This window comes from Rhineura floridana, chromosome 13 (assembly GCF_030035675.1).
Source record: "Rhineura floridana isolate rRhiFlo1 chromosome 13, rRhiFlo1.hap2, whole genome shotgun sequence".
In the NCBI taxonomy this organism is placed as follows: Eukaryota; Metazoa; Chordata; class Lepidosauria; order Squamata; family Rhineuridae; genus Rhineura; species Rhineura floridana.
The window spans coordinates 7,359,650-7,411,853 of NC_084492.1; the positions used below are offsets into that span (position 1 = coordinate 7,359,650).

A 52,204-nucleotide genomic window follows, 5' to 3' on the forward strand; every position below is an offset into this window, starting at 1 on the left:
TTAAGTAGAGACCTTATCCCAGTCTGCATCTGTATTAGAATTGCATTGTAAGATGTTTTTAACGCTTAAAAAAAATTTTTTTTTAAAGATGTTTCATTTTAATATGTTTGTAAAGATGTTTTGTTTTAATATATTTTAAAGTCTTTTGTTTTTAACATATTTCAGAATACTTTTAGTATTTTTGTTTGCTGTCATGGGCTCCTTCTGGGAGGAAAGGCAGGATATGAATTTAATAAATAAACAAATAAATAAATAATAAACAGTGAATATGGACATGGCAAGTGGGAGAAGAGTCAGCATGAATAGAACACGCAGATCATACCTTCTCTGGGCCTAACCCGACTCTACTCTTTCATGATCTCTCAGGGGACACAAGAACAGTACCGTAGTGGCAAATTCAGATGTTCAGGGGCCCTTCATGTCACAGCACAATCCACTCACAGCCACGCCCCATTCTAAGTTTATACAACCTTCTAAGATTATACAATAAAATGAACATTCAGCTTCTTACTGTGTTTAGAGTTCTGTTGAGCGATGAAAGCAGGATGAGGGTATGTGCTTCTGAGAAGAAGAAGAAGACAATGATAGCTTCCCGAATGCTCTTCTCAGTGACTAACACACTCCCCTTTCATGGTGAATGGCTTGTAGGGCACTGGAGACATAGGGACCCTACTTCTAAAAAAGGAAGGGGTCTACACCCCCTCCCATGACCCCGGATGACTACATCCCTGCATAAGAACATAAGAAAATCTCTGCTGGATCAGGCCAAACAGGGCCCATCCTGTTCTCACAGTGGCTACTCCAGATGCCCCAGTGGGAAGCCCCAAAGCAGGACCTGAGGGCAACAGCCCTCTTCTCTCTTGGGATCCCCATCACCTGGTATTCAGAGATATACTGCCTCCATCAGCGGAGGGAGAACCTAACCATCATGGCTAGTGGCCATTGATAGCCTTATGCTCCATAGCAGAGATCAGCTGAGGATTCTCTGCCATCCTCAAAGCTCTTATCAGGGGAAAGCTTCCCTTCTCTTTCCTTTCCCAGCCCTGCAGTCCTTTTTCCCTGCAAATAACTGGGAACAGCATTGTAAGAAGGGCACATCTGTTATGGGTGAAATACCTACCGTTCCAGATGCTGTGCCGGAAATATTCTTGCTTTGGATGAATGTTCTTTTGTACATACAGATTGTGAAATATTATTTAGTGTGTGTGTGTTTTTGTAAGCATGACATACTTTGGTGTGGTTTGTTGGTGAAGAGAGTTCTGAACAAAACTGGATGAAAGATAGGAAGTAAAGAAGGATGGAAAAGGAACTGAGAGTACAGAGAAAATTATGCAGTTCAAGGGAAGAGGTGAGGAACAGAGAGCTGACCGGAATGGAACAGTTTGTGGTGCTGCAGCAAGGGTGGGGAAACTTTTGCAGACCGAGGGCCACTTCCCATTGCAGGCAATCTTCTAGGGACCAGATACAAGAGTGGGCTGTGACTGTTTCCTTTGTACATGAGGGTACATTCCAGTCACACAGAAGTCAGAGGATTCTACTCCCCCACTAGGGATGGAAAGATCAGACAATTTCGGGTCTCCCAGTTTCTCATTTTTCCAATCTTAAATTCAGTTTGCCCCATTTCTGCAGCAATTTGTGATTTTTTAAAAAATCCTCATGAAAATCTCCAGCATTTTAGTGCAAAATTCTCCTAATAAACACATTTTTGCAGGCAGTAGGTACACATTATTTTGCAAGCCATTTCTCATCATATAATGCATTTTTGCATGTTTTCACTCATTTTATGCATACTTTCCCCTAATATATGCATTTTTGTAAATATTGTTGGCAAGCTGCATCACAAAATTCTAATAAATGAATTTCTAAGGATGGCTGTGTTTCAGTTCTCATATTGATTGGTAAAGTGCAAATTTGGGAAATTCTACTTGAAATGTGAACTGAATTGAAAATTTCACCCATCCCTGCCCCCCACCCATGGACCATGTTGTCATCCATCTAGGCAAATAAGGCTGCATTCACACCATACCTTTATTCCACTATTACTCTATTATCAGATTTGGAAGGGGCCTATATAAGGCCCTCAAGTCCAAATTCCTGCTCCATGCATACCTGACAGATGGCCAGCCAACTGCCTCTTGGATGCCTTCATTGTTGGAGGACCCGCCACCTCCCTAGGTAATTGATTCCATTGTCATACTAACAGTTAGGTAGTAGTTTGTAGTTTGTTCAGGGTGCTAAGACAGCCCTCTTCCCATCAGAGAGTTACAATTCTCAGAGTGGTTTAACAGTCAATCCCTCTTCCCAGGAAACTCTGGGAATTGCAATGCCGTGAGGGAAACAGGGGTCTCCTAACAACTCTCAGTCCCCTTTACAAACTACAATTCCCAGGATTCTTTGGCGGAACCCATGACTGTTTAAAGTGGAATATATGGATTGGATGAATGTAGCCTAAGAGGCAGTGTCACAGTCCAAGGGCACCATCCACCCAGGCAAAAACACTCGAGACTGCAGAGCAGGGCTGGTGAGGAGTGTGGTCATTGGAGAGTCTCGAAGGCCACATCCCCCCGTCCGGCTCGAGGTTCTAAAGCCCTGCCCCACAGGATGTCCCCAACCTTAAAGTCAGACTATGGCAGCCTTGCATGATCCAGGAGCAGATTATTTTGTAACATTGCAAAAGTTTCTGGATCATTTGAACATATGAAGCTGCCTTTTATAAAATAGCCAGACCCTTGGTCCATCCAACCCTGCAGTGTCTCTCCTAGGACTGGAAGAGGTTCTCCACAATTTGAGGCAAAAGCCTTTCCAGAGAGAGGCTAGGTTGCAGTATTTTGTGGGCCCTCAGGCACCCAGTACTCAAAATACCAGAACTTCACTGTTCACTGGGTAGGTGTGAAATGAAGGTCTCTGAAAAATAATGACAGGAGAAAAAAATTCACTAAATATTTTCAGGAGGGGGTTGCTGCTTTCCTTACTTAGCTTTTTGAGGTAGCCCAGGAATTTCCCTCCCCCCCTTTATTTTTTCAACTATTATGAAGGGACCCTGCACTTCTGCATATGCCACTACCCTACTGGCTGCTTCCACTGAGGAACAGGCAAAGCAAGCACTTCGGTCTCATCTCTTTCCTATGATTCCGCCCCAACTGTAAAATCTTTGTATCTGTTTGAAGAATATTTGAAATATTTGAGGGGGGGGGATTATCTCTTTTGTACTTTTTTTTTGTACTTATTCAAAAATCTTATACTTATCAGCCACTTCCTATTTTGCAACATATACACTAAAATCCAAAACTGTAGCCCATTGTCTGTTCCTGATTTCCTCCTGGTGTAAGTGTGTAAGGTAGAGGTCTACAGTCTTGTTGGGCCTGGGGGCACCTTCAGACATCTAAGAAAATATACATAATACACATTTCACAGTCATGTCTTCTCTGGTGTATTGATGTCTCTCAAAAGTATTTTTTCTGATGATAGCACTAAAACGAGAAATTGAGGGGATATAAGTCTCCTGCATTTAGATACAGCCTGTTTTAAGAATGGAGTTCCTTTATATCAAAGCCTAAGGAAATATCAGGCCATTGAAGAAGTCTCAGCTGAAACGCGCTTGGCCAAATGGTTACTAAGGAGCACTCATTTTATCAGATTTAATGGGCATTTGGCCTTCATAAAAGTTATATGAGTGCCGTCTTGATGTTTTACATTTTATGAGTGGAATAAAAGTACTGTTTTGTCATATATGTGTAATATAGTTCTTCACCTTAACGCTTGTTCTTGATAAACTGAGCACTGCTAAGAATAACTTTTAAGTTTTTGTGAAAATCTGGAGAGCCGGCATAGGCACTGCAATGCTGAGCTGGCCAGCCCAATAGTATAAGAACGATTCCAGTGTTGTATGTTCATTTTGGTTAAAGGTAAGTAGCTCTGTGCCTGGGGTGGGTGGGAGACTAACTAGGATACCCCCAGAAGCTGTTCTGTCCTCACCTTAAAAGGAGTAGTTAGAAGTGGAATGAATAAACAACCTAAGGAGAAGGGTTTTCCCCATGCACCACCCCAGCATAGATCATGTTTGTTTTTGATACAGAAGCAGAGAAAGTGACACATTTAACCGAAGCATGTACATGTTTTTTGGGTTTTGTTGATAACAATCACTGTTATAAAGGAAGTGGATTATCAGTTGATTCTGAAGCGGAAGAACTCCAGGAATTATGGGAAAAGGGCACATACTCTTTGACCATTTGCTAAGGCCAAGGACTCAATAAAGGAAGAGAAACACAAAACAAATGATGTTTATGAAACATTGTGAAGTTTCCTTTACAATCCCTGGGGAGCTCCCCCCACTACATGCTCCTTCCTGCTGCTCATGGCTCCACTCTGATCTACTCTGCAGCTGGCGTGAAGGAAAACCCCTCCTTTCCGAATCTTACCTCCAGGCTTTCTTCTCACCTGCTCCTTAGTCCGGGGTGGGGTGCCTTTTTCAGCCTAAGGGGCTACATTTCTTCCTGGACAACCTTCTAGAGGCGACATGCCAGTGCTGGGCAGGGCCAGAGGCAGGTGGAGCAAGGTAACGTTGACCTTTAGTTTCTAGCTACGCTCACATCTGTCTTCCATCCAGACAAGCAAGGGGCATTATCAGAGTTCAAGGACACATTCCACCCTGGCAAAAACACACAAGAAGGGTGTAATTCAAGGCTGCTGAGGTCTGCAGCCTGCGCAAGGCTGCATTTGACCCCTAGGCCTGAAGCTCCCATCCCTACCCAGCCTTAAATCATTTGCTGACCTTGGAGCTGTCCTAACTGCTTGGGACTCGAGGCTGGTAGCTTGGAGTGCAGTTTTTAAAAAAATTATTATCATGGTAACCATCTCCTTTTCGCTACACGTCACAGTTGGTCATACGTCTTGTTCAATAGTGTATTCCATGATTGTCCACCAGGTGGTGATAAAGGACTGCAAATTAGTTATTCCATTTGGGAGATGTGAATTATATGTGCTTTTATTTCTAAGACTGCCATATTCCAAATATTTTTAAACCAGGCCAAGGTATGCAGCCCATCCAAGTTCTTCCACCTCTGTGTTATTATTTATCTTGCCACCATTAATAACACTGAGACAAATTCTTTAAATCTTAAACCCAATTTAGGCCCCTTGTATAATGACAAGAAAAATGAAACTCAGTATTAATTCCACATTCTCTGTACTCAGGGTACCTGGGGATGAGGGCTTCCCATCATTGCTCACCCCACTGCACTTCCTCTTTATTGCTGCCAGCCTGCTCTGAAGGAGAGGAGGGGGCCAGCTGTAAACCATCTCACTTGATGAGAAGACTCTGTCCCCTCTAAATTATATTTAAGCCAGGCTGCTGTGATTCCTCTTGGAGTATAGCAAATCTTCTTAACTAAGATTACCTTTCTATTTTATTTTAATTTTTGACCCATGAATTTTGACACTGTGATCAGCTCCAGCCCTAGGTGGTGGCTGGAGCTGGTCACAGTTCACAACCCAAAACATCTGGAGGGCACAAGGCTGGCAAAGGCTTCCTTGGATGTTGTGAGTGGGCTGAGGAATCAAAAGCCTGTGTTGAGAACAACACAGTGGTTGAGTAACAACCTGTTTTTAACTTTGCCTTGCCAAGAAGTCACTCTGCAAATTCAGGAGAGGCATGGCTAGTTCTTGCACCTTACTGGATCCTGCTTAGAAGGTGCTCCGCTTGGATTGAGCATTCATTGGTGCTGCAGCATCTAAAAGGCACTACAACCACTGCACATCAAACCGTCCGATTCTGCTGTGAGCAGCTCTAAAGACTGTAGTGTGGTGGCCTAAATTCTCAACTTTTCACAATAACCACACACTTTTTCATAACAGCACCACATTTACACAGCCAATCAAAATACTGCTTCGATTTCAGTGTGGTATAACACACAGTGGCCTGAAGCCAACCACAAACTGAATACAGGGCGTCTGTCCAAAATCTGTTTGCTTTCAGACATGACCACAAATTATGGCTTGTTTCTCCAAAGTTTGGTTTGTTTTCCAGCCGCTCTTGCTTCATGCCTTTTTGTCGCATGGCGAGTGTCTGGGGATTGGTGGCCAAGCAAACTATAGTTAAGGAAGGGTGCTTGATTCACACATAATGCCAAGCTTGAAGTTCAAACCAAGGTTTGTGAGCCAACAAAAACCAGACTTCACAGTGGTTTGTTGGCAGTAAACAAACTACAGTTAAGCCATGGGGCAGGGTTTGGACAATCAAACCACAATTTATTAAATGAGTTGCTGGCCTTGTTTGATTAAATCATGGTTTAGTGTTACGTGCACACCAGGCTAGTAGCTCATTCAACAATCATGCACTTTTTCATTCAAGCCTTTTTAATTTACCCAGACTTTCTCACTTTTTAACTGCTTACCTCTGGTGCTGTAGCTACTGGCTGATTTTCATGCTTCTGACTTTTCTGCTACTTAAATTGTGTTTGTTTCAACACTGTTCTTGCTAAATTGTAAACTACCTAAGATGTTTTTAAAATTGAAAGTCAGTGCATACTGTAAATAAAGTAATGATACTTGATCTGCAGTTGTGTTGTACTGAATCTTCTGATGGCTCCATAATGTGGTACTTTGCTTCACTCGACCAATCTTTTTTTAATTCTGGCTTGCACTAGTGAAGGACACCATGCTGCTTGCATTAGAGTTTTATTTTTTTTAAGAAAATATAAAACACCACAGAGCAAACTCAGAAAATACCCATACTATAGATTAGAATACAATACTACATCTTGAGCTTAGCTAAATCGCATCGCTTTTGGTCTTCAGCTTTCAGGGCAAATTTAATCACAATCCTGTACACCTTTCTTTTCCATCCCTGACATGATTATTTCTGTGTGCTAAGCACTCAGCCACAAACATCTGCAGGTGCAGATTCTGCATCTACAGCAGAGGTGGACAATCTGCAGCCAGCTAGTTGCATGCGGCCCCTGGGGGTGGGTGGGGAGCCTGGAAGGAGAGACAGAGAAGGGGAGGAAGGCAATATGGATGGAGCAATGGAAGGAGGAGGGGAGAAATGTCGTCTGCACAGTTTTTTTGTAACCCACTTAGAGGATTGTTACAATCAAGTAACATACAGATTTTGTAAAAAAATAAAAATACAAAGCAAGCAGGTCAGACCTCTAACAAGAGTGATCTGTCCCTCCACCTGCATAGGGAGAGTGAGACAGAAAAAGGGAAAGAAAGAGTAAGGAGACAAAGAAATAAAAAGGGGTTGCAGAGGCAGAGAGAGAGAGAGAAGAGGGTGGCTCCGTCCACCGCTGGTATGTGGCCCCCGACACATTACCCCAAGAAAATGTGGCCCTTGGCAGAAAAAAAGGCCTCCACCCCTGATCTACAGGGTCTAAGTGACCTCATGTGATACAAATTGTGTTGGACTACTGAGACACCAACAGATTCAACATCAGGCTAGAATTTATTTGTTTGTTTGCTCGTTTATTGCATTTGTATACTGCCCCATAGCCAAAGCTCTCTGGGCGGTTTACAACAATTAAAAACATTAAAAAGAAATATCCAAATTTAAAAACACATTTTTAAAAAGCAATTTAAAAACAATGACAAATGGAATGACAAATAAAGGAGGCTCAGCCAAACATCTTTAGGAGTCCTGTCCAAGGATGCTGAAATTCAGTAATCCTTTCACTGTCAATCTACAATGGCATTTGCACTGTTCCAACCTTGTCCCCAACCAAGAAGCACAAACTTGGCTTGAAGGGCTCAGGAAAGATCTCTCTATTCCTCCAGCAACAGCGCATGGTTTGGTAAGGAGGCCCACCTCCCACTTTGAAGACTGTGGCCGTAGTTCATAACCCTGCAGGGTAAGGCATCTCACTACACTGTAATTATCTACCCTTGGAGCAATGTGCTTTGTTGCATCCTGTTGCCCAACAGCAGCAAATATCACAGGTCCCACTCTTGTGGGGGAAGCACACACCACCAGCCATGATTTAGACAAAGCCTGGTCAACCCTGGCAGTGGAAGAAGCATTCTTAGACAAAGTCATGAGCAAGTTAAAGAATATCCATGGTATATGCATCAGCTCGGGAGTTAGAGGGAGTGAACAGCAAGCCTTGGACCATTTCCTTAGGTGATGATGTTCTGGCACAAAGGCTGGACTTGGCACATGCCATGGCACTGACAGCAATACCGATACAGAAAGCAACACCCAGGAAAGCCATGGAGATAATATGAGTTCGGTATTTAGCCAAGGCACTGGGAAAGAAAGTCAAAGTAACCTCTGGAGTGTTTGTCGTTGCCTGAGCTCTGCTCATCTCAATTGCATTTCTGTGGGGAAAGTCGGAAGTTGGCAAAGTACTTGTAGATTTGGAAAAAGTACCTCTGTTTGCTTCAGCAGATGGAAGAGTTCCTGAAGCTTCCCCAAACAAAACAGCTGAATCGTTGACTGCAAAGTTCCTGTCTTTCATCTTGCTTCCAACAGTACTGACGGGTGTGTGGGATTGACCAGGAAAGCCCCTTCTTTGGGACACAGTTGTGAGACCCAGAGTTGATTGGGGTCTAATACCTGATCTAGAGCTGCTCAGAATTGAATTTGGTCGACTCGAGGACCCTGGCAGTTTGGTAGATGTTGTGGTAGACTTCATACCTTTCCTCATAGAACCTGTAATAAATCTGCTTAAGGAAGAGCTAGTTGGATGGAGTGTGGGTTGTTCAGGAGACCCCACAGGATTCTCAGAATCAAATCTACCATAAATGGTACTTGTTGCATGAGTTCCTAGAGTTGTAGGAGATGCTACCAAATTACGAGTTGATCCAGGGAAGTCCTCCAGGCCTTTCCCAACAGGTGTGAGACCTTCCCCATATCTCTTTGGTTCATCAGTGGTGTTAGAAACCACAGTCCCAGTTGCAAGGTTTTCATGTTGAGGGGTAGCTCCAGGCATAGCCACTGCTGGTTGGGGAGTGGGCTTTGTAGGAGACTTTGCAGGTGACATGGAACTCACTCCAGGCAAGTTGGGATCTCCTTGTCTCGTAACAGGAAATGTTAGCATTCTAAGGGTTGCTGTACTAAATGGTACAGTGGGGTGTGCTGATGTAGGGACAGGAGCTCCCAAGAGTTTGTCAAGCACAGCTGGCTTTTCTGGAGGAGTGTTCATTGCATCCAGTTGCTTCATAGTCTCCTGCACCCAACTGTCCTCTGGTTTGGCGCAGAAGCTCCGATTCTCCTTAGTGATCAATCTGGAAAGAGAAATGAAGGAACTGCAATTAGGAGGGACCCAAGTTACGGCACTTCTAAAACTCACTGATGATCAATGGGACAGATTTCAGTACATCCTTTAGTGCTGCTTGAAGCACATTTTTAGCATTACTGCAATGCACTCTATGCGGGGCTGCCCTTCGGTCTGGTCCAGAAGCTCCAGGCTAGACTGTTAATGGGGGCAGACGGCCAACAGCATGTGACACCTCTGCTAAAACATGTGCCCTGGTTGTCCATATCGTTCCAGGTCAGGTTCAAGGCTCTTGTGTTGATAGACAAAGCCCTGAACAATGTGGGTCCAGGATACCCTGATTCCACTGACCCACTGACATGAAGCCACCAGCTCACTGTGGTTTACTAGGATTGAACGGCATGCTCCTGCTCCCCCCACTCTGTATGAGTGGAAGAAGCAAACCAGGAAGCTGCAATTAAGACTGGCACTCTGAATCCTGATTTGTTTCTTCCTAACAAGCCACATTCCTCCCTGGCTTGCTGTCTCTTCCATCTTCCTCTCTTGCCTTCTGTAGTCTCAGCTTGTGTCAAGTTTTACATTGCAAGCTGTTTGGGGTGGAGGCCTGTCTTCTTGCTGTTATTCTCTGGAGTGCCACACAATTTGATAGCGCTAAATAATGCTAATGATGCTGATGGTGATGATGATTATAATAATGACAATGAATTTATGCTATGAGCAGTCAGGGAGTCAAACAAAAGTCCTCATCGCTACAACTGTTGCCTTCTGCCTCCACACCAGATCAGATCCTTTTGATTTACTTGTATTTACTGTTGGGTGTTTTGTGTTTTTTAAAGTATTTTAACCTTCTTTCAGCCACTTCTTTTGTTCCCTGAATCGATTTAGTAATTTATAAGTTCTTTAAAGCAGTGATTCCCAACCTGGGGGCCGTGAGATATATATATATATCGACAGTACCACCACTACTTAACTTCTGCAAAGGAAGCCCCTCTGAGGATTCCATCCTCAAAGCTCTATAACTGCCACCTTGGTAACAGCGTTTGTATGTTAGCAGCTGATGAAGGCGGAAGCTGAAACGTTTTGTTAATACAATATAAACCTCTCTTTTGTTAATCACAATTACATGCATATATTTTTAGGTGATTAACGGAATCTTTATAGGGATCCAGAGCAAGCTTGAGTGAAGTTCTGTTTGTTGCTTTCAAAACGATATACATATATAAAACATGTGGCAGACGCCAAGGGAGGCTGAGAGTGGAGCCAGCCTGCCTTTCGTGGTTCCTGCATCGCTACCACCTCCTTTTAAAAAATATTCTTTTTTGTGAGGCTGCCTAGATCTCACCTTTGGCCCGGAAGGAGCCAAGGAGCAATGAGGACACTCAGGACCTGCTCACCTCCATCTCTGAAGCTAAATGTGTGTGCCAGCATCCTCCCTTTCTTCCACCTACACTCCACCCCCCATCTCTCTCTCCAAGACGCCACAGCAGTTGAGGGCTTGCCCCCTCCCATGTGCCTGAATACATGGCACGCTTGCCGATGCTTGCAGGAGAGGCAGGTGTGTGTGTGTGCGCGCTGATCTGGCTTCTGCTCTCATTCCCTAAGTGCAGGCTAACCAAGTAATCAGTTCTGATGATCATCCCAAGGCCTATAAGCACCAATCCCCCTCCTCAATCTATCCACCCTTTTGTCTTCACAATGTAGCATCCCCACCATGACCACATTGCTGCTTCTTTATTATTAGTAGTAGTAGTAGCAGTAGCTCAGCAGGTTGTCTGAGGCTGGGGTCCACATACTGCAGCTGAAATTTATTTATTTATTATTGGATTTATATCCCACCTTTCGTCCAAGTTGCTCAAGTTGCATACAGTTCTCCCCCTTTCCATTTTATCCTTACACAGACCCTGTGAGATAGGTCAGGCTGAAGGACTATGTCTGGTCCAAAGTCATCCAGTGGGCTTCACGGCTGGGTGAGGATTTGAACCCGGATCTTAGTCCATCACTGTAATCCACTAGTGTTGGGAGACAGGACTGTACATCTGCAGACTGTGGGTGCAGGGGGGGTATACCAATTTGATTGGACCTTTGCATTAAGAGAAAAAAGCAACACCTCCTGTCTCGAAAGGGTATTTGGAAATGTGATTTTGCCATGCACCATTTTTTTCAATTAACAGAGACTAAAATTACAATTAGCGGGGGGGGGTCCACGAAATTTTTTGAGCTTACAAAGGGGGTCCTGTACTCATAAGGGTTGGGAAGCACTGCTTTAAAGGACATGGATCCACCTCTTTGATTGAATATTGACCGTCTCTTCCCGGAGCCCTTTGGATAGGCAGAACGCAAATGGAATGAAACTGAATGAAATGTGCATCCTGTCTCAGCTGCATATACTTTCATTTCTTCTGACTAGAAGTGTCTTGTATCATAACTGGCATCACATGAATGACAGAAGATACTTACATCACTGAAGTCTTCCTCTTACACGTGATTTCCTCATATCTTTGCAGTTTACTCAGGGTAATCGCTTTGGATAAATATATACGGCATATCTTTGGACAACTTTTTGTTACTTCAGGTTCTCCTAAGGCAAGAAAACAGTCAAACGTCAATCATCATCACATCATCTGTTTATTTGTACGCCACTTTTCATAGGGCTGTAGCTTAGTGGCATCTGCTTTGCATGCAGAAGGTCCCAGGTTTAATCCCTGGCATCTCCAGGTACAGCTGGGAGAGGCTCCTGCCCGAAATCCTGGAGAGCCACTGCCAGTCAGTGTAGACAATATTGAGCTAGATAGACCAATGGTCTGACTCAGTACCTGTATAAGGCAGCTTCCTATGCTCCACAAAATTGTGCCCAAACAGGCTTACAGCACATCAAATGGACAATAAATTGAAAAATTTAAAAACATTAGACACCTCTTTCAGAGTCAAAAGCACTTTGAAGAGAGATCACTGCTTCTCAGAGTGCGCTATGGGCCTGGCAGCCAACTCTTGAAAGCAACCATTTTGGTACCTGTCCAGAGTCTGGGGAGAGAGCCCAGTGAGTTAAGGGTAGAGGCCAGGGGGAGAGGCTCAAGCCCAGCATCAGCATCTCATACCCTTGGACAACTGCAAGGCCCCAGCACCACAAAAGAGTCCCTGGGAGCCATCTGTCCTGGGGCTCCCTTAAAAAACAAGCAAACCCTGGCCTGGCACTTGAAGCTGCACCAGGTTTCTGAATTGAACAATGCCCTGGTGTGGTATCATTCCAGGGCCTTGTGGGAAATATAGATGGTGGCCACACCCAACCAGCTCCTACTGCTCAGAGTGCTGCTGCCATCCACTGGCTCCACCAAGTATGCCACCAGGACCCACTGACAGACAAAGGGGTCCACTCATGGAGGAGGGGCTCCACCAGAGGGTACTTTGCACAGGGCCTCCTCAGATGTGGATCCAGCTCTGGGTGGAGCCCAGATGTTTGGGCAAGTCCAGTGGCACAGCAGTCTATTCACCTAACTGTTGTGCTTTGTGGGACTGATTTGGGAGCTGCAGTCCAAAGCATCTGGGGGACACCAGGTTGGGGAAAGCTGGCCAAAAAAAAAATAAGGCTTTGCCCTTTTCTTTCTTGATAAGTAGCCAAAACATATGCAAAATAAACAATTCCCCCCTCGAGGCCTATATAAGAGCCAGCATGGTGTAGTGATTAGAGTGTTGGGCTAGGACCTGGAAGCCCAGGGTTCAAATCCCCACTCAGCCATGCAGCTCACTGGGTGACCTTGGGCCTGTGTTAGTCGCTCAGCCTAACCTACCTCACAGGGTTGTTGTGAGGACAAAATGGGGAGGGGGAAAACCATATATGTACGCCTTCTCGAGCTCCTTGTAGAAAAGGAGGGATACAAATGCATATTATTATTATTATTGACAATCCTACAGGTTGAATACTCATCTCATGTCCACTTCTAGTAAGCAAGGTTATTAGGCAGGTTTTTATATCATCTGAAAAGCTTTTCTAAGGATGGGGATGAATGTCAAGCAGCAGCACCACCATGTCCTTTCCCCTTCTGGTCAGGGCTTCAGGAATTAGGAGGAACCACGTAGCCTTGACACAGGGGTCTGGGGGACAGGATTTGGCTGACGATCGAATCCTGGGACCCCCCCACCTCCACAAGCCATTTTGACAGGGGGGTGGGGCCTGTCAACCCCATGTTTATTTTTAATATTTTTTTAGAGTTTTGTCCTTTGTTTGCCGCCTGGGCTCTTTCTGGGAGGAGGGTTGGGACAGAAATTAGAGAAATAAATAAAGTCACCATTATGTCAGGTTGACCCAGTCTCAGAGCCATTCCCTGTAGGGCCTGCTGACAGCTGATTAAATTCAGAAACCTTTGAAAGTAACAGTGGTTCAAAATAATGTTTGTTTGTCTAAATAAGGTGTGATGCCTATTTGTTTTTACTATCACAGCTCTCAGATTTAAGAGTATCTGTTTCGAGTTCCTCAAAGGGGAAAACAACATTCTAGCCGAGGTGTTTCAATGATCAAATATAGGTCATTTTAATCAGTAAATTAAACTGCTCCATTAAAAGCTCCATTAGATAATATTTAATAGACTGGTTCCACAGATTACTCCACCAAACCAGAACTCAGAAAGATAATGTCTGGCAGCCTTTGTCAGATGTTTCCAGAACCTTTTCAGGCGCAGAGAATATTCTGGGAAAATGAATGTGAAAGCAAATCCTTTCATAAAGACCTCCATTGTGAAGCTGGGATTTTCCAAACATTCTTAGCCTTTCCTTTGTTGACTGTATTGTTGAAGTTGAAATATCGTCACAGGTCTGGCTCTGACGAGTGGGTAATGTAGGGGGTTTCCTTTAAATGTATTTTTACGCCCTCCCCACTTATCAGAGTGGTGAGATATTCCTGGGGTATGGATTTGGTTTCTTTTGGAAAGAGGTCATGGCAGCTGATGGCATTTTGTAATATTTGAGTTTATTTACAAATATGTAGGTTAAGCATAGGTGGAGGAACAGCTTAAACACTCAGCAGACAGCCAAAGTCCATTGCTCCCACCCCACATCTTCAGAAGAGAAGGCACTGTTAGCTTATCAAGATGTTAGCTTACTAAGAACTCTGAGTATCTCTCTTCCAAAACTACACCCTGTTCTTTGTTCCCTATTGCAGACACCTAGATATTCTTCACTCGTCACTTTAAAAAGAATACATCTCCCTCTAATAGCAAACTCAGTGCCTCTGTGCTGACAGAAATGGAGCAAACACAGGGCACAGAGAAACAAGAGTTGTTAACGTTGTCAGGAGACCCCTGTAGTTTGCAGCACGCATACACACAAAAGGGGTAAACAGTTCATCAAGGACTGAGCATGTTCCATGCTCTCTAAGAGCCACAGAATGTTGACTGTCGGTTGGAAAAGAAAACTGAGGAGGAAGATGGGGAGAGCAGAGTGGTCTGCTGGAGCCCCCAACAGCTTAGAATATCCCGGAGGAGGAAATGGCTGCCTGTTTATCTGCCTGGAAGCCCAATCACAGGAGCATTCCTAAGTAGTTCCAGTGAAAGACTGCATGGTTACTTGTTAACAGAAATAAGCATTAGGAAGTTGTCTGCGTCTCCTGCTTCCTGGACAACCAAAGCACGTCAAAACTTTGAAGCAGGGCTTGTGCTTGATGGTGGCTAAGACGTATGGCAGTACCACTTATGGGAACTGCAAATCCATTTTATTTCTTTTCTGGTTTTATAGCTCTTGCGATCTTGACAAACGACTTCCTTCTCTCTTAATACCCTGCAAGATCCAAAGGGCTTCACAGTTCTTATCGCACTTTGTTGTAGCTGGCAGCATGAGGGTGGAGACTGATCCTGTGAAATCATTAAGAGTTGGTTGCTGGGGAACCATCCAGGTAGGAGTGACCTTGCCACAGTTTAGCCTTTGGTGCCTTTGCTTTGGGCTTGCAACCACCTCATAGGAATAAAGCAAGCTGCCCTAGACCAAGTCAGACCTTTGGTCCAACTTAGCTCACTGTTGTCTGTCTATGCAGTACTGTTTGGGTTTTGAAGTAGGGGATATTCCACCCTACTTGGAGAGGCCGAGGACTGAACCTGGTACCATCTGCGTGCAAAGCAGATGCTCTAACACTGAGCTGTGGCTTCAGGTCCCTCTTTAATTTCCTGGTTTGATCAAAACAATCGTTTGCTGCTATGTCTGAAGTGGTCAAATTATGGCTTCTGCAAACTATAGTTGAGAGTTTGGTTTGAATTAGGGGTGTTGCAAGCAGTCCTGTTCAAATGCTCTTGAGCCTGCAAGCACCTTGGCTGCCTCTCCCTTCCATCCTCCCCAAGAGCCCACTAATGTACCTTTGGCAAGGCAGAAAAAGATACTATGTTGGGGCCTAGCATGCACCCCTTGCTCCATTTCCCTTCCTTTGCATGTTTCTGGGCCCTTTGGGAGATAGGAGGAGAGGGAGGGGCAGTGAAGGTCATTTTATAAGCATCTTCCTGGATTCCCCCCCCCAATATTGGCATTGATTTGAATCGCTGCCAATAAGCTATTGGTAGGGATGGAAGGATCTGTTCATTTCAGTTCTCTCAGTTTCTAATGTTTCCAATCTTAAATTCAGTTCTCCACATTTGTGCAGAAATTTGCATTTTTTAAAAAAATCCTCAGGAATAATTCTTCAGCATTTTAGTGTGAATTTCTACTAATAAGCACATTTTATGCAATTTTGACTAATGTACACATTTCTCAAGCAATTTATCCTAATATAATGCATTTTTGTATGCTATTTTTCACTGATATATGCATTTTTGTAAACACTGTGGTTGAGGAAATGCATCACAAATTCAGATAGGTGTGAATTTTGATGGATGGCTGGGTTTCAATTCTCATATTGTCTCAGAAAGTGCATATTTGATAGGGTCTGCTTTAAATGTGAACTGAATCGAACGTCTGCCCCACCCCTAGGTACTGGGCTAAGTTCAACGTTCTGGTATTGGGATACAAAGCTCTATACAGCTTGAGACCAAGATACCTAAAATATCATCTCACTCCTTGTACACAGAACTGATCATTGCACTCTGCAGGAGAGAGCCTCCTGCAGATGCCATCTCATCAGGAGATCTATTCTGCACAATGTTGAAATCAGGCCTTTAGTGTGGCAGCACCTACCCTTTGGAACTCCCTTCCATTATATATCAGACACGTGCCATCTCTCTTGTCTTTTTTGGCGCCTATTGAAGACCTTCCTTTTTCAACAAGTGGAGATTTTTTATCTCTGTCTGTTCTTTGAAATTCTTTTTCTATATGTTGTTGTTGTTAACAATTATTACCCACCCTTCACCCAAAGGGCAGGTTACAACAATGTTAAAAGCATTAAGAACAATTAAAAACAAACAAAAATTAAAATCACAAAATAGGGTGGGTCCTAAAAATATACATCTCAGGTGTCAAAGGCTAGGGTAAAGAGGTGCATCTTCAGCATTTGCCTAAAACTGCACGATGAAATTGCCAGATGCACCTCGGTGGGGAAGGAGTTCTACAACTTAGGGGCCACCACAGATAATTCCAGGGTCACACACACACCCCAAGCTTCCAAGGGTGGTGGAACTACCAAACGGGCCCCCTCTGCTGATCTCAACACCCAAGAGTGTCAGTAGGGAAGGAGGCGGTCTCTCAGATATTTGGGACCTAAGTCATTTATGGCTTTAAACACTAGTGTGAGCACCTTAAATTAAGCCCAGAAATGAACTGGCAACCAATGCAGCTGTTTTAAAATGGGGGTTATATGAGCTAAAAGACACCCCAACCAGTAATCTGGCTGCTGCATTTTGGACCGGTTGAAGTTTCTGAGTCGTGTTCAAGGGCAGTATTCAAGAGTGTATTGCAATAATACAATCTGGAAGTTACCAGAGCATGGAGTACTGTGGCCAAATCATGTCTGTCCAAAAGGGGCCAAAGCAGGCAAACTAGCCAGAGCTGGAAAAAGGCACTCCTAGCCACTGAGGCCACCTGAGCCTCCAATGATAATGTTGGATCCAAGAGTATCCCAAGCTGCAGACCTGCTCCTTCAGGGGAAGTGCAACCCCATCCAGAACAGGCTGTCTCCCCACCTCCTGGACATGAGAATTCTGGGCACATAACACCTCTTTCTTTCCAGGGGCTAGCTTCAATTTATTGGTCCATATCCAGCCTATCACCACCTCCAAGCCCCACTCCAGCATCTCATGGAGGCCATGAAGTCCCAAGCTGGTCCATTTGAGGTAGCCTCAGTGTGGATATTGAAGTCCCCCAACACCACTGTGAAAGGGTAATCCAACACAACATCCAAAATTGCCTCCACCAGTTTGGTTAGGGAGGTTGTAGCGCAGCAGGGCAGACGGTATACTAATGGTGGATGGTACACTAACACTACACTAACAAAATCCTCCATTTTGTCTTTCTGGCCCAACACCACAAACAATCCCTCAAGCCCAGACACCGTGTGGACTGGTCTCCTGGTGGAGGAGATGAAATGTTTTTATTGTTAAATTGCTTTGGGATATTTCTTTATTACATTTATACCCCACTTTTTCTCCAAGGAGTTCAAGCTGGTATACATGATTCTCCCCTTCCTCATTTTATCACCACAATCATTCGGTGAGGGAGGTTACTCTGAGAGACAATTACTGGCCCAACGTCACCCAGTGAGCTTCATGGCTGAATGGGGATTCGGACCCAGGTCCCTCAGGTTCTAGTTCAACACTCTAATCACTACACCACACTGGCTTTTATAGTATTCATAAATGAAATAAATAAATAAATAAAATGTTTGCAAAAGGCTCAACCCCTTTTGAGGCAAGCAGCAGTAGGTATCTCTATACTGAGCATTGCTTACAGCTCTAGTGTGTCTTGTGCAGATGCAGAGCTTGGAAAAGTTACTTTTTTTGAACTACAACTCCCATCAGCCCCAGCCAGCACCATGCTGGCTGGGGCTAATGGGAGTTGTAGTTCAAAAAAGTAACTTTTCCAAGCTCTGTGCAGATGTAACAGTAAACTATGGTCTGCTCACACTAAGAAGTGAAAGACTAAACCAAGAGTGCACAATGGAGATAATTTTAGGAAGCACACAAACCTACAGCTTAGGCACAAATGGCCAAATGATGCTTTCCCATTAGATGTTCCCTATTTCAAACCCAAATGATTCTGGAGGACAATTATGTAAAATAGTTCCTTTATTCAAAACAGCTGCTGGTTCCATAACCCTCTGGAATATGAGGGAAAAGGTCATGTGGCAACTTTGCCAGCTGGGATTGTGATTGCACAACCCTGCCTTGTTTTTCTTCTGTGTACATCTTCGATGAAGAGTCTCTTTATTTTATTTTAAAAAGAAGTGGCTCTTCCTGTTAATGCCACCAATCCAACGAAGATGTCAGAATAATCAATAACGTCACTGAGCCAATGCAGATGTTAGACAAACAAATGAAATGGCTATAACTTCTGAGATACACATCAGCAACGCTGCAGAGGGCTCTTCTGCTTATGTAACTGAGGCTGCAAAGGGTGTCCACAACTTCTGTGATGAGATATTTAGAGGCCTGCACTGTTGACAGCCACTCTGTATAAGAGAAGACAAGCATAGGATTGTCTTCAATGCTAGTTCTACTCAGAGTATATCTATTGAAGTTAATGGAGATGGCTAACTTAGGTTCATTTATTCCACTGGGTCTACTCTGAGTAGGATTTAGATATAACCCCTATTTCCTTGGGGGGGGGAGCAAGTTTCAGAGTGTCCTAATAGTGTTCAGTTCAAATATACCTTTTCCTCTCCCAGGGCAAACTGGAGGACAATGATCTGGCAGGTTTGCAGCATGATTTACTGCACTCCACGGAGTGCACTTAACATTCTATTCTCTAGACTAAAATAGGCAGCTCTAACAACTGTTGCTTCCAGAACTTGTTTTCTGGAGCCTCCCCCCTCACCAATGACAGCTGATAGCTCCATGTCACTGGAGCAGTGAAATCCGCTCAGGGTTTTATTGCTGAAGCACCTTAGACAGGTCCTTGAAAGTTTGGACTAAAAGTCGGAGCAGATTTTGCTGCCCCACTGACATGATGCCACCAGTCTCCACAGCCCCTTAGCCTTTCTCTGGAAAGACTCTTTCTCTCCCTTTCACATAGCACCAAGAGCTACCTCCTTACAGTGGGATCTCACACTTCTGGAGATCAGCACCAAAGGTGACAGTTTTCCACACATTTTCAATGGTTTTTTTTTAAATTGGGAATTAGTAATTCTAATCCACTTCAGGAATTATAAGGGCAGATCCAAAGGCTGGCACTCACTGTGATATCAGGATTGCCAACTTTCCAGCCGCCCCCCTGGAGTGTTTTTCACAGCAGCTTGGCCTTTAACCTTTAAATAACAACATTTATCCTGAGGCAGAAGCACTCCTGAGAAGATGCCCCTGTCAAATGCATGACTGCAGAGGTTAGTTGAAACGTTGGCAACTCTCTGTGATATGGATTATTATAGTGGGTGCACGCACCCTAACCTATGAGCCCTCTGTGGAATTGTATTCCTGTAGAGATACGACAGGCACCCACTATCTATACTGTCCGGAAACAATTGAAGGCATTTTTGTTTCGGACAGCTTTTCCAGCTAGATAAAAAAAGGCCTCTGCCTTAAGTGTTCATTGTGTGTTGTTTTTGCTGTTTAAAAAATTAATACTGTTTGGATATCTTAAGGATATCATACCAAAAGAAGATATAGAGATGACAACTTTATTTAATAACAGCAACCAGGATGGTAATATATCAGAACTGGAAGAAGAACACCATCACTCTTTCTATAGACTCTTGGCTAGCTAAAATCTGGGATATGGTAGCCATGGTTAAATTTACAAATTTAGTCAAAGTAAGAGAGGGTAGGCAGGGAGAGAACATTTTTATAGAGAAATTCAGTCTATTTCACTTTGGAATAACAAGGTGCAAGATTCAGCAAAACCTTATTTTTATTGGGAGAAATTTAAGAGCAAAGGAGAGAAGAGAAGAATTGAGCTGGGGAAAGACTATTATTTGGTTATTTTTTCTTGGGAATGCAGCATTGTTTAATTCTAGGTAGAGATGGTGTAGAATATTCGCAAAATCAGATTTGGTATGAAATTCTGGGATAATCCGCAAGTTCGTCTCATCGTCAAATAGGCTCCCACTCTCTGCTGTTGGTGACACATTATTTGCGTAATTATTTTTGTTAACACCTACTGGGGTATACATTATATACATTATAAAGTAGCATAAGGAATAATGGGAAAAATTACGTAATTTTTCAGAAAAAAATAACAAAAAAAAGGGAAGAACCGGGAATCGCGATGACCAACAGAATAAAATTTATGGCATATCGTAACTGGCAGCCCATTTGATGAATTAAAAAATGAAAAGTAATCACATAGCGAACCCCATCCTTCATTCTAGGTAATGATTAATTGATTATGTGACTGGTGATATGATTGAAGATACGATTATTATATATTGATAATTGATACAAGTATTTTTAGATATCAAAACTGTATTCATAACTAATACTTTAGTGACTGGATAGAACTATTGTAATTATGTTGTACTGTTGTAAAAAAATTTTTTTTAATTATTTTAGCTGCTTTTAAGGGTATGTATGTGAATCGCCTTGGGCCATATGTGTGGAAGGTGATTCACATGGTAATAACATGCACTTAGCAGCTTGCAAACTTTTAGAAGAGTTCACAATCTAAATGGGTGAGAGCACAGAAAGAAAGAGACACTATTATTTTTTTAGCAGCCTGCACCCCACCCCAGGGAACCCCAGGGACAGGTATTCTAAAGAGGGCAGAGGTTTGCAGGGAAGGGCAGAATTGTTTGCAGACTGCAGGGCAAGTGAGTTTTATCAGTGGTTTCATCTGTAGCTGCTGGACTGACCACGTACTCAGCTTCTGGGTTATCAATTAATCTGGGACACATACCTTTTGAAAAGAGTTTCCGGAGACTTGTGCTGTTCCTGCTACTTGGGAAATACCCGCCTTTGGCCCTTGGGAATTGCACAAGGGCAGACAGGCAACAGCAAAGGTTGCCACACCTTGATCTTGGGAGATAGTGCGACACTTTAGCCTAAATTTAAACTGAGTAGAGGATAGTAACATCCCCCATCTTGGGTTATTCTGTAACACAAAACACAGGCAGTGGAACGTTGAATCGCTGGGGGCGTGAATATCCGGCAGATTCACACTTGTGGAATCTGGTCTCTGGCTCCAACGGATTTAACCAACAACAACCAGTAATCCTAAATACATTTAGTCTTCCCCCAACAGTCCCTCTGGGCCCCACTCAAGGGCAACTGTGTGATATTCAGCCCACACAGAATGGATTATTTATCATTATTGATATAATGCTCTCATAGTGCATAACAAATCTCAGAAGGGTTACATTCTAAATGGGTAAGAGCTCAGGCAGGGAGAAAGGGAAACAGATCTATTTTATGTAGTTATTTTTGGCACACGAAGTAGAGATGGCAGAGTCCACATGGTGGGAAGATGTTGCTATCACAGCAGAACTCAGCACCTGTCTTTTCTTGCTACACAGAAGTTCATGTGCACTTATGCTTCCAGGCCGCGTGATGTAGAATCTGATCACGCACCAGCCCTACATCTGCCTGGAATCATCAGCACTCAAGCAAAGAAGAATCATTGTCAGAGCAGCTTCAGTGACACACGAGGCAGCTCCTGAAGGCTGTTTGAAAGCTTCAACTCACAAAGGACATGGGCGCTCACCTCCTACCATCGCTTGGAACATATTAGACCATCAACACCTACAATGACTAACTTACTGCATTACCCTTGTGACTACTGGATAGGAATCTCTATATCGTCTTGCTAAGCATTGGGAAGAATTTTACTCCTCTTCTCCTTTCCCAGATTTCTGATCAGATTATTAATTAATTAAGTTATATCCCTTCCTCTCAAAGAAGCCCACAGTGGCAAACAACAAGCCATAAAACGATTTAAAAAAACATACTTTAAAACAATTCTAAAACAGATGTAGTCTGGGGGAAAAAATCTTTTCTTAAAAGGCTTGTAGGAATGCAAAAGTGTAGGGAAATTATCTCCACTACTCAGCCAGACCATTCAGTTGGCTAGCTTCCCAAAGGTGCTGCGGTAGACTGCTACTATTACAATGGCTGTCAGGGGGATAAAGGGGGAGCTATTCCCCACTCTTTCAGTGTATGCTTTACAGGTGACAAAACTCTTATCCCTCCTTATAACACCAGGGTGGGGAGACCTAAGGCCAAGGGGTCGAAAGCAGCCTTCCAGGCCTACAGACTTTCACCAGCCCTGCTCTGAGCCCCCTTGAATGTTTTTGCCCGGCTGACGCAAGACCTTGAACAGCGATGCTTGCTTGGATGGAAGAGAGAGAGAGAGAGAGAGAGAGAGAGAGAGAGTGCCAACCTCTGTGCACAGGTCAGGGTCACATGCATTGCCCTGTCCATTTTTGTCTCTGGCTCACCCACCGCCACTGGTGTGTGCCCCCTGGGAGGTTGCCCATGAGGGGACGTGGCCCCGAGACTTTAAAAAGTCTCTCTCTCGTCCCACCCCCAACTATAACAGCAAAGGGAGATTCTGCATGTGGACCTGGAGGATGCAAATAGGTCCAGGAAGAGGAAAGCTGCGGATATATCCTAGGAACTCCCCTTCACCACATGCAGAAAAATTGTGGGTGTTGTTTTTTTTAAAGGTATTTTTATTGAAAAAAACCTATTTTACAAGTGACAAAGCAAAAAGAACCATATAACCATGGCACAGCAGAGCAAATGTGTCTGCTTAAATGCCAATTAAAATCATATCAGGAGGACCCTGAAAAGATGTGTTCCTCCCCAGACAACTCCCTTCCCCAGGAAGACACCGATGGATTTCCTGTGCACACGTTAAATAAACTCATTTGGTTTCTTTAGCCATTTATTGAGGAGAACAGGAGGTAAACAGTGGAAGTGATGGATGGGGAGGAGAGCAGAGGGGAATCTGAAGGGGGACAGAGTTGGTTGAGAGGAATGAGACCGCTCAGCAAAACTCCCTCCCCCATGCAAAACCAAACCTCTAAACTGCAAACGCAGGCCCCTGCACAATTTAAAAGGGTCCTGGGGCTGACATCAGAGAATGCCTGCCTTCCAAATGGAGATGGGGGAGAAATTTGCTTCAATTCACATTTAAAGAAACAATGCTGGCCAGCTTTCAAAATAAGAGGCAGAACATAGCCCTTGCTTTACTCTATTCAACCTGTGCTTTAGATACAGCTGAACAAAATGAAATGCCAGGGATGGGTGGGAAGATGTGGATGGCTGAGGAATGCTGGTTTAAACTAATGGTCTATGCCATGACAGATTCCCTGCTGGTTTTTGTGTGTGAGAATTAGCCTCTTGCAACAACCCCAGTAGCAGGAATAGTTCATTCCCAAAGATTAATTTGATAACGCTTGCCAATTATTTCCACAACTAAAACCCAAGGATTGTATTCAGCTAAGTCCTTCTCAGAGGAGACCCACTGAAGTTAATGGACCTAAGTTCATATCCAGTTTTGTTTTTAAGTAAAAAATAGGGTGCTGGTACTCATAACTTGATAAAATTGCTGCCAGTATTAACACAAAATGCTTGGTATGGGCAGAAAAAAAGAGAGGCGCTGGTAGTTTATACCAGTGAGTTCCATAATAAAAAAGCACTGGTAATGTCTATTCAATGGGTCTACTCTGAGTAGAGATAGAACTGAATACCTCCCCAAGTGTGATGTTGGGGGGAGGCAGAACACATATTTCAAAACTTCTTATTTTATTAAATTTTGCAGTAGATGCCTAAGTTAGTATTTACAGAGTAATTAAGACCTAAACTGGCCACTGATTTCACTTGCTGGTGAACACAAATGTTTTTGCCCACAGCATCATTCACACATCTGTTACAGACATTATACAGTAACAAACAAATACACTGAATAAAGAACCACAAGCAATCCTTGCTATCTCCCAGTGTACCTGTACAGTCTACATGTGTGCAAATACTAGGGATGGGTAAGAATTTCTATTCAGTTTTCAACCAGAATTTATCAAGTTTGCAATTTCCGAAACAATATGAGAACTGAAACTCAGCCATCCTTCGAAATTTGCATTTATTCTAATTTTGGGATGCAATTCGCCAACTAAACAATATTTACAAAAATGCATATATCAGGGGAAAGTGTGCATAAAAATGATTACATGTGAAAATAACATGCAAAAAGGCATGAAATGATGAGAAATGGCTTGCAAAAATGTGTATCTGTCAAAAAATGTGTTTATTTGGAGAAATTCACACTAAAATGGTGGAGAATTTTCATGAGGATTTTTAAATTTAAAAAAAATCGCAGATTGCTGTAGAAATGTAGAGAAATGAATTTAACATTGGAAAAATGAGAAACAGAGAACCGAAACAGACAGGTCTTTCCATCCCTAGCAAATACACATACAATCTCTCTCACACACATAAATGCACTTGCACACTTTTAGGAATATTCTAAAAACTTGAGGACCTTCATCCCAGGTCATAAAATAAACAGTACCATAGCAGACACTTTGAATTAAATCATAGTGAGGGCTCTTCCAGATGATCTATTTATTCAGCATTCATCCTGGTTTCCTTGCAGTAGTTAGGCTATTTCAGGTCCTTAATTGAGCATTCGTTCTGATTTGTTTATGAGTCAGTTATATGAAAATGAGCATTGATCCTGATTTAGCTGTGGCGTGTTTATACATCTTCCCATTAATTGTTAATTCATCCCACACTTTTCAACATATTTCCCCACCACCTTCCTAAGCACAAAAATGTAGTGCTCTTGCACAACAATCCAAAATCAAACTTTTTGCAACAAGTAAAGTGAATGCACTGGAAAGTGGGATAACAATTGCTTGATGCAATGTTGTCTAACCTCCCCACTAACAGATTAGAATGAATGCTCAATGAAAAGGTTATCTGGAACTGACCTGAGATTTCTGAGTTAACACATTTGACTGATTTCATTTCATTCATACCCTACGTTTCACCTGTGACTGAGGGCTCCTCCAGATGATCTATTCAGCATTCATCCTGGTTTCCTTACACAGTGGTTAGGGTATTTCTGGTCTTTAATTAAGCATTCGTTCTGATTTGCTTATGAGTCAGTTATATGAAAATGAGCATTGATCCTGATTTAGCTGCGGGGTGTTTACACATCTTCCCATTAATTGTTACTTCATCCCCCACTTTTCAATATATTTTCCCACCACTTTCCTAACCACAAAAAGTCATAAAAAAGATTTGTTATACTTTAACCCACATTAATGGTACAAATTTAAATTTCTGTTATGCACTTGAATCCCTCTTGCAAATAATGCCAGTCTGAGACATGATGGTATGCCAGTTGTCCTTGTTCAATATCTTACTCCACAACTCCTGTGGTTTTTACCAGCCAAATACAAACCATAGTGTGGTGGCATGTATCGGCTGCTGGGTGAGAAGAGCTGGGCACAAGGAGCAGCTTCCCTATGTAGTTCCTAGGGATGGAAGGGTCTCTCAATTTCGGTACTCTCTGTTTCTCATTTTTCCAGTCTTAAATTCAGTTCTACAGCAACTTTTTTTTTTAATTCTCATGAAAATTCTTCAGCATTTTACTGTAAATTTATCCTAATAAACACATTTTTGCAGCCAGTTTTGACTAAGGAACACATTTTTGCAATTCCCCTTAAATAATGCATCTTTGTATGTTATTTTCAGTAATATTTTCATCTTATGCACACTTTCCCCTAATATACGCATTTTTTGTAAACCATCATTTGGTTGGAGAACTGCATCTCAAAATCTGGAATCAAAATTTGCAAATTTTGAAGGATAGCTATGTTTTGGTTCTCATATTGTTTTGGAAACTGCAAATTTGATAGATATGGCTTCAAATACAAACTGAATTGAATTTCACCCCCATCCCCAGTGGTTGCATTTTAATAAGGCCCCATCCTACCACTTGGTTATGTGAATCAGGGTCTCCTACAGATTATCTACCCTGTTTTTCTTGGCTTTCTTTTCATCATGGGGCATCAATAGGGACAGGCAGCGAGGACACCAAGGGAGAAGTACTAAAGTCTCTCTTTTTACTAGGGATGTGACTTTTAATTGGTTGAATTAGTAGATTAATCAACAGAAAATTTAAGTTGATTAATCATTGGGACTCATTTTTAACTGGTGAAGGAAAATTCTAATCAGCCAGGCTGTGAATTTGCTTTTTTATTCCTCAAGTCTGTGTTAGTTCTGGTATATGACTGTTGTTCGAAATAAAAATGAAATTTTAGCATTTCCTTCCTCTCAGCGAGTGGTACCTCTGGCATTTACTTACACTGCTTTCAGTATCTCCAAAAGGTGTCTGTTCAGAGGGTTTGGTAATATTTACTTAGATTCAATTGATTAATTAACCAATGAATCAGTTAAAAAGACAGACAATTGACTAAAGATTACAGTATTTAATCTGATGAGAGTCTTGCTTTTTATATTTGCCTACTCTGTGGGTCACTGTCAAGCTGGTGGTCGGGATGCGGTTGACAGTGTTTGGCCCTGATCTAGCTCTAGTTATGGGTAGCTAATCCCATGCAACAATTGCTGGTCTATGATGGGGATGCATTTGAAAAGGTGCTTCCAGACAGTTTTTTAAAAAGAGGGGGGCCTCCATAGAAGGCACCACCAGTAGGCCCTGCTGTTGTGCTGGGCCACTAACACCTGCCCGAAGATGGCAAATGTCAACACCACCCCCAGGACAGAACAAGCTACGAATTTAGACCACAATCCTTTGCGCTCCTACTTGGAATAAATCCTGTGAGACTGTACTCCACGACTGTACTCTGAAGGCCCAGTCCCTATTCATGTAGCAAGCAGGGAGCTTGGTTTGAACATCAGAAGCCCGCTCCCTCCCACCCGCTACTTCCGTGAATTCCACCGCTCCGTGCACTTTTATGCTAGCTGAACTCTGATCTACGATGTGAGCCAGGTTCAGGAGAAAAGTGCCTGCAATTATGTAGAGGGATTGCGGGGGCGGGAATGATTTTTTAAGGCAGTTTTCAATTTTTTACCATTTTTCTTTAAGCAGCTAGAAATGTTTTTTTTTTTTTAAAGATAAACAAAAAGAGCCACAAAGCCCTCAGACCACCTCGTGAGAAACATGAACCAAACTTAAGTAGGAACAAAGCATGCTCAGAAAAGTTCATAGGCATGCCATCTAATCTACACATGTGTTTAATGTCTACACTCTACTCCAAGCATGATCCACCAGATATGAATGGGGGACATTTGCTCCAAACTGCAGAGCAAACCAGAATCCTCGCCCATCTACAACTACAACTCCCATCAGCCCCGGCCTGCTCCGCTCTACAATGCTGGGGTTTATGGGAACATGGCCGTGCTGCATGAGACAGATGATGAAGGCTGCTTAAATCCCTACAACACGGAGTAAGGGAAGCTGAACCTTCTTCTCTTCCCCCATCATGGTGACGTTCACACCATACATTTATTCCACTATCATTCCACTTTAAACAGTCATGGCTTTGTCCAAAGGATCAGCCTCACCCAGCACCACCATGTGGTCCAAAACATTTGGAGAGCACCAGACTTGCTGCACACCTGGGTAGGACGTTGGCAGGTCTGGAGCCCCTCATCACTGCTATATTATTATTGTTGTTGTTAGGATTTATATGTCACTTTGATGATATGATAATATTGTTATGGTTTATTTATAACTTAATAACAATAACAATAACAACAACAACAATAATAATAATAATAATAATGTTATGGGTTTTTATATATCACTTTTTGGCCCATCCAAAGGCCCCCCAAAGTGATGGGCAGAATATTAATACAAAACACACACACACTGTCACACACACACATACACAATAAAAATAAAAACATTCAATCAAGACAATATAAAAGAGCAAATAATCAAACATCCACACCAATCAAACAGGAAATGTTGCAGTCTTCAATCTAATGATCAGGGTGGCTTTTACTATTTTGTGAAACTAAGGATATCATGCTTTGGACACATCATGAGAAGACATGATTCTCAAGAAAAGACAAAAATGCTGGGGAAAACAGAAGGGAGTAGAAAAAGAGGAAGACCAAACAAGAGATGAATTGATTCCATAAAGGAAGCCACAGACCTGAACTTACAAGATCTGAACAGGGTGGTTCACAACAGATGCTACTGGAGATCACTGATAAGGGTCACCATAAGTCGTAATCGACTTGAAGGCACATAACAACAAAAACATTTAAGAAAACAAGCTCAAAAGCTAAACAAATCTATTTCGGGGAAAAAAGCAGCATTCAAATATACGGGCTAGAAGCAAGCAGCTCAAGCGCTAAAAAGTTTTAAAGCGCCTCCACCTCCCTCTCCCTTTCTCAGCTTGCAGCCCCGCAACTTCCTTGGAAGGAAGCTAAGCCCCAAGGTACATCCAAACAAGGAGCTTCCCTCCCTCCCTTCCCGCCCGCCCGCTTTCTTCCCGCGAAGGCTCACCTGCCACCGGGATGGGCCAGCCGATCGAGGCGATGACCGCCGTCGCCGCGGCCCCCAGCACGGCCAGCAGAGCGCGCGGCATGATCCTGCCCCGGCCGAGGGTGGCTAAGGTGCCGGGCTCCTCCGTCGGCCGCCTCGCAGCACCGGCAGCCGCACCATGCCTTGACTCCGAGCCGACGCCGACGGGCGCCCCGAGGGGGCTGCTGCTAGTGCCGCCTCCCCCGCGCGCCGCCTCCCTCGGCCCGCCTCCCTTGGCAGGCGAAATCCGACTGGGAAAGTCCAAGCCATTGTTTGGGCCGGCAGCAACGGGAGGCACGCTCCGCCCTCGGTCGCTCGGCCCCTCGCCAGCCACCTTTGGGGTTTCATAAAACAGGCTGTCCAGTCCAGCCCCCTGCTCAATGCAGGGATCCAAATTAAAGCATACCTGACAGGTGGCTGTCCAGTGTGCCCGGGACTCGGTTTGGTTTGGTTTGCGAAGGCATGTCCAAGTGGGAACAAATAAATGTTGGACTCGTTTCTTGCTACAGAGAGTTGTTGAAATGGATGTAAATGTAGTTCTACATGCAAAGGTATATAGACACATGAAAAACACTCCACAGCAGGAAAAGGGTCCAATATTTTATTTATCTGTCTCTATAGATATATCTGTGTCTAGATAGTTATATTTGTAGTTTTAGTTAGATATATTAAAACAATCCCTAGCAAGAAAAGGATCCAATATTTTATTTATATGTCTCTATAGATATATCTGTGTCTAGATAGTTATATTTGTAGTTTTAGTTAGATATATTAAAACAATCCCTAGCAAGAAAAGGATCCAATATTTTATTTATATGTCTAGCTATATAATAGGCCACTCAGTCAAAAGCAGCATTCCTTGCTTCAGGGGTGGACAAACTTCACTTTCTTACTAGAGATCCACCAAACTGAGTCTAGCACAAATGACACACAACTTAGAAAGAATCTGAGCCGGGGGAATTTGTTTAAAGTCGGCCTCTCACCAGCCTGGTGAAATGTTTTGGGATGCAGCTCACATCAACCCCAGCCAGGTTGGACTCCAAAACAGCTGGTGAAGGGAGGCTGGCTTGGAGTATCAGGACTAAATGGAGGCTCCTTTATATTTCAGCTCCTTAACAATTCAGGATATAACTGAAGAGTGTTTTCAGAAGCTGACGCTTAACATTGCAAACTGGTCCTTGAGATATCACACTTGGCAGTAACAGGTTTCTTAAAACAAACAAAAAACCCAGCAGATTTTCTGTGGAAAGGATAAATCTGTTTATTTTGAATACCATGGTCTGAATGATCCTGACTTTGGTGTTCAGTGATGCATCTTTGCATTTGAGGACCTTTTCTAGTTCTCTCACAGCTGCCCTCCCCAGTCCTAGCCTTCTTCTGATTTCTTGACTATTGTCTCCATTTTGGTTGATGACTGTGCCGAGGTATTGATAATCCTTGACAAGTTCAACAGATGTGAAAGTTGGACAGTGAAAAAAGCAGATGAGAGAAAAATCAGCTCATTTGAAATGTGGTGCTGGAGGAGAGCTTTGTGCATACCATGGACTGCGAGAAAGACAAATAATTGGGTGTTAGAACAAATTAAACCAGAACTATCACTAGAAGCTAAAAGGGGAAAATAGAAAAAGAGGAAGGCCAAACAAGAGATGGATTGATTCCATAAAGGAAGCCACAGACCTGAACTTACAAGATCTGAACAGGGTGGTTCATGACAGATGCCCTTGGAGGTCACTGATTCATAGGGTCGCCATAAGTCGCACATAACAACAACAACGATGTCAAGCAGACACAGCAGAAAACTTGGATGCATGGGCAGCACCAGTCCCACAATCAACAGCTCTCTGAAAGCACCCTATAAATGAACAATTTAAGACAATTCAAGAATCTATGTCACATAATATTATCAGATAATATTGACAAAGTATCAAGGCCTTCTGCACAAAAATCCCGCTCTTGGCCACCCCAAGCTGTCTTCATGTCAACACCTTAAATTTAGGATGAGAAAAATAATGTTGTTGCTGCTGTTGTTAAACAGTTGGGCCACATTCACACTGTACATGGATTCCACTGTTCATCCACTTTAAACAGTCATGGCTTCCCTCAAAGATTCCTGGGAAGTGTTGCTTGTGAAGGATGCTGAGAGTTAGGAGACCCCTGTTCCCCTCACAGACCTGCAGTTCCCAGAGTTCCCTGGGAAGAGGGGTGGATTATTAAACCACTTGGGAATTGTAGCTCTGTAAAGGGAGCAGGACTCTCCTAACAATTCTCAGCACCCTTCACAAGCTACGCTTCCCAGGAATCTTTGGGAGAAGCCATGACTCATTAAAGTGGAATAATAGTGGAATAAATGTATGGTGTGAATGTGGCCTTGGTAAGTACACACCATACATTTACAGTGCACACACCCCACACAAAGAACCCTAGAAACTGTAATTTGTTAAGGGTGATGGGAATTACAGCTTTATGAGGAGTTAACTACAGTACTCAGGATTTTTCAGGAAACGTGCTTTAAATATGCTTCAAATGTATATGATGTATATGTAGCCAGTAACCCATGCTAATGTACTGCAAATCACCCAGAGATCTGCCAATAGATGCAGATCTATTTTCTGCCCATCCCCCCTTTATACGGCTAATTCTAGAGTAATCTATAGTGACAAATCCCAGATGAGTGATCCTGTTACAGTGCAATCCTATATGCACTTAACCTGGGGGTAAGTCCCATTGAACTCCGTGGGGCTTATTTCTTTTTTCCCTATTTCATTTTTACTTTTTTTATGTAAACATTCAAATACAAATGAAAGTAAAATTACAATCAAACCAAATAAGAACAACAAACACAAACACTGTAAATATTTCATTGGAAACACATCAAAAGAGTACATCAGGTCCAAGACCATTATATCACCTACTATTTTCCATGTTTGTAGTGATACCAAAGATAAAGGATAACATGCCTCACAAATAAGTATCCACTGGAGGGGAAGGAATCAGCAATAAGCAAATAACAAATGAAAAATGGAAAGAGTTACAAATTCCTAAGATGCACATGGTGTATGCGTGTGAAGTCTGTGTTGATGCTCTTTTTTATTTGTGTAACAAAGGCCACATCCACACCTTAGATTTAAGTGGTATTATACCACTTTAATCAGTCATGACTTCCCCCATAGAATCCTGGGAATTGTAGTTTGTTAAGGGTGTTGAGCATTGTTAAAGAAATTACATACTTGGGAGAAAGGGTATCTGGAAATGGTGTACAAATTGACCAAAACAGAATTAGGGCAATCTCCAACATGCTGCTCCCACATGATAAAGAAAGGGTTCAAAGGTTTCTAGGGATGGTAACTCATGTAGGAAGGTACATTGAAAACATGGCAGAGCATACCAGTAGTTTTAGAGCACTCATAAAAAAGAATACCCAGTGGACATGGGATGCAAACATGGACATGGCCTTTGGAAAGCTGAAGAAATAAATTGCAACAGCTCCTGCCTTAAGGTGTTTTGATATAACACGGAGACAAAATTGTCCAGTGATGCTTCTAAAGAGGACATTGGAGCCACTCTCTTGCAAAAATATGGTGATCATTGGAGGCCGGTAGCATAGGGCTCTCACAAAAGCAGAAATGTTATATGCACAAATAGAGAAGGAAGCACTGGATGCAAAAAGTTCCATGTTTTCATTTATGGGAGGTCAGTGGCGGTGGAAACAGACCACAAACCTCTGGTCACTATTGCTAGAAAGGGACTTGTTGATATACCTTCCAGACTTCAAAGACTTTTTTCCTGGCTACAATTATATGATTTGAGATTAGAATTCAAACCAGGTAAGGATCTGGTGATTGCGGACACATTGTCCAGGGCTGTTGATGACACTGCTGCTGCTGCTGAACTGCAAACAGATGTTGTGCATGTCAATGAGATAAGGATTTCCCAGACTCAGATGAAATGTGGTGAAAATTTTCACCAGCCACTGCACAGGATGAGACGTTGCAGCAGGTAATAAATGCTGTCACCAATGGATGGCCTGGTCATTGCATCCCTGGCCCATATTTTCAATCTCAGTGATAGATGGGGACTATCTATGTCTGGTCCAAAGCAGAGCTTGGAAAAGTTACTTTTTTGAACTACAACTCCCATCAGCCCCAGCCAGCATCACCACTGGATTGGGCTGATGGGAGTTGTAGTTCAAAAAAGTAACTTTTCCAAGCTCTGGGTTTTAGTCAAGGGTAAAGGATTCTAGTCCCCAACAGTTTAAAAGTGGATATGCATGAGAAAATCCATGAAGGTCATCTGAGCATTGAAAAATGCAAGAGGAGGGCTAGGGAGGTATTATATTGGCCTCTTATGAATCTGGATATAGAAACTGTAGTCCACAAATGTAATACATGCCAAACCTATCAGCCCAAGAATAAAAAAGAGCACATGTGGATGGGGGAAGACATACAGGATACATGGTACAAAGCGGGAATTGATTTGTTTACCATGGCAGGTGGAGACTATTTGTTAGTTGTAGATTATTTTTCACATTACCCAGAGGTGACTTTGTTAGAAGGTATTACAGCACCACAGGTTATACAGCACATTAAATCTATTTTTCAAGATATGGGATTTCACATCTTGTCTGATAATGGCTCTCAGTTTTTGGGATATGAGTTCAAGAAATTTGCAAAGGACTATGGTTTCAGGCATGTCACATCAAGCCCAGGATACCTTCAGTCTAATGGGCTGGTGGAAAATGGGGTGAAGATCATAAAAAGATTATTGAAGAAAGCCATTGCTTCAGTTGGAGACCCACATTTGGCTCTTCTGAACTATCGATCGGCATCTTTGGTACATGGCCTGTCACCTGTTGAGATTTTATTTGGTAGAAAGCTGAGAACTACCCTGCCTAGCTTGGTGAAGGATAGTCATAACGGTGTTACTGATCTCTGCAAATATCAAAGCATGAGTAAACTGAAACAGAAAATGTACTATGATGAGGGGTCTAGGACCTTACAGTCACTGAAACCCAATGACATAGTTTGTATAAATGGTGGTGACTTGGGGAGTCAGAAGGCACGTGTTTTGCAGGAGGTAGCTCCACGATCATATGAGGCACAGACATCTGATGGACATTCTTATCACCGTAACAGGAGACATCTGCAGCTTGTTCCAGGGCCAAAAGACAGGATCTGTAATCAGCAACAAGACATGAACCAGCTGCCTACAAATAGTGGTACACTGGAAAAGAATGAGGAACCAAAGGAACTAGATCCTGAGATAGTGACAGAGGAAACTGGAGTAGCATCATGCAGATCAGATTACGCCGAGCACCAGAAAGACTTATTGAGCCATGCTAGTGTTTGTGTTTCAGCATAACATTACTATATTTTTGTTTTGTTTGAAAAAGGGAGATGTGAGAATAGTTACTTGTCTCTTTAAGAACTGTAGAGCAAATGTTGCTAGTCAGGATTGGTTGAAACCAGTCAGCAGATCAATGAGTGACTGGGCTCATGGAAGCAAGGCCTTGATTGGCAGTCTTATGCTTATCCGTGTTCTACATTTATATATATATATAAACTTTTGTTTGTAATCCAGAGTCAAGTAATCTTAAATAAAAGAACACATGTAGGTCCAGGGCTGGGTGCCAAGCATGACTGGGCACTTGGGCACCAGCCTGCTCTGGGCCCATGGGCCTGCCCGCACGTCCCACCTACCTCTCCCATCGCTGTGAATGCCGTGCATGCATGCCTACCATCAACCAAGACGGCAGCTGGGACGTCAGCCCCTTAGGGAAGCCCCTGCCACCATCTTAGTTGATGGTAGGCATGCACGTGCAGTATGCACAACATTCACAGAAATGGAAGAGATACATGGTGTGTGTAGGGGGGCTTATTGAAGCCCACACTATCTGTATGGTGGGTGCATGGGAGCTCCCTCTCCTTGCTCTGTGGCAGGGTCGGGAGCCACCACTGCCGCATATTGTGTAATGGGAGCACTACTCTCCCTCCCTAAGGAGGGGACCTTCAGGGGCCACAGGGGCCCTCAGCCAGGGCCCAACTTGACTGCCCTCTGACACCGGCCCTGCATAGGTCTTCCCACCCCCATTTATATCTTCACAAAAAACACATGCCCCTGTGTTGGTTGGCTTTACTAGGGGCCAAGTCTGTATGTGGCTGGCCCTGTCCTGTGGAACTCCTTGCCAATAGAGGTTCAGCATGGGGAGCCATCCCTGCTCACTTTTAGACGTCTTCTGAAAATTGTATTATTCAGTTAAGCTTTTCAAACCTTTGCTAACCAGCTTTTTTTATGGATCTGATGTTCTTGTTGTGCTATGTTTTTACGCTGTTTTCGATACATCAGCTTTCTGCCTCTGCTCCACCTGCGAGTTCCAATTAGTGCTAGAGACCCCTTACTTTTTTGGGAGCAGGGTCCCTATGTCTTTAGCATCCTATGAGCCAATCAGCATGAAAGGGGAGTGTGTTAGCCACTTGGAAGGGACTTCTAACATGCTTCCTTGTCCTTTCCTGCAGAAAGGAGCCAATCAGAGTTAAAGGAGGTGAGTCAGCCACTGAGAAGACTCTTCTCAGTATCTAACACATTTCTCTTTCATTTTAATTAGCACCTAGGGACATCTGCTGTTGTGGGACAAGGCATTAACAAGGATAGCGAAGCAGAAAGCAGTATTCAAACCTGGCCAGGTTATTCTATAATATTAGGTGGTATAAGCTTAGAAGGGGCATGGCTGTGACTATCATGTAGGGACCCCACACTTCAGAACTTGCCACAACACTACTGGCTAAGAGCCTGAACTTTTAGGTCAAACCCCAATAGCCTAGCTGTGGGCACCCTTGAACTGAATATGACAGATACAAATTGTAGACAGAGACTTTTGTGGATGGCCCCACTGTCCATAGCTTTCCATGGGGCGCATAACAATCAAACCACATCTTGAAGCTGATTTCCAAAGGCAACTAATGAAGTTCTTTTGTTCTGTTGTGCTGTTCAAAGGCAAAAAAGGAAAATCACTTAGGTCTGTCTAGTAGCGCAATATGTATCTTCTGTTTGCTCCTCTAAAAATTCACTTTTTTCTACGTAGGATCTCTGCTTAGATTTCATATGTTAATAATGTTAACAGTAGTGTGTGTGTGTGTGTGTGTGTGTGTGTGTGTGTGTGAGTGAGTGAGTGAGAGAGAGAGAGAGAGAGAGAGAGAGAGAGAGGTTTTGAAGACTCATAACTTTCCTCATCAGCCATCTGTAAAAACGTAAGAAGAGCCTGGCTGGTGGATCAAGCCAAAGGCCCACCTAGTCTAGCACCCTGTTCTCATAGAGGCCAGCCAGATGCCTCTTCTGGGAAGGCCACAAGCCTGTGAGGGGGCAAGTGGGCTCCAGAAAAAGTGTAGCTGACCTAGAAGCAGACATAGGAGGGAGGGGCAACACTTTGAATGAATGAATGAATGAATGAATGAATGGTTTATTACGGTCGAAGACCAGCATATCAGAGCAGAATAAAAATAAACACATTACATCTCAGAGAAGCAGTACAAACCACCATATACACAACTGCTAGCGCTAGTTCATTAACTCAGATTAAAACCATCTCTCAAATATTAAAATTAGAGTGCTAGCAAGGCTTTGCGAAATTTGATGGCTGCAGCGCAAACCCCCGCCACTTTGGAAGAGACACGGGAATCAATATCTGCTAAAAGATAATGCACATAATACTCTGCATCCCTACCCGGGAGTCTTCGTAGGATGGGGGTGATAAGCGAACATCTAAGGTCATCATAAAAAGAACAATCTAGTAAGACATGTCTTACATTTTCAATGACGCCAGTTCCACAGCGGCAAAGACGTTCTGCAACTGGAATTTTTCGATACCTGCCCTCTAATAGGGCAGATGGCAGAACATTATGCTTAGCCAGAGTAAAAGCTTTCCTGATCCTGGGGGTATCCAAAGAGGCCAGATGTTGCGCCAGGGCAAAAGGCTTTGCGCAACAATTAAAACCAGGGTAAGAATGAACAAAAACCAGGTGGTTTTGGAGTTCCATGTCTAAAATTCTCTGGGTAATGCACAACTTCGCTTGGAGGAAACCTGCCGCCAAAAGAATGGGAGCAGTGTAACCTAATCGTGAAAGTTTCGTGTCTAAAGATTTCTTCCATTTTGAATGGAAGACGTCGGATAGGACCAGAGGGGCCAGACTGACTGGGAGTAGCATTAATTTTAACCAGTATTTGAACTTAAGAATCCAAATATGCACCTCAATTGTGGGAAGGCCGGCTTCAAGGCGTAAAATGGCATTGGGGACACAAGGGGGAGTACCCAATATACTCCTAAGAAACTTAGTTTGGATGGTTTCAAAAGAGGAGTGATTGCCATAATTACTTGTCTGCGCACCATATAATAGTTGGGAAATAACTTTGGTGGTAAATACTTGTATGGCAGAAGGTACATGTTGTCCCCCTTTTGTATAATAGAAAGAGAGGAGAGCCTTAGAACTCCTCTGGGCGTTGGCCAAGGCGTTCTTTGCCTGTATGTGCCACGCTCCAGAAGAGTGTAAGGTTATCGAGGGGCAACACTTTGCAAACGATTGCCACCCTCCCCGCAAGAAAGGAAGGGGCTTTTTGTAGGAGAGAGGGGCTCAGTTAACCCTTTCATCCATTTCTAACCATTTAATGCCACATCTCCTCTTCGTGCCATTAACTCAGTAGAAGATGGATGGCTCACCTGCAACTGGAGGGAAAGGCACAAGATGTGGGTTTAGAACAGCCTTTCCCAACCAGTGTGCCTCCAGACGTTGTTGGACCACAACTCCCATCAGCCTCAGCCAGCATTGCCAATGGGAGGCTGATGGGAGTTGTGGTCCAACAACATCTGGAGGCACACTGGTTGGGAAAGGCTGGTTTAGAATCAGCACACAGCACCTTCAGGAAAGTGCAGAGGTCTAGCACCACCAGAGGCGCCTGTGCTAGGCCCCCTTTTAAACATCAGCCGGATCTGGGAGTCCCTGCGTAAATTTCCCACAATGCCCCTGATGTGGCAACTAGCTGCACTTCAGGCATTGGGGGAAATTTAAATGGCTGCTCCCAGACCCAGCTGATGTTTAAAAGGGGGGCCAGAACAGCTGAGCTGCCATTTAGAGACCACTTGTAAACTGTCTTAGTATTAAGTGGTATATAAATATATGAAAATAAATAAATACAATTTCCCACAGTGGCCAGAGTGATGCTATATCAGGTGCATTGTGGGACATTTAAATGGCAGCTGTCAGCCACCCAAGTCAGAGGGAGCCATCAGACATTACTTTGCAGAAGGCCTCCTCAGACTTGAAGGGATCCCTGGGTAGAGACAGAAGCCACCAGAAACAGGCCTGTGGCACAGAGTTAGGTCTTGACCTTATTTCTCCTGCACTGGGCTGTTGTCTGCACTCTAGGGATGGAATGATCTGTCAATTTCAGTTCTCTCAGTTACTCATTTTTCTAATCTTAAACTTGGTTCTCCATATTTTTGCAGCAATGTGTGTGTATATGAAAATTCTTCAGCATTTTAGTGCGAACTTCTGATAAATACATTTTTGTATGCAGTTTTGACTAATGTACATATTTTTTGCAAGCAATTTTATGCACACTTTCCCCTAATATGTTCAGTTTTGTACACATTGCTTGGTTGGAGAACTGCATCCAAAAATTCGGATAAGTGTGAATTTCAAAGGATGTTTGTGTTTTGTTTCAGAAAGTGCAAATTTGATAAATTCTGCTTTAAATGCAAACTGAATTCCTTATCCAGCCCTACCGCACTCCCAACTCACTTGGCTTGAGGCAAACACCGGACGGAGCAAGGTGTCCTATACCCACACAGGCCTTAAGAGTCTCCTCCCGACCCTTACCATCCCACTGTTGGCCTCAGAACAAAGGAGGTGGGTTGCCTTCTCCTCCTCCCTCTCACCCCTCTTATAGGCAGCTCTCCAAGCTGCACCCATTTCCTGTTGCACCTTCATACTACCTGATACCGGACCACTCTCCGCTCTTATGACTCAGTGCATTTGCTGAAGGAAATGGAAAATGCAGCCTGCATTTCCTGGAGAACACACTCTCTTAGGTCCTTCCTTCACACAAATTCCAGAGATGAGCCCTGGAATCAAACACAAAGCCTGCAGCGAAGACCCAGCAAAAAAAAAAAAAAACCAGCCCCAACTATCTCGTACTTTGGGCTTGATTTGGAGCAGAAATTCTGCAGTAGAGCTGGCCAGAACATCCTTGTCATAGAGTCACAATTCCTTATTTTGATATGCCTTAAAAAAACTATACCCTACCTTTGTTTGTATAGCAAAGGAGGGGGAGGAAAATACACACCTAAGGCACTGCCATTCACTTCAAGTAAGTATGAAAATCCTCACACAACAGATGTTGTGGGGAATTTCCTTCTGGTTCTCTAAACATTTAGCAAAGAGACTGAGAGGTCATAAAAGACACGTGTAAGGCTGCTACACACATATTTAAAGAACATTTCCTCCCCAAAGAATCCTGGGAACTGCAGTTTGTTAAGGGTGCTGGGAATTATAGCTCTGTAAGAAGTACTATACCATACTACTGTGAGTGCTATAGTCCCCAGGATTTTTCGGGGTGGTGGAGGAAATGTGCTTTAAATATATGGTGTGGAGTACACAGTCTTAGTCCCCAAATAATTATATTCGGGCATGTTTGTCACCCCCTTTTAGCAGGTGTGTATTGGAGAGGGGAATGCTCCAGGATAAAGACTCATTATTTTTTTTGCAGGCAGCCCCCTCCCAGCCCCCACCAGGCATCTCTACAGCCAATCAAGCTGCTGCATCCTTGCTTTTAAAAGCTACACCCTTTCCTCTTGCCTTAGGAGAAGAGGGAGAGTATCCAGCAAGTTCAGCAGTCACTACTGCCAATCAGCAGTCAGTATGAATCTCCTTGCTGTTGTGGGGAGGAGAGAAACGCCAGGAGGGAGAGAGAGTCAACAGGAGTTAAGAGAGAGAAGTTTACAGAGAAGAGGAGGGACAGCCAAGCCCCATTTGAGAGGGGATTTGCATCAGAATCTTACTAAAATGAAGGGCTTTCAAACAATCCCATGCAGACTAATAGCAGCCAAAGTGGAGGGTGGGTCCAAAGAGCCACACGGAGGGGGGGGGAGATAGGGCTAAGAGTGAGGCAAAGCAGTGTTTTCTCATAGAGAAGGGGGACAAAGGAAGGAAGGCTGAAAGAAGGAAGGCTGCTTGTAAAATACAAGGTGCGGTGCTTGTAAAGCATTCTTTCTCTCTCAATGGTGCTTTTTGCAAATTGTCTGTGAGAAGATGGATGGGAAGGGAAGCAAAGGGCTAAAAAGAGTGGGGGTATTTTACAGACATAACTGCACAGGAGAGAACTCCTTCTCGCAACTGATCTACAAAAAGCAGGTTTCTTCCGCTTGTAAAAATATAGGCAGCCATTGAAATCAATGGATCTACTCTCAGCATGATTAAGTCAGGCTTCAAGTCTAAGACATGATCCTATCTCAGCCAGTGCAGTGCTACAAAATAAATAAAGCCTTTTCTTTTACCAGACCAGCTTAAGAATAGGAGCAGTGATTTTTGTTGTTGTTGTTGTTAAAAAATGAAGTGCCAGTACTCATATCTTGATAAAAGTGCCATGGGTGCCAGCATAAAATGGCTGGCATGAGCAGTAAAATATGGTGCCGATACTCTGTACCAGTGAGTTGTTGTTATGTGCCTTCAAGTCGATTATGACTTATGACGACCCTATGAATTAGTGACCTCCAATAGCATCTGTCCTGAACCATCCTGTTCAGATCTTGTAAGTAGATGTCTGTGGCTTCCTTTATGGAATCAATCCATCTCTTGTTTGGCCTTCCTCTTTTTCTATTCCCTTCTCTTTTTCCCAGCATTATTGTCTTTTCTAGTGAATCATGCCTTCTAATGATGTGTCCAAAGTATGATAACTTCAGTTTCATCATTTTAGCTTCTAATCATAGTTGTCATTACTTTAGTCTTCTTGACGTTCAGCTGTAGTCCTGCTTTTGTGCTTTCCTCTTTAACTTTCATCAGCATTCATTTCAAATCATTACTGGTTTCTGCTAAGAGTATGGTATCGTCTGCATATCTTAAATTACTGATATTTCTCCAATTTTCACACCTCCTTCATCTTGGTCCAATCCCACTTTCCGTAAGATATGTTCTGCTGCTGCATATAGATTAAACAAGTTGGGTGATAAAAATACACCCCTGTCTCACACCATTTCTGATTAGGAACCAATTGGTTTCTCCATATTCTGTCCTTACAGTAGCCTCTTGGCCAAAGTATAGGTTGCGCATCAGGACAATCAGATGCTGTGGCACCCCGATTTCTTTTAAGGCATTCCATAGTTTTTCATGATCTACACAATCAAAGGCTTTTCTGTAATCTATAAAGCACAGGGTTATTTTCTTCTGAAATTCCTTGGTCCATTCCATTATCCAACTTATGTTTGCAATATGATCTCTGCTGCCTCTTCCCTTTCTAAATCCAGCTTGGACGTCTGGCATTTCTCACTCCATATATGGTAAGAGCCCTTGTTGTAGAATCTTGAGCATTACTTTACTTGCATGGGATATTAAGGCAATAGTTCGATAATTACTGCATTCCCTGGGATCCCCTTTCTTTGGAATTGGGATGTATATCGAACGTTTCCAGTCTGTGAGTGACAGTGAGTACCGTCAGAAAGAATGCCCTGAATAGGAATATGCAAGTTTAGAAGGATTTCTTTCTTTGGTCAAGCGAAATGGAAAGATAGCCTCATCTCAGCAATATTCATCTATTCATTTTATAAAATTCCATATAGGTCCTTTATCGTGAGCTCCTAGAGCAGGTTCCAACAGTAGAGACTAAAATTATAAAAACAAATAAAACCATTCCAATGATAAAAACTATCCCAAATGGAATAGAACAGTATAAATATAATACTGAGACAGCAAATGACTGGGAAATGTGGAGAAATGCTTGCCAGTAGATAAGAAATAAACTTAGGAGCCCAGGGAGTCAGACCATTGGCCCATCTGACTGGCAGTGGCTCTTCTGGGTTTTGGGCAGGGGTCTTTCCCAGCCATCACTGGAAATGCCAGGCATTGAACTTGGGACCTTTTGCATGCCAATCTTGTGCTTTGCCACTTAGTGGCATTCAAGTTCCTGTTCTTTCCAGTAGGCATTCTTCCCAGAAGAGTCAGTGCCACCCCTCTGACTGATGCCTCTGTTCTTCTCTGAAAAGGAAACATATCCAACCCATTCAAAAGATGATTCAGGGAATTAAATAATTGCTTTGCTAAACATAATAGATAATGGCGTTAATCTAGACCAAGGATTTCCAAATTATTATGACGAATGCCCCATTTACCAAATGTTTTTTAATATGTAAAGACAAGTGGAACCTGGAACAAAATGTTGCAGTCCATTTGGAACCCCTACCCCCCAAGAGGAGAGGCACTGAATGCAGGAATAAAATAGTGCATCCATACCTGCTAAGAGGAGTGCTCCCATTCCTTCCTCCTGGATACTATTAAGATATAAGAGGTTCAAAGAGACATAGGGCACTTCCAGACTGTCTCTATTTTTATAGGAACATAGGCGGCTGCCCTATACTGAGTCAGATCATTGGTCCACCTAGCTCAGTATTGTCTACACTGATTGGCAGCAGCTCTCTGGGGTTTCAGGCAGGAGTGTCTGCCAGCCCTCCCTGGAAATGCCAGGGATTGAACCTGGGGCCTTCTGCATGCAAGGCAGATGCTCTCCCACTGAGCTACAGCTTCTTCCCTGTAGGAGTCAATCACATACCAGCAGTAGTCTAGTGGCAAACCAAGAAGTGCGCGATCCCTTCAGGATAGTCATGCCATGACCCCTCAAAGCCACCCCTCCACTCGCTTGCTCGCTCTCCGTCATTATCTCCACACTCCTCAGTTCTTTCCATGTGTGCCTTCTCTTACAACAGATGTCCCTAGGAGACAATCAACGTGAAAGGGGAGTGTGTTGACTACTGAGAAGAGTCTTCTCAGTGGTTCACTCACCTCCTTTTCACTCTGATTGCTCCAATCAGTGGGGGAAGGACAAGGCAGCATGTTAGGAGACTCTTCTCAGTGGCTAACACACTTCCTTTTCATGCTGATTGACTTGTAGGGTGCTGGAGACATAGGGACCCTGCTGGGACCCAGCTCCCAAAAAAGTAAGGGATCTAAGACCCCCTGAGACCCTGGATGACTACACCCCAGTACACTGGCAAATTGAAGTTGTGCAGTTAAAGTTGATTGGAGCTCTCGTGTAACAAACCCACTTCCTCAAAGCATCAGACTTTTTGCAGTAAGGAAAGTGATGGGGAAATGCATTGGAATGTGAGGGATAGCACTTGCTTTCATGCAACATCATCTAACCTCCCCACAAACAAATGAGAGTGAATGCTTATTCAACAGGACGTCCAGAAGTGCCCTAATTCACACATACCCGGATTTCTTTTTTCAAGTGACACTCAACATTCTGTGGCCCCTGGAGACTACTGAACATGCTGAGTTCCCCATGGGCCATAAGGGTTCCTTCCCACTGCATCTCTTGCTCATACCTCTCCCTTGTTTCATAGTGGCCACATTTTGGTAGCACTCAACCACCCGAGTTTGCCATTATAAGGAGTGTATTGAACACACACACCTGCAGTGGCTCCATTTGTCACACTCAATTACCTGAGTTTGCTATTAAAGGGAACATGTGGGAGCTGCAACAAAATGTCACAGCACATCTTTTTTCCTAGCAAAAGTATTCCTGTTTAAGGATGGGCAGCCCTCCAGCTATGCTTAGGTTTTATTTTTACCTTTCTGTAGTACTTCTGTAAACCTCAGGGTTCCCCAAATGCCTCCTTCTTCTTTCTCATTGGTGACATTTGGGCTCCATTTCTGTTGGCACTCACTACCCAAGTTTGCTAACAGAGGGAGTGCTTGGAAAATCCAGTGCTCCCACCTGCAAGCATAAGAACATAAGAAGAGCCTGCTGGATCAGGCCAGTGGCCCATCTAGTCCAGCATCCTGTTCTCACAGTGGCCAACCAGGTGCCTGGGGGAAGCCCGCAAGCAGGACCCGAGTGCAAGAACACTCTCCCCTCCTGAGGCTTCCGGCAACTGGTTTTCAGAAGCATGCTGCCTCTGACTAGGGTGGCAGAGCACAGCCATCACGGCTAGTAGCCATTGATAGCCTTGTCCTCCATGAATTTGTCTAATCTTCTTTTAAAGCCGTCCAAGCTGGTGGCCATTACTGCATCTTGTGGGAGCAAATTCCATAGTTTAACTATGCGCTGAGTAAAGAAGTACTTCCTTTTGTCTGTCCTGAATCTTCCAACATTCAGCTTCTTTGAATGTCCACGAGTTCTAGTATTATGAGAGAGGGAGAAGAACTTTTCTCTATCCACTTTCTCAATGTCATGCATAATTTTATACACTTCTATCATGTCTCCTCTGACCCGCCTTTTCTCTAAACTAAAAAGCCCCAAATGCTGCAACCTTTCCTCGTAAGGGAGTCGCTGCATCCCTTAAAATATACTGTCCACTCCACTATCTCAGAGGGATCCTCCCACTTTACTCTGCTGCAAGTGTAGAGAGACCCAGCCTGAGTCAGCATTTACTCACCTGCCCGCCTTCCCAGACCCTTATCCACTTGGCTGCCCTCATTTGTTGTTTCCCTACATCAGCCTTCCTCAACCTGGCGTCCTCCAGATACTGTTGGACTACCGCTCCCATCATCCCTGAGCATTGACCATGCTGACTGGATCTGTTGAGAGCTGGAATCCAACAACATTTGGAGGGCACCAGGTTGGGGAAGTCTGCCCTACATGCTTATGTGAGCCTCTTTGATTGGACTTCTGCACTTAGGCTTTTATTTATTAAATTTATATCTTCCCTTCCTCCCAGAAGGAGCCCAGGGCAGTAAACAAAACATTAAAAACACTCTAAAACATCTTCAAAACAAAAGACTTTAAAACAAAACATCTTGAAAAACATGTTAAAACAAAACATCTTGAAAAAAAACACCTTAAAAAGCAATTCCAACACGGACAGACTGGGATAAGGTCTCTACTTAAAAGGCTTGTTTTTTAAGTAGGTATCTTAAAAGGCTTTTGCCTTTCCCTTAGCGCTACCTTGATGTAGAAACTCAACAGGAATGACATTCTGATGCCCAGCATCCTATTCCTTCTGGAACCGGCACCTTCCATGTGCCATGTACTCAGTTGCCTGATCCTGATGCCTCCTCCTCTTCAATTGTGTGACACTCCTTCGCTGTCATCCCAATTGTTGGAAGTGTTGGGATACCATTCAGCTTGATGAGAGATTTGCATAGGGTTAAAGCAGATAGAGAGGGGAGCTTCCAAGCTGCTTAAACTGTCTCACTGTTCTTTGATCCTTGTGCTGACCTTCCTTCAGGTGCTAGACCGATACTCTTAGGGTTGCTGACCTCTTTTCCTGTTGCTCCTTTTGTCTTCATCCCACCTCTTGGGAGATGCAACATCTATCTCTTTGTTCCCTCTCACTGGAGAGATGAAAGAGCAAACATGGATCTTTGCATCTCCAACTATAGTTAGCTAGAAGAAGTAGGATCTTTCTTATCCAGTATGTATTTCCCATAATAAATGTACACTTTATTGTTTTCTGAAACTCAGAGTCTCAGTGCGATTAAGTTGAGGGTAAAGCGTGCTCCTTTAACCAGGATTCACATGTAGCTCAGCTACTTCTACCAGGCAGGGGCAAGAATTTTGATTCAGTTTGCATTTCAAGCCAAATTTATCAAATCTGCACTTTCCAAAACAATATGAGAACTGAAACACAGCCATCCTTTGAAATTCACATTTATTCAAATTTTGCAATGCAGTTTGCCAACCAATGTTTACAAATATGCATATATTAGGGGAAAATGTGCATAAAATGAATATATGAGTGAAAATAACATGCAAAAATGCATTATATGATGAGAAATGGCTTGCAAAAATGTGTACATTAGTCAAAACTACATGCAAAAATGTATTTAGTAGGAGAAATTCACACAAAAAGGCTGGAGAATTTTTATGAGAATTTTTTAAAAACAATTTCAAATGGCTGCAGAAATGTGGAGAACTAAATTTAAGACTGGAAAAATGAGAAATGTAGAGAACTGAAACTGACAGATCTTTCTATCCCTAGTTACTACTGGCATTTTGCTACCAATAATACCAAGTCAGACCTTTGGTCCATCTAGCTCAGTACTGTCTACACTGACTGGCAGCAACTCTCGACAGCTTCAGACAGGATTCCTTCCCAGCCCTACCTGGAGACATCAGAGATTGAACCTGGGTCCTTTTGTATGCAGAACATGTTCTCTACCACCATATCAGCATGGGAAGGTACAGTAGCTTACTTACACCAACCCATTGGTTCATCTAGAGTTGTCAACACTGGCTGGTAGCAGCTCTCCAGGGTTTCCAGCCCTTCCTAAAGATCTCGGGATTGAACCTGGGACCTTTCAGGAGTCACAGTCAAAAGGCCTCTGGTCTTCATCAGGGCAAAAGTACAGTCATACAAAGAAGGAAGTACAAGAAATGGTAGACATTAAAAATTCAGATAAGAAATCACCATCAACACAGGACTGGGGAGGATTTAATGGAAAAATTATAATTTGCATGTGGAAGCAAAAAATAAAAATAAAGAAAAAAACGTCACCACACAACATGGAAAACTCCAGACCATACATTTTTCTTTGGAACACATCAGTTCATAGATTAATGAAGTGGCAAAGGGGGAAGTGAAGATTAAATCAGAATAGGGAGCCCAATATCAGACACAGATGATGGACTCACGTCCGCTCTGGCGGGTGAGTAAGCCAACCCTTGTCCCTTGTTTGTCTGATCATCCTAACTGCTGATTAGAGACTGAAGTCAACCAAGGGGGTAGGCATGGATCACTATTAGCATTTAAGCCAGCCTCTCCCAACCTGGTGCCCTCTAAGTTGGGGTTGTAGTCCAAAATATTCAGAGGGTACCCGGTTGGGGAAGTCTGCTTTAATCCTTCTTAAATCCTAACTTCACCTCCAAACATCTCCATGTAAAAGGGAGGACAGTGTAGCGGCTAGGCCAGTGGTGCCTGCATGGGGATTGGTAGGGCAGAAGTCAGGGAGGCCAACACTAGGTGGCGCCAGAGCAAATGGCAGGCAGAGCCAACTCATTCTAGTTTTGCTCATCTTCCTCCTCCCTGCTGAGTTCTGCAAGGGCAACACTGAGACCGAGGAGGAAGCTAACAAAGAGGGCCAACCCCTGAACTGGGCATGAGTAATAAGGCAGGCAGGTGGGGTTGGCAGATGACACATGTACAGTCATCCACACAAACATTTGTGCATGTGTACAGACTCTTGTAAATGTGTACAACACATGTGAACAGATAATGATGATGATGATAGATTTCACTTATATCCTGTCCTTGCTCCTGAAGGAGTCTAGAGTGGCAAACACACCAATAACATACATATATTTAAAAAGTATTCTAAAAACAGTTAAAAGCTCAGGGTTGCCAGGAACAGTGTCTTTCACCCATCAAATGCCTTAGATAAACAGGAATGTTTTTTACTTGCTCCTGAAAGTCAGTAATGATTACGTTAAAAGCTCTGATGGGTCAGAGCCAACTTTGTCCAACAGGAATAAATACCTTGAGTGCAAAGGGAAGAACATAGACGGCAGGGTGGAGAACTTTAGGCCCAGGGGCCAAATTAGGCTTCCAGGCCTCTCTGTCCAGCCTTTGGGACTCTTCCTAGACTGTAAGGACGTAAGAAGAGACCTGCTGGATCAGGCCAGTGGTCATCTAGTCCACCATCCCGTTCTCACAGGGGCCAACCAGATGCCCAAGGGAAGTCTGCAAGAAAGGACCTGGGCACAAGAGCTCTCTTGCTTCCTGTGCTTTCCAGCAACTGGCATTCGGAAGCGTACTGCCTCCCACCATGAGGCAGAGGATAGGCATCGTGGCTATGATATCGATAGCCATTGATTGCCTTATCCTCCAGGAATCTGTCTAATCCTCTTTTGAAACCATCCAAGTGAAAGCCATGGCCATCACTGCCCCTTGTGGGAGTGAATTACATGGTTTTAACTATGTGCAGTATGAAAAAGTCCTTTCTCTTGTCTGCCCTGAATCTTTCAGTATTCGGCCATGACCCTTCCTAGACCACATCCCTTACTCACACCCTCCTCGAGTGCTTTTGCCTGTCTGGATTGTGTCTTTGAACTGTGATAATGCCTTCTGCTGGCCTGGAAAGAGGATGAAGAGAGCAGTGAGTGTGTGTATAGAACTTTCTAGTTTTCGTGTAGTCAAAATGTAACCTACCATACAAAAGTCATATCTGTTGTTCTGCCCACTGGCCTCTGCTACACCCTCCCCGAAGTGGCCCCTGAAACGTTATCCACAGTCAAATATGGTCCTCAGGCAGAAAAAAAGTTTTCCCAGTCCCAATATAGAGTTATATCCAATCTTAGGGCCCATCCATACCTAACCGCAAAATCTGCATTTTCCATATTTGGTGGGTGGCCTCAAGATCCATACATGTCCCATTTGTGGTCGGATTATTGTGAAAACCCGATTATCAAGCATCCATACGTGTGGACATTGGCTACTCCCCTGAGTCCACCCCTTTTCAGTGATTGGTCCATAACGGTCACTTGCTTTTCACGTGCTTTTTTGGAAGAGCTCAGAAACATGTATCTTTTGTTTTTAATTCCCACGCATGGGCAGGTTTGTGGATGTGCTATTGGGCGAGAAGGGGCTTGGCATACGACAGAGGAATGCCCATGGACCACCTATTGAAAGAAAGTCTGCAGCATTGCGTCCGAACCCATGGACCTTAAAGTGATTGATTATCGGTTTAGGAAAGCATATCGCTTTTTCGGTGGTATCTCTAATGCGAATTTGTGAACGCAAAAATCCATACTAGCTTGCAATGTCGTATGGACGCTGGTGAATTAATGAGGACACAAAGCCATAACATTGCAGATTATACAGTCGTATGGACGGGCCCTTAGTCATGCTCAGAGTAGACCCACTGAAATCAATGGACTTGAGTAACATAAGTTCCTTAAATTCAATAGACACTACTCAATAGTATGATATTACTCATATTTTACAAAGGGAGTTCAAAAGGTCAAGCAAGAGAGGGCAGCAAAGGGATGGGATATATATTGTTGCACACCACTCCAATCTCTGAGCGGTGAGATTTCCAGGGGTCCCTGCGCTTGCCCAGGGTTTGGTTTCCTTGGAAAGAAGGTCAGCGGAGATTGTAGTGTCTTTATGAAATATGGTTTGTTTATTTACACACATTCCAACCTGAGCTTAGGATGGAGGGGTTCAAGGCATCAGCAGTCCAATATCCAGCTTTCCCATCAGGGCTACAGGAGGCACCCCAAAGCCATGGTGCAGAGAGACAGTCTCTCTGCCTGCATCCAGTTCCCAGCCTTTTCCAGACACACTTAAAAACACAAGCCTCTCCTTGGCCCCAGGAGGGGGGAGAGGCTCTCCTGAAGAGTTTCAATGGCAAAAGGATCTCCCTGGTCCATCCACTAGTTGATGGGCACCTGATAGACCCATTAACCCACCTGGTCGCTCTATTAGATTGTTGTAAACATCCCAGAGAGCTTCAGCTATGGGGCAGTATACAAATGTAATAAATAATAATAATAATAATAATAATAATAATAATAATAATAATTAGATTAACAAAAGAAACTCATCTGATCAGCAGAGTGGGTTCCTCACCCACAGGCACAGGATTCCAAATCAGAGGCTGGAAGGGGACACATAGAAATTATCCATCTCAACCCCAAACCCATAACACTACCCTCTTCCCTGACAAAGGTCTGTCCCAAACCTGCAAACAAACAACAGAATAACAGCTTTTCCTACAAAGACATAACAGATACAGGTTAGTAAGACATTGAAATGTACATAATTAAAAGCATAGTCATATTACAGTCTCATTTCCACACCACACAAGTACAAACACAGTCGATTCCCTTACAGCATGTTTTCAATTAAATTCTCTTTAGGCTTCCTCTTTTTTCTTGGAGCCCCTAGTCACAGTTCTGCATCCAAACCGCTTACCCAGTCCTCATACTTGGCAGTGCCCAAGATAGTGAGTTCCCAACATGTTTAAACCAGTTTACAGCCTCAGTACTGGAGCTCCTTTGTCCTGCCTTGTCCCACTGCAGCACAGCAGCCCTCAACCACATGCACATTTTTCCTTGCTCCCCCAAACAGCTGTGCACCCACCCACAACCTAACAGACACAGAATAGTAAAAAACATTGAAACCTTACTGCAAAGACCTAATTCCAAATCCAGCATAATTCAAAAGAAAATTAAACGGTTTACATCCCCACAAGCCCGCAAACAGCACAAATCAAAATCAAATCAAAACAAACCAAACCAATACTGAAACTACAGCAAATCAGTACACAGTCCCATAAGCACAACCCCCACCCCCAAACCATGCAGTTGCCCACATGGCCCTTTGTCTTGAGGCTTCATGGAGTTCCCAGTCCGAGCTGACCCCTGCTGCTGCCTGTAGGGTCTTGGGACTCATCTCCAGGAACAGATTTGTTTCTTCATCAGCACAGGGCAGACTGTAGCCATTTTCCTCTCACTCTCTGCTCTGGGAAAAGTCTTTCAGCCAGTCCACTTCATCTCCTGCCCCAAACTCCAAATCAAAGTCCTGCCACAAGTCCTTGTCTGGACTAGCTGGCCTAGCCCACCCAGGTTGGCAGAAAGAAATCTTCTCTGTCCTTCCTCGCCATCTCCCGTGTGAATCATGGGCCCAAACAGAAGCAGGTAACCCTCCCAGTGTCTCTTGCCCCACAAACTCACAGGGCGCTGGGTGCCTCTCACTGCTGCAATTTGCCCAGGGACTGCATCCACCATAGGAGCTGCATCCCACCCTATATGACCATTATGGGGCACCCAAGGGGCAAAGTCACTTGGGGTTTTTGTCTCGCCCATCTCTCCAGGCTCTGGGAGCTCCTCCTGGACTTGCACTCCCACCTCAGGCCTCTCCTGCACTTTTTCTTGCACAGTCATTTCTCCAGGCACTGGCAGCTCCTCTCGCACACACGCCTCCAACTTTTCCTCCTGCACTTTCTCTTCCACAGCTGGCACACATGGGGCGAAGAAATCGATCAACAGCTGCTCTTCCCCAGCCTCTAGTTCACCTTTCTCTAAGGCCTTTTCTTCCTCCTGCATTACTCCTTTAACAGCAGGCACACAGGGAGCAGAGAAATCTATCAGCGGCATCTCTTCTCCAGCCTCTACCCCACTTTCTTCTGAGGCCTGTTCCTCTTCATTTTCCAGCCTGCCCTCCTTCAGCTCTTGGGGCTTTACTTCCAGCTTTCTACTGTCTTCCCCCCTGGCAGGCTCCTGGACAGTCAAGGCCTCTTCTTCCTCCTCCGCTACTGACTGCAACTCCTTACAGTCCAAGACCTCCAGCTGTCCATCCACTCTCCGGATCTCCTTAGCCACTCCAGTCTGGGTGCTCTGCGGCTGGACTCCTGGGTCACTCTCAACCCCTTGTAGCGGCTGATCAGGCAGGGCTCTCACTTCCTCACATGGAGTCTCCTTTTTCTCTCCAAAGATGCTTTCAAAGATCTCCCCCATTCGTTGCCTTTGCTCCCGTTCCTCCTGGAGCTCTCGTTGCCGTTGCTGCCAGTCCCTTTGCCTCTGCTGCTGGTCCTCCTGGCTATACTGCTGGAACATCAATTTTATCTGTTCCAGGAGGGTTGCTGTTTCTCCCCCATTTTGAGTTAGGCACACCTTGCTCCCAATGCCTCTTCCAGGAAACTCAATCCCACTGCTAACACCAGTGCTGCACACCACCCTAATCTTCGAGCTGTGAGATTTCCAGGGGTCCCTGTGCTTGCCCAGGGTTTGGTTTCCTTGGAAAGAAGGTCAGCGGAGACTGTGGTGTCTTTATGAAATATGGTTTGTTTATTTACACACATTTCAACCGGATGGAGGGGTTGAAAGTATCAGCAGTCCAATATCCAGCTTTCCCATCAGGGCTACAGGAGGCACCTCAAAGCCATGGTGCAGAACTCCAGATCCCAGCCTTCTCCAGACACACTAAAAACACACACCTCTCCTTGGCCCTGGGGGGGGGGGCTCTCCTGAAGAGTTTCAATGACAAAAGGATCTCCCTGGCCCATTCACCAGTTGATAGGCACCTGATAGACCCATTAACCCACCTGGCCGCTCTTTCAGATTAACAAAAGAAACTCATCTGACCAGCAGAGTGGGTTTCTCACCCCCAGGCACAGGATTCCAAATCAGAGGCTGGAAGGGTACTCACAGAAATTATTCATCTCAACCCCAAACTCATAACAATATTATATCCCCTAAGTGTTCTTTCAAAGGAAAGATGTTTCCTTTAAAAAAAAAAAATT

At 43.8% G+C, this 52,204-nt stretch overlaps 1 protein-coding gene across 1 annotated transcript; it reads right to left on the reverse strand.

The window, feature by feature from the left end:
* Positions 1 to 6,722: 6,722 nt before the first annotated feature.
* On the reverse strand, positions 6,723 to 38,740 carry LOC133369381 (nuclear pore complex protein Nup214-like). The gene is made up of 5 exons (XM_061594656.1): positions 38,630 to 38,740; positions 37,471 to 37,476; positions 28,746 to 29,136; positions 11,667 to 11,787; positions 6,723 to 9,219 (listed from the first exon to the last, which is right to left on the reverse strand). The coding sequence occupies exons 1-5, from the start codon at positions 38,738 to 38,740 to the stop codon at positions 8,037 to 8,039; spliced, it is 1,812 nt and encodes a 603-aa protein (XP_061450640.1). The 3' UTR covers positions 6,723 to 8,036.
* Positions 38,741 to 52,204: the final 13,464 nt, after the last annotated feature.

What these genes read in the sequence shown, in the direction of transcription:
- LOC133369381 (XM_061594656.1), bottom strand. Translation starts at nt 38,740, where the DNA reads ATGAAGGTGCAACAGGAAATGGGTGCAGCTTGGAGAGCTGCCTATAAG. An exon ending in CTGGCCCATCCCGGTGGCAG is followed by an intron (nt 11,788 to 28,745) that starts GTGAGCCTTCGC and finishes TTCTTGCCTTAG; the next exon opens with GAGAACCTGAAGTAACAAAA. An exon ending in AAGAGGAAGACTTCAGTGAT is followed by an intron (nt 9,220 to 11,666) that starts GTAAGTATCTTC and finishes TTCTCTTTCCAG; the next exon opens with ATTGATCACTAAGGAGAATC.